The following is a 70551-nucleotide window of genomic DNA, read 5'->3' as shown; positions in this document are numbered from 1 at the left end:
AAGGCTGAGCCAAAGGGTGAGAATTGCAGAATGGGCTGAGCTGGGAGGGAGCCACGGGGATCATGGAGTCCAAGCCCTGGCCCTGTCCAGGACAGCCCAACAATCCCAGTCTGTGCATCCCTGGGAGCGGTGTCCAAAGGCTCCTGCAGCTCTGGCAGCTTTGGGGCTGTGACCATTCCCTGGGGAGCCTGGTCAGTGCCTGAGCCCCTCTGGGGAAGAAGCTTTTGCTGATCTCCAGCCCAACCCTGCCCTGGCCCAGCCCCAGCCATTCCCTCGGGAGCTGTCCCTGCTCCCCCGGGGCAGAGGTCGGAGCTTCCCCCGCTCTGCCCCTCGGGAGGAGCTGCAGCCCCTGGGGAGCTCTGAGCTGCGTCTGCTCTGCTGCAGCTGAACAAACCCAACACCCTCAGAGCTCCAGGGAAAGGTCCTGCCCCTGGCTCAGGGCTTGGCCAGTGCCACTGAGAGAAAATCTACTTCCAACTTTTGCCCCACAACAGGGAGGAGCAGCAATTCCTGGATAAGATAGTGGGATAGAATCGTGTGTCACTGGTTGGATGGCATGGCCTGGCATGTCCCGGCTCAGTGGCACTCCCAGAGCCCCTTGGAGATGAGTGTCAGCTCCCACGGGGACAGCGCTGGAGCCGTGGCTTCACCAAGTCCTGAGCAGTGCCGGTGGCCCTGGAGGGTCAAGGACCCGGTCAAAGGGGTCTGCGACCCGGGCAGGGGGCTTTGGAACGTGTACAGGAGGGTCTGGGACCTGTACAGGGGGTTGTAAGCCTTGGCACACAGCCCAGGGAGATGCAGGCTTTGACTTCAGTCCATGGGAGAGACTACCTACACTGCAGGAGGAGTTACAAGTCACCAGGGTGTGAAGTAGATAGTAACCAGTTTATCACTGGGGGTGCATGTATTTTGGGTGTGTGAACTTGAGAGGACAAGATGGAGGGTTCGGGCCATGCTCCTGTCCTTCTTCTTCTTCTTCTGGTCCGACATTTCTGCTGTGAAGGTGGCACGTTTGGACAGGGTCAAAGCAGATATGACCTGTCTAGCACAGGTGTTGGGTATTGGTGATTAATTGTAAATAATAGAAATGTAGTAAAAGAGGCCAAGACCCTCCCAGAGGGGTAGAGAGCGTCGTTGCCCCTGCTGCTGCACGGAGCTCTGCAGGGCACAAGAACAGCTTGTGAGATAAGAAATAATAAACAGAGAGCAAGACCTTGAACACGAGAAACCTGAACACTCCGTGTGTTTCTTTGCACTCGGCTCACGACTCATCAAAGGGCAATTTATCACCCTAATCTCAGGGGGTTAAACCCGAGTCATTTTGGGCACAGATTACCTCCGAAGTAGGTATGTCAAAGACCTGAAAGGACTCAGGTGGGCATTTGGGATAGGAGCCGTAGTAACAGTGGGCATCCAGCAATTGAACACCTTGCCTGGACTGTCCCAGAATCCATCTACAGTAGGACTTCTGAAGGGGGAAGAGCAACAGGTACCAATTGCCAATAAGACAGTGCACCGCCAACAGTATAGAACAACTCAAGATGCTGTGATCCCCATCCACAAGATGATCCAAGAACTGGAGAGCCAAGGAGTGGTCAGCAAAACACACTCACGCTTCAACAGCCCCCCTGGCCATAAATCTGAAGGAGAATGGAGATGGACTGTGGACTATCATGCCTTGAATGAAGTGACTCCACCACTAAGCACTGCCATGCCAGACATGCTGGAACTCCAGTAGGAGCTTGAGTCCAAGGCAGCAAAGTGGTGCACCACTATTGACATTGCCAACACATTTTTCTCCATCCCTTTGGCAGCAGAATGCAGACCTCAGTTTGCTTTCACCTGGAGGGGCGTGCAGTACACCTGGAACCAACTGCCCCAGGGGTGGAAGCACAGTCCCACCATCTGCCATGGACTGATCCAGGCTGCACTGGAAAAGGGCGTGGCTCCAGAACATCTACAGTATATTGATGACATCATTGTGTCATGGGCACGGTAAAGATTTTGAGGGAATGTGTTGCATGAACCTCTCTGACCATGCTGCATCCATTCACAGGAAACTCAAGCAACTACAAGATAACAAGAATTTGTCGACTGTTAATGACTGGAATTCGGATGAATGGTTTGAGGGATGTGGAATCACTGGTTGGTTGGAGGATAACAAAGCTTTGTTAATATTAGCTTTCATTACATTTTTAGTTTGTATTATTCCATGCATTATAAAATTGGTAACTCGCTTGGCAGAAAAGGCAGTAAAGAAAGTTTGACTGGTCCAAGAAAGAGAAGGGGGAATTACAGTGATGTGTCTGAATAACTTACGCCATTCTGTATACCAGCCAAAATCTTTATAGGTAACAAGCAGCTGCAGTCTTGTTTTCAGGGTTCTCATGAATTCATCAAGGCTACCGAGACAACAAGAAGACTAAAAATAAGAAAGAAGAGGCGGAGATTCTGTCTAAAATAATGCAAAATCTACATAGAAGACACACAACATGATGATGGATGTTTGCCTAATTAGGTGTCCTGAAGGATGTGTGCCTGCCTTGTGAACAAGTGGCTTAGCCAATCGAGAGATACCTGTACATTTGGACAGTAGTTCTAGAATCTATAATTGGACTTGAATATGGACAATACAGTGGCTTCTGCTGAAATCATATTTTCTGGTATTCCATTGCCCGTTTTTCCCCTGCAGTGAAAGTGCCATCCCTGAGTGAAGTCTGAGTTTTATTAGATCAGCAAAGGGGAAAAGCCGAGCTTCAGGGCAGCGGAGATTTGGCTCTTTGTCAAGTGTACCCGTAGCGAAAAAGTGTTGCCTGGGCTAGAGATCCCACTCATGGATCTGGGAGCAGGCCGCTCTCTCAGGGTTATTGATTCCCTGAGATTCTCCTTGGGGTTGCTGTTCCCCAAGGTAATAAGGGTCCCCCAAGGTTGCTGTTCCCTGGGAGTTTCTTCGGGGTTGATGTTCCCCGAGGTAATAAGGTTTTCAGTCTTCTCTTCGCCCTGGGTGTTTCACACCGAAGCCAGAGACGACAAGTTGAGTCCAGCAGTTCGTGTTATCAAGGCTGTTTATTCTTAATTATCTATCAGTTCTTGTCGAGCTTTGCAAGGCGTCCCCAGCAAAGCAAGACACGCGGCTGGACTGGGCGGATCAGAGAGCCCCGCACCTTAAGTACGGTATCTTTGACCCAACCACTGTCCAAGACGTATTTTTTATTTACAAAATTTTACCAATACCTACTACCTATACTAACATGTCAGTTTGACTCTAAGCCAATCTCTAAAACCCAACTCAGCACAAGATGGGGGACGAGAGCAAGAACAAGGAGGACAGGGGCCACTCCCCAATTCCTCCATCTTGTCTCTTCAGCCCCATATGCTAAGAATCCTAATTTCTATATTTATATTCTACAATAAACCATCCACTACTTATTTTAAATTCTTAGGGTTTGTGATTCTTCCTGCATGTGAGTGTTCACTCCCATGGACAGGAATCAGAGTCAGTGTCCTCCTGGGAACTGTGTGGGTCTAACTGACCCCCCTGTACAGATCCCAGACCCCCCTGTCCAGTCTCCAAACCCTCCAGGGCGGCCAGAGGGATATCCTGGACTCCAACATCTTCCCCTCCTGTTTGCACCAAGAACACCTGTTGGGGGTAAGATTTGGTTTTTTTCTTCTCACAGAATTTTTTCCCATAAGTTTCCAAGAGGTCTTGATGACTACTTAGTCAGAAGAAAAAGGAGTACTTGACGGACATGGCAGCACAAGGCTACACCTATTGTTTTTGAGTCCCCGGGAGTGTCCCTCAGAGGAGAGAGATGATTAGCTTTGGGGAAAGGCAAAAAGACAGATCTGGGGGAGGGGGAGGCACTCTTGCTCTCAGCGCCGAGGAGGATGGTCAGGCTGCCCTCTGCCTCTGCCTCGTCCTGGGAAATCTATCGTCATCTGCTGTGTACCTGGGAATCCTGAACTCGCTTTCTCCAGCCTCTCCCACCACCGCCGCTGCTTCTTTGGACCTTTGAGGCTCTCCTGCTACTCTGTAGCCCAGCCCTGCCCAGCCCTGCCGGAACACCCCTGCTGTTCCAGCTGCCAGCGCAGAGCTCCTCATCTCATTCACCAGCCCGGGACTTTTCCTTCCTTCCAGTTCGGCCTCTCGGAGTCCTGCAGGGGCACCCAGATCAAACTGCTCTGGGCTTTTGTAAAAGAAAGCCCTCAAGGTTCTTGGTTCTGTTTATTATTGATGCTGTAGTTGTTGTTTGTTTGTCATTTTGTCATATATACTAGTAAAGAACTGTTATTCCTACCCCCATACCTCTGCCTGAAAGCTCCTTTAATTTTCCTTTTAATTGGAATAATTTGGAGGGAGGGGATTTGAATTCTCCATCTCTAGGGAGGTCCTGCCCCTTCCTAGCAGATATCTGTCTTTCAAACCAAGACACCTGGAAACTGAGAATTTTAGGCTTTCTGTGCTAACAGGCCCTGACCCTCAGGCAAGCACTACATTTCACCTGAGGCCATGGAAAAGGCTTCCAAAATTGAGTGATAGCACTGGGATTATGGGTGTGCAGTTTGAATAGAAGTGTGTGATGTCACAGGGTGGAAAACTTGGATTATAAAGTTAAAGTATATAGTAATATATAGAGAGCAAGATGGAGGATTTAGGGCGTAGGCTAAGTTCTTTCATCTTCTTCATGGGTTTGGGTGGTATACTGTAATTGGGTAAGGAAATCCACACTGTGGACTACGGGTGTTTGGTTATTGGGTGAAAAGTAAAAATAATCTAGGTCTCATTTCATAATTGGAGAATTTGAGCTTAAAAGACCTTGGAAAGAGTTAGAGACAGAGCCACTTTTCACTTGTTAGCTAGAACTCACAACTTGTGAGACTGTACTAAAGATAAGAATTAATAAACATCTGAGTCCAAACACGAACTGTGTCCCTCGAGCAATTAATCCCGGCTCTAACAATTGAAGAAAAGGAGATATCAAACCCATCGATGATGACGATGATGATGATGCTATCAGTGTCACAGTGACGGTGTTGGTTGTGTTGGAGATGACTGGTGATGATGCTGGTAGTGATGAAGATGAAGCTGTGGGTGATGAGGATGAAGGTGTGGGTGGTGTGGTGGTAACGGTGTCCATGGTGGTGTGTAATGGTGATGGTGTTTGTTGGTGTTGATTTGGGTTGGTGGTGAAGATGATGGTGTGGGTGATGAAGATGGTGATGACAAAGATGATGCCGATGATGGTATTGAGGATGAAAAGGAAGGTGTGGGTGATGAAGACAGAGGTGTCACGGATGAAGATGATGGTGTGGGTGATGAAGATGATAAAGGTGATGGTGGTGTTACTGGTGCCATGGTGACGGTGTCAGCGGTGTTGGATGATGAGGATATTGGTGATGGAGTTCAGCACAGTGTGGATGATGGCAGGAGTGAGGAAGATGAGGTACGTGGTGATAAAGATGATGATGATGATGATGATGGTGACGATAGTGTTAGTAGTGTCATGGTGATGATGTCAATGGTGTAGGTGATGAAGATGAAGGTGATGAAGAAGATGAGTGATGATGGTGCTGTTGGTGGTGGTGATGATGATGGAGGTTGGTGGTATTGGGTGATGATGATGGAGGTGTGGGTGATGACGATGATGATGGTGGGGTGGGGTTGATGGTGTGGGTGGTTGTGGTGATGAAGATGATGGTGACGATGAAGGCCACCCCCACTACTTGTTGAAGGCATTTCACATCTCCATGGGCACCAGCACTGACAGCACCGTCGGCACTGGAGCCCCAAAGATGTCACAGTGCAGAGCCTCAAAGAGCTCGTTGTGCTCTGGGACCTGCATGGAGAGGGGCTGGGGGGTCACCAGGGCATCACCGGGCTGGAACACTTAGGGGACACCTTGGGGACACCCAGGGAGGACTTCTGGGGGCTGGGGAGGCTCCACTGGGGTTGGGATTGAGGAGCAGCAGTTGCCCGTCCCAAACACTGTCACCACAGGAGGACTTTGCCGTGAGACAAGCGCAGAATGGAGCACCCGAAGATAAGATCAAGGTGGGACAATTGTCCGGGGCTTATCCCAGACCCTGGGGGAGGTAAACAAAGCTGGGGGAGCAGAATGGATCCCTGGTGCTGGATAGGGAAATCCAACCCAGCCCCCGAGCTGGAATCAGCTCCGACTGGGTCAAAGGCCACTGCAGAGGGGCAGATGGCGACCACCAACTCACGGCCACCGACCCCAGAAAGCTCCGGCTGAAGAGAAGAGACAGCCTGAGCCGGGACTGATCAGCACCCAAGGCCAGGGAATTGTTGAAGCAGTGGCATGAGAGAGCTGGGTAGCCCATGAGCACTAATTCCTTGGATTGCTCATAGGGATAAACGGAAAAGTTCAGAATGACCTCAGGACCCCCCACCACTGAGAAGCTCCAGGGGAAGAAGGAACACCAGGACACTGCTGGATCCATGGGTGGTGCTGCCCTTCTGACTGATCCCTGGGCAGGGAAGCGCTGTGGCTCCCAGCGGCAGCAGAGGAGCCAGGGCTCCAGGCTCCTGGCCGTGCTCCACTGCTGCCGCCAGCCCAAGCTCTGCTCCCTGGGCATGGGGCTCCCCGAGCCCTGGGCACAACCTGCTGCCCTCTGTGCCCCAAAGCCTGCGCGCTCCAGAGGCTGCTCTGGGTGCCCCTGGGCCCTGCCAGCTGTGGGGGGACATTCCAGGCTGTCCCAACCTGCCCTGCCCAGGGCACCAGGCAGGGGGGAAGGGACAGAGAGCCCTGGCAGCCCCCAGAGTCGCTCTGCTCATGGGGGGGGGAGGAAGCGGAGCCTGGCAGGGCTGAGAGAGGGACAAGGAACACACAGGGACAGGGAATGTGGAACACACACAGGGACATGAGAACAAGGCCACACGGAGAGCCAGAGCTGCTTTGCTGAAGCCATTTATTGATTCTTGCAGGGACATTCCCAGGGCTCCCAGGGGATCAGGGCCTTCTCCAGGGATGATCATCTGTTCATGCTGCTGCAGGGGGACAGGACACGAGTGTCACCACCAATTCCAGACCTGAAAGGATGAACCCAAATTGGGACCCTGCTGTCCACTGGGACATGAGAGGGCCCTTGTCCCCAGCCCTCTCTGCAGGGCCCTGCAGCAGGAGAAGGGATTTGGAGCCCTGCATACACCTGGCACTGCACTTGGCTCTTGAGCTCCATGTGGCTCCCAGAGCCCCTCAGCCTGGAATATCCCAAAAGCTCCCACAGCCCTCCCTGCTCCCACAGGGACACTGGGTGTCCCCAGAGCCCCCCGGTGCAAGGAAAGCCTTGGGGACAGCTCTGTCCACCTCAGCCCAGCACATGCATCAGGGACAGTCCCCTGCATGTCCCTCTGCCATCGCCAAGGTCTGCACAGCCCAGAGGGCTCAGGGATGTGCCCTGGCCCCCGAGGATCTTTGGTGGGGCTGGAGAGCCCTGAGGATTTCTCACCAGGGCATCCAGAGGGGCAGCCGGGCATCACTCCCGCAGAAGCTTCACCTGCTCAGCCACAGGGCGCTGAGGGGGAAAGCAGGGTTAGAGCCACACTGGAGGGTACTGGGGCACGTTGGGACATAGTGGGGCATGCTGGGGTGCACTGGGATGTACTGGGGTGCACTGGAGGGTCATGACCAGGAGAGGGGAAGCTCTGGGCCCAGCAGAACTCCAGGTACCCAACTCAGACCTCTTAACTTATGGGAAGCCAATCGTTTTTTTCAGAGACATGGGCAGATGTCCCTGGTCACTGGGGTGTCCCCAGTACCAGCAAGGCACAGGGGGACCCAAATGGCTCCAGTTCCCACACTGGTGCCCCAGTTCCAGGACTTACCTTAAAACATGCACCCCAGCCTCCTACTACACCTCCCTGTGGAAGCAGAGCAAAGGATTAGTCTGGAATGGCCCTTGTGGAGCTCAGGGGATCACAGGTGTCCCCAAGCCCCGTGGCTGGCCCCAGTCTGAGGGGAAAAATCCCTTCTGCTGCCCCCAGTCCCACTCCAGACAGTTTCCCCTGATCCCTGTTCCTGCAGGGACCATGGTGGGGATGGAGACAAGGAGAGCGAGGGGAATTTGGGGCCTCCAAGGAGGAGGGGAAGGAGTGGGATGTGGGGACCCCAAAGACAGTGAATTGGGGGGAGCTGGGGGTCCCAAGGGATGGGGCTGGGGGTGTTGAAGGGATGGGAATTGGGGAAAGTGGGTGGGGAGGTAGGAATTCCAGTGGGGGGGCCATGGGGGCTGAAGTGGGGGGTGGGTGGGGGCAGGGGAAATCCTGGGCAGAGGAGCAAAATTGCTGGGTTTGGGAGGGGCTTTGGGAGTGGCAGTCAAGGAGGGGGATTGGGGGACACCACTGCCATGGGCAATGAGAAAGGGAAAGGACTGGAGGGCAAGAGGAGGGGGAATGGAGTGGCCATGATGCTCTTTGGGGGTGACTGGGGTGCACTGGGCTGGGGGGGAATGCAATGGGGAGCCTGGGGAAGGGGCAGCCTTGGGAAGCTCTGGGGTGCACTGGCATGCACTGGGGTGCACTGGGATGGCCTGGAGGGTGATGGCCATTAGAAGGGAGGGTCTGGGCTCAGCAGAAGAACTCGGGGTACCCACCTTATCATTCCCAATGCCACCAGCTTGCTGTGGAGAGAGCATGAGGTGTCAGTGGTCACTGGGGTGTCCCCAGTCCTGGGAAAGGTTGGGGGTGACCAAAGTGCCCCCCAGTTCCCACACTGGTTCCCCCAGCTCCAGGACTTACCCCAGCACACACAGTTTCACCACTGCCATCCATGTCGGCCTGGGGAAGGAGAGCAAAAGGTTGGTGAGGATTGGCCCTGGTGGGGCTGGGGGCACACAGGTGTCCTCAGCCCCCCGGCCCAGGGCTGTCCCCTGCTCTGGGCAGGGCTGCCAGGCAGAGCCCGGCAGAGCCCCTGCCTTGGGAAGAGCCCCCAGCGCCGAGCCCAGCCCGTGGCCCTGCAGCCTCACCTGGCTCTGTGCTGGGAGGCACAGCAGCATGGAGAAGAGCAGGGCCACGCCGAGCACAGCCACCTTCATCTTCCTCTGGCACTGGGCAGCGCTGCCTGAGGCTGCAGCAGGGCACCAGCACCTTTATCCCTGCCGGGACTCCTCCCTGCGCCCTCCCCGACAGCCCCCAGGCCAAAGCCCGGCTTGGCACAGCCCCCAGCCCTGGCCACAAGCCCAGCCCTGCCCAGAGTCCATCCCAGCCGCGGCACGGATCCAGTCCCCCTGCCCGCATCCCTGCAGCTTCCCGCACGGGGCAGCTGCCCCTGCAAGGGCCCGGGAAACCCGGGGGGGCCAAGGGGGGCCAAGGGGATCCAAGGGCAGCGTGGGACCCTGTGGGGACAAGCCCCGCTCCAACACCATCCATCCTCCAGCAGCCCCCAGTGCCACAGCCCCCATCTCCCGCCGGCCCTGCCCTGCCAGAGCGTTCCTGGCAGGACAGCCCGGAGCTGAGCCCGGCCCCAACCCTGGTGTGTCACAGCAGAATTGTCCCTGTTGCCACTGCAGCCTCTGGCCTGAACGGGGAGCTGCCCTGAGCCCTCTTCTCGGGGCCCCAGGAGCCCGGGATCAGGGAGAACGGGGAGCTGGGAGCACAGCGGGGTCCTGGGCCATGGCAACAGCTGGGAGACTGGGATCTGCAGGCTCTGCAGGCACTGGGGAGCGCTGGGCAATGCTGGCACTGGCACACAGCTCCCGCAGCACCCCTGGCCCCAGGGATGGCCCTGCCCTGCCCTGCTGCCAGCGCTGGCCCTGAGCAGGGCTCACCTCCCCAGCCGAGGCTCCCGCGCTCCTGGCCCAGCTCAGAGCCCCTGGCAGGGGGAGCCCCGAGGGCACAGATCAATGACAGCCCCTGCCCAGGGCTCCCACCAGCTGCCAGCGCCTCCATTCTCCACTGACAGGCCCTGACATTTCCAGCAGATCTTCCCTCCTCACGGCACACTGACCACACAGAAGGCACCTCTTGTGGCACAGGTGGCAAAACCCTGCAGACACCTGACTTGACTGTTTGCCTTGGATTTTCCCCAGGAGCCAGCAGGAAGATTTTCCTCTGGCCTCTTGGTGCTTTGTGCCTCCTTTGTTGGAGGATTGAGGAGCGCTGACCCAGGAGGGGCCCAGGGACATTTCCAGCCCCTGCACACCTGAGGGGCCATTGCGGGTGAGCCCAGCTGGGGCTCCATGGGCTCTGCACAGACGTGCTCCTGTTTGCACATCAGCAGCTCAGTGGAACATGGAAATGTTCCCCCTTTGGTGCCTGATGCAGGGAGGGGTTAGAGAATTGACCAGGGGGATCTGAGGTGCAGCTGATCTGTCCTGGGCTGTGTCCCTTCCTCTCCCTGAGCAGGACTCTGAGCAACTTGGGACATTTCTGATTTTCCCATCATACTCTCTGTGGGATGTTTTCCACACTCGGGTTCCAAATCAATTCTCCATTTTCCTTCTTGCCTTTTGTCCTCCCCGGAGCTTTCAGCAGAGGTCACACAGAATGGCACCTGCCCCACCTGGGCCTCCATCGTGGCTCTGCTCTCTCTGATTCCAGCCCCTCTGTAGCAGAGCAATCCCTCAGCTGGGTACTCCAGTGCCAGATACCAGGGCCAAGGGTAAAAGAATTTGAGGATACAGAACCCAGCTGGGCATTCCCTGATGGAGATATGGGCACTGCCAGTGGCACTGGGAATAGGGCAGCAGTCCTCAGCCTCTGGAAGATGCTCCTGCTCACTGGGAACGACAGGAATCCCTTGGAGCAAGATCTTGGGAGCTCTTGCTTAGGGATGTACCCAGGATCTGAGGGAATCACCTCTGGCGGAGGCAGTTCACAGCACCCTGGAGAACAAGCAGCCATCCCAATCCTGGATGGAATCCAGAACACGCTGTCCATGCAGAGAGAGTTTGTGCAAAGTGCACTGATGTTGTTCACCAAGAGCAGGGGGATAATGAGCTGGACAGGCCACCCAGCTCCAGGAACTGGGAATGTCCCTGCCTCCCTCGGGAATGTGTCTCAGCTGTGCAGAAACTGGCCCCACACTTACCCCAGCTTTTAATGAAGGATGCTTTTCCTGCTCCTACTGACCACAGTCTCAGCCATGCAGAATTTCTGCTCTAGGGAGGGGCACTGGTGCCACAGCCCATGTGTCACCCCATTGTTCTGTCTGTGGGACAGGGGCTTGCACAGGGGGAAGTGGGATGGGGAACTTCCCTGGAGACTAGAAGCTCGAGTCCAGGACTTGGAAGGGGAAAAAAAAGACAAAAAGCATTTCTCCAGGACAATCCCAGAATCCTGGGATCACTGAGGTTGGAAATGCCAACCAGGACCATCAAGGCCACCCTGTGAGTGATCCCCACCTTGTCACCAGAGCAGAGCCCTGAGTGCCATGTCCAGGCGTTCCTTGGACACCTCTGGGATGGGGACTCCATCATCTCACTGAGCAGCCCCTTCCAAGGCCTGACAACCCTTTCCAGGAAAGGGAAAAAATTCATCCAGATGTCCAAGCTGAAACTCCCCTGGCACAGCCTGAGGCTGTTCCCTCTCATCCTGTCCCTGTTCCCTGGCAGCAGAGCCCAACCCCACCGTGCTGCCCCTCCTGTCAGGGAGTTGTGCAGAGTGAGAAGGTTCCCAGCCTCCTTTTCTCCAGGCTGAGCCCCCCTGGCTCCATCAGACGCTCCTGGTGCTCCAGCACCTTGCACAGCTCCGTTCCCTTCCCTGGACATGCTCCAGCCCCTCAGGGTCTCTCTGGCCATGCGGAGCCAGAACTGGACACAGCCCTGCAGGGGCCTCAGCAGCCCCAGCACAGGGACTGTCACTGCCCTGCTCCTGCTGCCACCCCATGGCTGGCACAGCACAGCAGCCCTTGGCCTCTGACACACCTGGGCACACCTGTGCTCATCTTCAGACACTGGCACCAGCACCCCCAGGACCTTTCCCAGTTCTCCAGCCAGTCTCCTCCAGCCTGCAGCATTCAATGGGGTTCTTGTGAGCCCAGGCTGGGACCCAGCTCTTGGCCTTATTGACCCCCACACCTTTGGCCTCAGCCCATCGATCCAGCCTGCCCAGATCCCTCTGCAGAGCCTTGATGCCCAGCAGCAAATCCACAGGCCCACCCAGCTTGGTGTTTTCCATGAATTTGGTGCTGTCAGACTCAATCAGCCCTGAGCCCTGTTCAGTGAAGTGCTGATCTGCAAAAGGAGCCCATCAACCTCCAGCTGGGGGCACCTGGAATGGCCCCTCAGGTGTGCAGGGGCTGGAAATTCCTCTGCTGAGCAGCTTCACCTCCCCTGGGCCCCTCCTGGGTCAGCGCTCCTCAATCCTCCAACAAAGGAGGCACAAAGCACCAAGAGGCCAAAGGAAAATCTTCCTGCTGGCTCCTGGGGAAAATCCAAGGCAAACAGTCAAGCCAGGTGTCTGCAGGATTTTGCCACCTGTGCCACAAGAGGTGCCTTCTGTGTGGTCAGTGTGCCGTGAGGAGGGAAGATCTGCTGGAAATGTCAGGGCCTGTCAGTGGAGAATGGAGGCGCTGGCAGCTGGTGGGAGCCCTGGGCAGGGGCTGTCATTGATCTGTGCCCTCGGGGCTCCCCCTGCCAGGGGCTCTGAGCTGGGACAGGATCATCCTGCAAACAAAACCAGGGACCCCTGGGATTCACTGGGGCTCAGCCAAACCTCCCACTGCCTTCAGAACCCAAAGCAAGTTTTCACCACCAGCCTGCGATCCCCAGCTTGGGTCTCATGAAAATCCTACACCACAAACTGTTGTAGGAAGAACATGAAACCAGAGCACTCTTTTCCTGTCCCATGGGCTGCTGGAGGGGTTTGGAATTGGATGGGGATGGGGAAGAAGGACTGCAGAAGGACTGCTGCCCCAATGCCACTGTCAGTGCCCACATCTCCTGCAAGGACTCCCCAGCTGGGCTCTGTATCCTCAGATTCCTTACTCTTGGCCCTGGTGTCTGGCACTGGAGGAAGCAGCTGACGATTTGCTCTCCCAGAGAGTGGCTGGATTCTTTTTGCATCTCTCCCAAGTCAGCCTCTGTTTCCATGCATCCTTCCTGGCTGCAGGGCAGCCAGTGCAGCCAAGGCCATGGCCTGGTGTTTGTGTGTCTGGAGATGCAAACCTGCCCTGTTTCCTTTCCTGGATGTGGAGCAGGGGCTGGAAGGGCCCAGCTGTGTCACACAGAGTTGGTGCTGGGGCTTCCTGGGTTCAAACCTCATGGCTCTCCCTCCCTCCTGAACTTGCTTGGGTTGAAGGCCCAGCCTGTTGGAGGGGACAACCTTCAGAGGGACCTGCCTGTGTTTCCCCTCCGTGTCAGCCATGGCTACACTGCTTTGGGGTGGGGCAAATCCCTGGGGATCTTCCTAAAGAGCTGGTGAGCCTCAGGAAAAGCAGGGAAACTCTTCCTGAGAAAGAGCACCAGGAGGATTGTAGATTCACCAGGATGTTCCAGACACTGAAGCATTGCTGGAATAAAGGACAGCAGAGCCACGATGGAGGCCCAGGTGGGGCAGGGGCCATTCTGTGTGTCCTCTGCTGAAAACACCAGGCAGGACAAAAGGCAAGAAGGGAAATGGGCAATTGTCTCCATGCCCAGAGCAGAGGGATGGCCCAGCACAGAGCTGCAATGCCTGTCCAAGATCAAGGGCAGGATTTTGCAGCCCTTCCCAGAAAGCCCCCAGGGAGCCCAGCGACTGCAGCCCAACCCCACCTGTCCCAATTGCAGCAGGAACAGGAACAGGGCACAGCCGCAGGAAATGATGGGGACACCCAGCACGGCTCTGCTCTGGCCAGCAACTGCTGAGCAGCCACTTATCCCAGCCAGAGCACTCCAGCAGCCCTGAGAGCCCCTGCTCCTGCCCTGTCTGCCCCCTTCTCCCCCACACCGCAGCCACTGAGGGAGTCTGGCAACAGGAGGGCTCTGGGAAATTTGGAAAGGAGATGGAAATGTGGGCACAACAGGCTCCTCTTTTCCCCCCTGTCACCACCCACACCACCTCCCTGGAGTCACAGCCTGGGGAGAATGGCTGGGGCAGAAACTGATTTGGACCCGAGTGTGGAAAACATCCGACAGAAAGGATAAGAGGAAAATCAGAAATGTCCCAAGTTGCTCAGAGTCCTGCTCAGGGAGAGGAAGGGACACAGCCCAGGACAGATCAGCTACGCCTCAGATCCCCCTGGTCAATTCTCTAACCCCTCCCTGCATCAGGCACCAAAGGGGGAACATTTCCATGTTCCACTGAGCTGCTGATGTGCAAACAGGAGCACGTCTGTGCAGAGCCCATGAAGCCCCAGCTGGGCTCACCCGCAATGGCCCCTCAGGTGTGCAGGGGCTGGAAATGTCCCTGGGCCCCTCCTGGTCAGCGCTCCTCAATCCTCCAACAAAGGAGGCACAAAGCACCAAGAGGCCAGAGGAAAATCTTCCTGCTGGCTCCTGGGGAAAATCCAAGGCAAACAGTCAAGTCAGGTGTCTGCAGGGTTTTGCCACCTGTGCCACAAGAGGTGCCTTCTGTGTGGTCAGTGTGCCGTGAGGAGGGAAGATCTGCTGGAAATGTCAGGGCCTGTCAGTGGAGAATGGAGGCGCTGGCAGCTGGTGGGAGCCCTGGGCAGGGGCTGTCATTGATCTGTGCCCTCGGGGCTCCCCCTGCCAGGGGCTCTGAGCTGGGCCAGGAGCGCGGGAGCCTCGGCTGGGGAGGTGAGCCCTGCTCAGGGCCAGCGCTGGCAGCAGGGCAGGGCAGGGCCATCCCTGGGGCCAGGGGTGCTGCGGGAGCTGTGTGCCAGTGCCAGCATTGCCCAGCGCTCCCCAGTGCCTGCAGAGCCTGCAGATCCCAGTCTCCCAGCTGTTGCCATGGCCCAGGACCCCGCTGTGCTCCCAGCTCCCCGTTCTCCCTGATCCCGGGCTCCTGGGGCCCCGAGAAGAGGGCTCAGGGCAGCTCCCCGTTCAGGCCAGAGGCTGCAGTGGCAACAGGAACAATTCTGCTGTGACACACCAGGGTTGGGGCTGGCCTCAGCTCCGGGCTGTCCTGCAAGGAACGCTCTGGCAGGGCAGGGCCGGCGGGAGATGGGGGATGTGGCACTGGGGGCTGCTGGAGGATGGATGGTGTTGGAGCGGGGCTTGTCCCCACAGGGTCCCCAGCTGCCTTTGGATCCCCTTGGCCCCCCTTGGCCCCCCCGGGTGCCTGGGCCCTTGCAGGGGCAGCTACCCCGTGCGGGAAGCTGCAGGGATGCGGGCAGGGGGACTGGATCCGTGCCACAGCTGGGATGGACTCTGGGCAGGGCTGGGCTTGTGGCCAGGGCTGGGGGCTGTGCCAAGCCGGGCTTTGGCCTGGGGGCTGTCGGGGAGGGCGCAGGGAGGAGTCCCGGCAGGGATAAAGGTGCCGGTGCCCTGCTGCAGCCTCAGGCAGCGCTGCCCAGTGCCAGAGGAAGATGAAGGTGGCTGTGCTCGGCGTGGCCCTGCTCTTCTCCATGCTGCTGTGCCTCCCAGCACAGAGCCAGGTGCGGCTGCAGGGCCACGGGCTGGGCTCGGCGCTGGGGGCTCTTCCCAAGGCAGGGGCTCTGCCGGGCTCTGCCTGGCAGCCCTGCCCAGAGCAGAAGACAGCCATGGGCCGGGGGGCTGAGGACACCTGTGTGCCCCCAGCCCCACCAGGGCCAATCCTCACCAACCTTTTGCTCTCCTTCCCCAGGCCCACATGGATGGCAGTGGTGAAACTATGTGTGCTGGGGTAAGTCCTGGAGCTGGGGGCACCAGTGTGGGAACTGGGGGGCACTTTGGTCACCCCCAACCTTTCCCAGGACTGGGGACACCCCAGTGACCACTGACACCTCATGCTCTCTCCACAGGAAGCTGGTGGCATTGGGAATGATAAGGTGGGTACCCCGAGTTCTTCTGCTGTGCCCAGACCCTCCCCTCTCGTGGCCATCACCCTCCAGGCCATCCCAGTAAACCCCAGTGCATGCCAGTGCACCCCAGAGCTTCCCAAGGCTGCCCCTTCCCCCAGGCTCCCCATTGCATTCCCACCCAGCCCAGTGCACCCCAGTCACCCCCAAAGAGCATCATGGCCACTCCATTCCCCCTCCTCTTGCCCTCCAGTCCTTTCCCTTTCTCATTGCCCATGGCAGCGGTGTCCCCCAATTCCCCTCCTTGACTGCTACTCCCAAAGCCCCTCCCAAACCCAGCAATTTTGCTCCTCTGCCCCGGATTTCCCCTGCCCCGACGCACTCCCCACTTCAGCCCCCATGGCCCCCCCACTGGAATTCCTGCCTCCCCACCCACATTCCCCAATTCCCATCCCTTCAACACCCCCAGCCCCATCCCTTGGGACCCCCAGCTCCCCCCAATTCACTGTCTTTGGGGTCCCCACATCCCACTCCTTCCCCTCTGCCCTGGAGGCCCCAAATTCCCCTCGCTCTCCTTGTCTCCATCCTCACCATGGTCCCTGCAGGAACAGGGATCAGGGGAAACTGTCTGGAGTGGGACTGGGGGCAGCAGAAGGGATTTTCCCCCTCAGACCGGGGGCAGCCACGGGGCTTGGGGACACCTGTGATCCCCAGAGCCCCACAAGGGCCATTCCAGACTAATCCTTTGCTCTGCTTCCACAGGGAGGTGTAGTAGGAGGCTGGGGTGGATGCATTGAGGTAAGTCCTGGAATTGGGGCACCAGTGTGGGAACTGGAGCCATTTGGGTCCCCCTGTGCCTTGCTGGTACTGGGGACACCCCAGTGACCAGGGACATCTGCCCATGTCTCTGAAAAAAACGATTGGCTTCCCATGAGTTAAGAGCTTTGAGATGGGTACCTGGAGTTCTGCTGGGCCCAGAGCTTCCCCTCTCCTGGTCATGACCCTCCAGTGCACCCCAGTACATCCCAGTGCACCCCAGCATGCCCCAGTATCTCCCAACGTGCCCCAGTACTCTCCAGTGTGGCTCTAACCCTGCCTTTCTCCCCAGTCCCCTGTGGCTGAGCAGGTGAAGCTTCTGCGGGAGTGATGCCCGGCTGCCCCTCTGGATGCCCCGGTGAGAAATCCTCAGGGCTCTCCAGCCCCACCAAAGATCCTCGGGCGCCAGGGCACATCCCTGAGCCCTCTGGGCTGTGCAGACCTTGGCGATGGCAGAGGGACATGCAGGGGACTGTCCCTGATCCATGTGCTGGGCTGAGGTGGACAGAGCTGTCCCCAAGGCTTTCCTTGCGCTGGGGGGCTCTGGGGACACCCAGCGTCCCTGTGGGAGCAGGGAGGGCTACGGGAGCTTTTGGGATATTCCAGGCTGAAGGGCTCTGGGAGCCACATGGAGCTCAAGAGCCAAGTGCAGTGCCAGGTGTATGCAGGGCTCCAAATCCCTTCTCCTGCTGCAGGGCCCTGCAGAGAGGGCTGGGGACAAGGGCCCTCTCATGTCCCAGTGGACAGCAGGGTCCTAATTTGGGTTCTGCCTTTCAGGCCTGGAATTGGTGGTGACACTCGTGTCCTGTCCCCCTGCAGCGGCATGAAGAGATGATCATCCCTGGAGAAGGCCCTGATCCCCTGGGAGCCCTGGGAATGTCCCTGCAAGAATCAATAAATGGCTTCAGCAAAGCAGCTCTGGCTCTCCGTGTGGCCTTGTTCTCATGTCCCTGTGTGTGTTCCACATTCCCTGTCCCTGTGTGTTCCTTGTCCCTCTCTCAGCCCTGCCAGGCTCCGCTTCCTCCCCCCCCCATGAGCAGAGCGACTCTGGGGGCTGCCAGGGCTCTCTGTCCCTTCCCCCCTGCCTGGTGCCCTGGGCAGGGCAGGTTGGGACAGCCTGGAATGTCCCCCCACAGCTGGCAGGGCCCAGGGGCACCCAGAGCAGCCTCTGGAGCGCGCAGGCTTTGGGGCACAGAGGGCAGCAGGTTGTGCCCAGGGCTCGGGGAGCCCCATGCCCAGGGAGCAGAGCTTGGGCTGGCGGCAGCAGTGGAGCACGGCCAGGAGCCTGGAGCCCTGGCTCCTCTGCTGCCGCTGGGAGCCACAGCGCTTCCCTGCCCAGGGATCAGTCAGAAGGGCAGCACCACCCATGGATCCAGCAGTGTCCTGGTGTTCCTTCTTCCCCTGGAGCTTCTCAGTGGTGGGGGGTCCTGAGGTCATTCTGAACTTTTCCGTTTATCCCTATGAGCAAACCAAGGAATTAGTGCTCATGGGCTACCCAGCTCTCGCATGCCACTGCTTCAACAATTCCCTGGCCTTGGGTGCTGATCAGGCCCAGCTCAGGCTGTCTCTTCTCTTCAGCCGGAGCTTTCTGGGGTTGGTGGCCGTGAGTTGGTGGTCGCCATCTGCCCCTCTGCAGTGTCCTTTGACCCAGTCGGAGCTGATTCCAGCTCGGGGGATGGGTTGGATTTCCCTATCCAGCACCAGGGATCCATTCTGCTCCCCCAGCTTTGTTTACCTCCCCCAGGGTCTGGGATAAGCCCCGGACAATTGTCCCACCTTGATCTTATCTTCGGGTGCTCCATTCTGTGCTGGTCTCACGGCAAAGTCCTCCTGTGGTGACAGTGTTTGGGACGGGCAACTGCTGCTCCTCAATCCCAACCCCAGTGGAGCCTCCCCAGCCCCCAGGAGTTGTCCCTGGGTGTCCCCAAGGTGTCCCCTAAGTGTTACAGCCCGGTGATGCCCTGGTGACCCCCCAGCCCCTCTCCATGCAGGTCCCAGAGCACAACGAGCTCTTTGAGGCTCTGCACTGTGACATCTTTGGGGCTCCAGTGCCGACGGCGCTGTCAGTGCTGGTGCCCATGGAGATGTGAAATGCCCTCAACAAGTAGTGGGGGTGGCCTTCATCGTCACCATCATCTTCATCACCACAACCACCCACACCATCAACCCCACCCCACCATCATCATCGTCATCACCCACACCTCCATCATCATCACCCAATACCATCAATCTCCATCCTCGTCACCACAGCACCAACAGCACCATCATCACTCTCATCTTCTTCATCACCTTCATCTTCATCACCCACACCATTGACATCATCACCATGACACTACTGACACTATCGTCACCATCATCATCATCATCATCATCTTTATCACCACGTACCTCATCTTCCTCACTCCTGCCATCGTCCACACTGTGCTGAACTCCATCACCAATATCCTCATCATCCAACACTGCTGACACCGTCACCATGGCACCAGTAACACCACCATCACCTTTATCATCTTCATCACCCACACCATCATCTTCATCAGTGACACCTCTGTCTTCATCACCCACACCTTCCTTTTCATCCTCAATACCATCATCGGCATCATCTTTGTCATCACCATCTTCATCACCCACACCATCATCTTCACCACCAACCCCAATCAACACCAACAAACACCATCACCATTACACACCACCATGGACACCGTTACCACCACACCACCCACACCTTCATCTTCATCACTACCAGCATCATCACCAGTCATCTCCAACACAACCAACACCGTCACTGTGACACTGATAGCATCATCATCATCATCATCGATGGGTTTGATATCTCCTTTTCTTCAATTGTTAGAGCCGGGATTAATTGCTCGAGGGACGCAGTTCATGTTTGGACTCAGATGTTTATTAATTCTTATCTTTAGTACAGTCTCACAAGTTGTGAGTTCTAGCTAACAAGTGAAAAGTGGCTCTGTCTCTAACTCTTTCCAAGGTCTTTTAAGCACAAATTCTCCAATTATGAAATGACACCTAGACTATTTTTACTTTTCACCCAATAACCAAACACCCGTAGTCCACAATGCGGATTTTCTTACCCAATTACAGTATACCACCCAAAACCATGAAGATGAAAGAACGTAGCCTACGCCCTAAATCCTCCATCTTGCTCTCTATATATTACTATATACTTTAACTTTATAATCCAAGTTTTCCACCCTGTGACATCACACACTTCTATTCAAACTGCACACCCATAATCCCAGTGCTATCACTCGATTTTGGAAGCCTTTTCCATGGCCTCAGGTCAAATGTAGTGCTTGCCTGAGGGTCAGGGCCTGTTAGCACAGAAAGCCTAAAATTCTCAGTTTCCAGGCTTCCAACAGTCATAACCACCATCACTGTCCCCATCATAGTCACTCTCATCCACACCTTGGTCTTCATCAGCAACACCACAGTGAACTCCATCACCTCCATTACCATCACCCAACACCATCGACACCATCACCATCTTCAGCAACAGCATCACCAATTTATCACTGAACACCATCATCATCATCACCCAACTCCATCATCATCATCATCATCACCATCATCACCACCCAATGCCATCATCATCATCACACGACCATCACCACCACCATCATCACCATCACCACCATGCCCTCCATGATGTCCCCATGTCCCTTTTATGCATCCCCCCATGTCCTCCTCCATGGCAACCCATCCCCTCCCCCACCTTCCATCCCCTGTCCATGTCCTGCTGTGTGCCCCACCCCCATGGTGACCCCCAGATGTTCCTGATGGACCCCTCAGGCTCTTGAAGAACAATCCCTGGCCCAAATGTCTCCCACCACCATGTCCCCCTGTGTCTTCGTGGTGTCCCTCATCCCCCTGTCCCTGCCAGGGTGACCCCTTCATGGCTCAATGTCCCTCCCAGCCTGTTGGAGAACCAGATGATGCCCTGGGTAAACATCTGCCTGATGGGCTCCATCCATCCTCTGTTCCCACCATGTCCCCCCCATGTCCCTCCCCATGATGACCTCCCAATCTCTCCCCCCATGGTGATCCCCCAATGTCCCCATGTCCCCCACAGCCTGCCAGAGAAGCAGCTGCTGGCCTGGATGCCACCCTGGGTGAACATCTGCCTGATGGGAAGGAGCCAAACCCCTGGACTGTGGGGTGCTAGGTGAGGATCCCCAAGATGGGGTTGGCAGGAACCCCAGTTTGGCAGGAGATGGGTGCAGGGACCCTTGAATTGGTGGGTTCAGGGTCGTGGGTGTGACAACCCCAATTCTGGGGGTGTTGCATGGGGGAACATGAGGTTTGGAGGAAATGGGGGCGGTATTGGTGCAAGGGGGCTCCATTGTGAGGGGAGGGATGGTTTGGGTTACCCTGAATTTCAAGGGTGGTGGAGAAACACCAATATTTGAGGGGAGTACAAATTTTGGGACAGACTCCTGGATTGGGGCATTCTGGGGTTGGACTGATGTGGGAGGATCCCTGGACTGACGAGACAGTGAGGTCCCAGTTTCAGGAATAACTCCTGAATTGTTGGGGATCATAAGAGGGGGAACCCCAACATTGGGGTCAGTGGGCACCCTTGAATTGGGGGAATCTGGGGAGAGGACCCCAATTTGTGGGGATCAGTGCTGGGTGTGATGTGAAACCCTAATTTTAAGTCAATGACTGGGGGAACCTCCCCATTTTCCCCACCCCATCTTGGGTCTGAGGGATTGGGCATTGCTCTGGGGTTCCCGCTGACCCCCCTCTCTTCCCCAGATGATTTTGGGGGTGCGCCGGGCCGGGGGCTTCACCCGCTGGTTGGGGTTGCAGTGCTCGAGTGCAGATGAGGCTCTGGCAGCTGCAGGGGCAGGGGCTGACATCGTCCTGCTGGACAACCTGGCCCCCCAGGTGAGCCCCAAAATCCGAGGGGGGCCAACAATGGTGGGGCCCCAACTGTGGGCTGGACCCCAAAAATGAAGGCTGAATTGTGAAAACGGGAGATAGACCTGGAGAATAGAGGGAAAAGCTCCAGAATGTGGGGGGTCACCACATAGATCCAGGATCTGCCCAGCCCCCCAGGTGTGACCCCAAAATCAAGGGTGTGGCAAAAATGGGGCTCTCAGGTGTGAGACTGCACCACTAAACTGGAGGGAATCTGCTGTAAATGTGGAGCAGCCTCAAAGGTAAGGCACAGAACCCAATCTTTGGGGGTTCAAAGTGTTGGAAAACCCCAATTTTGGGGGTATTTTTGGTGGGGGGACAGCAATTTTGGGCAACGGTGCGTGGGAAATGCCTGGATTGGAGCGATTGGGTGGGGGAACTGAAGCTTTGAGGAGTTTGGGTTGAAAGGATTCTGATTTGGGGCATTTATGGAGGATTTGCACCCTGGATTAGAGGGTGCAAGGTGGAAAGAACCCGATTTTGATGGTCAGTGGGTTGGAGAACTGAAATTTGGAGCTGTTCCTGGTGCTCAGGCCTTTTTGTAGGCCCTTTGGTGGTGAGGAGTCCCCATTGGGCAGATTTTGGGAGGTTTCTGGTTTAGGGGACTCCCAATTTTGCAGAGACAACTGTTACCAGGTGGTGCCAATGCCTAAGAGGACAAAACACCCCAAAGACCCCAAAGCTCCACCTGGGCTCCCTCCAACCCCCTCCCCACCTAAGGGAGAGCCCAAAACCCACCCTGGGGTCCCTCTGCACCCCTTTTCTCTCTGTATCCCCAAATAAACCCCTCCTCTACACATTCCCCCAGTTTGATTGGGGTGTCACCCCCAAAATCCACCAGCCAGTGCAAAACCAGCCACTTCAGAACCAACTAAACAGGGGGTCATGGCCACTGACCCACTGACCCCCGACTCCAAACCAGCATCAGTCCTGCTGCTGAGCACTGGGATCGGCCTTTTGCAGACACCCCCAGCTCCTCCCTGAGAAACTGCAATGAAAAATAGGAAATGCCTCGCGTTGGGGTGGAAAGTGGTAGCCAGGGAATGAACCCTCAGGTGCAACAAGAGTTCAAGGGTGCCAACCCTGGTCTGAGGATCCCAAAGTCCAGTCTGAGAGGCCCAAACCTCAGCTAGGGGGGCCAAGATCTGAGCTGGAGCACCTCAAACCCTGGGAAGGCATCAGAGTGTCCAGGACAGGCCAGGGCACATTTTGGGTTTGCCAGCCCATCCCGGGGAAAGGCAGAGCTGAAACTGCAGGGCCACGGGCTGAAAGCAAAGAGGAGCCAATGTCCCCAATGGCAAGGGACAGGGAGGAGGCATGGCAGGAGCTGGGGCTGCAGGAGAAGGAGCCACGCAGCTCCTGGGGCAGCAGGAGGAGGAGATGCCAAGGGTGCCAAAGGGCACTGGAGCAGCTGCACTGCAATTCCCAGCTGCAGCAGGCAGGCAGCACAGCTGGGGCTCCACAGCCCTTCCAAATCCTCATCCTGGCCCAAGAGGGGGACAAGGGGAGCCCAAAGGGCAGCGCTGGCCCTGACCCCCCTTCCCAATGGCTCTTGCACAGCACTGATCCCATGGCATGGCCATTGGCAGATCCCACGGAGCAGGATCCAGGAAAGAGCAGCTCCACCTGCTTCCCTCAGCCCCTGCACCTGATGCTCTGGTGCCAGGGCCCAGCTTCCCCATGGAATGGCCAAGCTGTTTCCCCCCTGGCAGGCTCCTGCTGCTCTCCTGCACCATCAGCCCTTTGCCAAGAGCCCTCCCAGCTTTCTGGCACAGCCACACAAGCTCCTGCTCCCCATTTCTCACTGGGGGCTCCTTCCCCAAGCCCCCTCTGCTTTCCTGCTGTCCCCAGCACAAGACAGGGCACCCCAGAGCCCCTGAGGGTGCAGGTGGATAACAAAGCACCCCAAGGTGCAGGTGAAACACACAGGAAGAACAAATCCCCAAAATTAGGGGGGGCTGACTGCAAGGGAAAGCTTCCCAGGGGTGCAGGGTGGATCCAAGAGCTGCCAGGATCAGAGGGATTTGAGCCACGGCACAGCTTGTCCCTGGAGCAAGAGCAATGCCCAGTTCTGCCCTGGGGACTCATCTGGCAGCTCCCCAGCAGTGGGTGACACCCTGAGCTGTGCATTCCCAGCTCCCCAGCAGTGGGTGACACCCTGTGCTGTGCATTCCCAGCTCCCCAGGAAGCTGCAGACAAGGTTTATGGGGAAGCCACTTCTGTTGGGTCATGGGGTGCAGGAGGGATGCCCCGGTTTTCCAAATGCCTGAGAGGAGCCTGGCAGCAGCTGGATCCAAGGGCAGCCCCAGGCAGGATCAGGCGCTGTGTCTGGATCCCAGCTCTGGGCTGCTGGAATGTCCTGGGTTGAGGCGCAGACCTGCGAGAAGCACAAAACATTGCAGGCTCAGGGCCAGGCTGAGCAGAGGTGCAGTTCCCTCCTGCACACTCACTGCCACCTGCAGCTGCAGCAGCCCCGCTGCACACGGGGAACCTGCCCAGCTCTGCAGCACACGGGGCTCAGGGACAGCCCCGAGCCAACATTCCCACATGCACCTGGCCACCAACTCCCAAAGCAGGCAACTGGGGCCACCTGAGAGCCCCTCGTGGCCACAAACCCCACGCCTCAGCCACAGCTGCACCTGCCCCGCCTGGCAATGGGGCACAGCCCAACCGGGGCCCCCTCTCCTCCAGCCGCCTCAAACTCGGCCATGGGGACTCGATCCCAGCCTGGGAAAAGCTCCACTGCCGCAGGGATCGGCGGCTTGCCGGGCCTCAGAGGAATTCTAGAGCTAAAGCGGTGAGAGACATCAGCTGGGCTCAGATAATACATGCCAGCGCTCATCCCGGGCCCGGCAAGCGCCTCCTCCTCCTCCTCGTGCCCGTCCCCGTCCGGCGCGGCGCTCCCAGCCCCGAGCCGCTGTTCCCAGCGCGGTTCGCTCCCTCCGGCTGCAGCTGGGCCCCGGGGCGCAGCCCTTGGCACGGCGCTGGAGCCAGCGGGACAAAACCCCCCCGGGGCCACCCCGGCACGGCCCTTCCCGCGGCCCCGGCTCGGCGGCACCGCCATCGGCCTGAGCGGCCTCCCTGGGCCGCCCGGCCCGGCCCGGCCGCTCCGCCCTGGCCCGCGCCGTTCCGGCCTGGCCGCGCTCGGGGCAGCGCCTGCGGCACCGCGCCCCTGGAGCGGCCCCTGCCACAGCCCCGGCACCGCCACCCTCGGGGGCTCTGCCCGGGGGCTCCGTGCCCGCGGGGCTCCGTGCCCGCGGCTCCCGCCGCTCCCCGCCCGGGGCCCCTGCCGGCAACGAGACGCCCTGCGACCCTCCCGGGCTCCCCTCCTGTCCCCGGGATCCCCTCCCGTCCCCGGGATCCCCTCCTGTCCCCGGGATCCCCTCCCGTCCCCGGGATCCCCTCCTGGCCCCGGGATCCCCACCTCTCCCCGGGCCCGTCCCCCACCACGCGGCCGCTCCCGCCGCCGGTTCCGCTCCCAGGGCCATCCTCCCGCAGGAGGAGCTGCCGCCGGGATCCGCCCGCGCCCGCCTCCGCCTCCGCCTCCCTCCTCCCCAGCCCGTCCCATCGCTCCTCCCTCGCCCTCCATCCCTGCAGGGTGGCTCCTTCCACAGCCCCGCCATCGGCACCTGCGGGGGCCGTGCCCGCTGGGGCCGTACCCGAGCGCTCCGGGAAATGTTTCCTTCTCAGCTTTTTCTCAGCCCTGCAGCTCTCCAGGCACGGGGGCAGCACCAAGGCTTTTCCACCTGCCTCCCTCACCTCGCCCTGGTCTCCCTGCTGTCCCCAAACCATCGGGAAAAGCCTTCCAACCCTCTCTTTGCGATATTAAAGGCAGGCCTAGCTTTGTTTTGGCGCTGGGATCACACAGCCCCAGCTATTTCACACACCAGCTCCTCTCTGTGTCACTAATACAAATCCATCCCTTTTCCCAAACTCACACGGATTTGCTGAACGTTCCCACAACTTCATGTACATATTTAATGACTTCTGAGAACTCATTTACATCAGAGGAAGGGATCTCCCAAGGGTCTCTGGGGGTTGTTTGGGGAACATCCCATTCGTCAAATGATCCTGTTATGGTCATGAGCCTCCTAAATCCAGTTTGTCCCCTTTGAAGGCGTCCCAGCTCCGGGATGTGGCCAAGACACACCTTTGCCCCAGCACTGCTCAGAGCCCAGGCTGTATTTTCATGGCTCAGACACCACTTGCACAAGGAGATGGCTGAAGGCAGGAGTGAGCACTGGCTGGGAAAGTTCAGGGAATTCACAGCTCTAAACACTGTTTGTCAGCGTTCCAGATGTTCCCAGCGTTTGTTGGAGATTGCCCCAGCTCTGTGCTGGTTTTCTCCCTGGAGCCCCAGCGCCGGTGGCCAACATGCCTGGATGTGGGTCAGCTCCGTGCCTGGCGGTGCCTCCAGCACTGAGCGCCCTCAGGGGCAGCCTGAGGAGCTGGGAATGCCAGGCCAGGTGGGAGAAGCTGATGCTGCCCGGTGTGTGCACAGGAATGAGGCCGTGTCTCCTTGCAGGGCATTTGCAGGGCAAGGCCCAGCTCAGCCCACACTGCCATGCCCAAACCCAGCCCATTTCCTGCATGCTTTTCCACAGGATCAGTTCATTCCCGTTCCCACTGCCCCATCCCTCTCCTTTCCTCCCAGCACATACGTAGCCTCCCTCACACACCGTCATTACCATGGACCCGTAACAAGGAATTCTGGCTCGAGGCATGGGAAATAAGGATTCACTTTAGTCTTTCTTGAGATCTGGCTGTTGGAAGGCTCCAAACCTACAGTGTTTCCTGTGGATCTTGGGAACTGGGGCCCTGGAGCCTAAGTGCCACAGCCAGCTGGGCCCTTCCACAGGAGGAAAACTCAGGGGTTTTTTAAGTTCCCTGAGGCTGATCCAGTTGCCATCACCCAAGCCCCAGGAATAATCAAAGCGAGTGGATCAGTGCCATTAAAAACATGGAAACAGCCCAAATCTGACCATCAGGTTTGCTCATCCAGGTTTGCTGGGGAAGGGTTTTGTCTCCTTTGCTGCTGAAAGCCAAAGGGAGATTTGGAAAGAGCGCTAAGATCCCTGTGGGGTTTAGGGATGTTTGGGATGATCAGTCAGTGGGATGAGCTCAGGGCATGGATGGGGTCCCAGAGCCTGTGCTGGGCCAGGCACAAGAACAGGAGTTGGATGGAAAAGGGGTTTTCCCATGTTCTTCTGTTGGAGAAATGCAGCACAATCCCTTTCCCTGGAATAGCAGGCCTGGAGCTGGTGCATCCCTCAGGCCTTGTACCTGCCCAGGTGCTCACGGGCAATGATCACTCACTGGATCTGTGCTGTGCCCTGGTAGATCTGCAGGGAAAACCAGAGACAGGTGAGCCAGCAGCTGGGAAAGGTGTTTGACCAGAGTCTGCACACCTGTGACCCCTCCCTGCACCAAGCCAGGGGGCAGGAAGAGGCAAAACTTGGAAAAATTAGTGTGACAATGACCCATAAGAGGCAATAAGCACATCCAGGTGTGTGTTCAGTGCAGGAGGGATCCAGGGAACCCCCAGGCAGAGCCCAGGTTGCCTCCAGGACAGCAGAATTTGGGGATTTTAGTATTTCAGCTCCCACTCCTGCCTGAAGCTGCTTTGGCAAATCACTCCCATACCTGCAAATCCACTTTCTCTGAAGTCACAAAATCAGGATAATATTCCCTGTGCTCAATATGGTGCGTTAATTCATGTTCTTATCACAGAATCACAGAATCACAGAATCACAGAATCACAGAATCACAGAATAACGAGGTTGGAAGAGACCTCTAAGATCATCAAGTCCAACCTATGCCTTAACACCTCAACTAGACTATAGCACTAAGTGCCATGTCCAGTCTTTTTTTAAACACATCCAGAGATGGTGACACCACCACCTCCCTGGGAAGAAAATTCCAGTCCTTTATTATTCTTTCAGTGAAAATTTTTTTCCTAATATCTAACCTGTACCTTCCCTGACGTAGCTTGAGACTGCGTCCCCTTGTTCTGTCAGTTGCTGCTCGGTGGAATGGATATTATGGATTATAGTATGTTAAATCATAAACACAAACTGTAAATATGTCACATGAAATGTAACCTTAGTTCCAGCCAGCCACGGAATTGACAAATTCCAAGGCAGGCAACACCCAGAAACCACCTTTTAGGAGGAGACAATGAAATGTTGGGAACCTGGGGCACCGTCATTGGCATCAGAAAGGAGGAACATTAAAATAAGCAATCAGTTCTTCCTCCCAAACGCAGCAGAGTCATCAGAGCTCCACCATCTCGCTGATCACTGGAGGAGAACATCTGTCCATTCAAAATTTCGGCTCCCATTCACTCACGGGAGGACCCAAATTGACACTTCTCCCTCCCATAGGAGACCCCATTAGCAGACCAGTGACACCGATAAATTCGAATAACTATTCCAGGGAAACAAAGAACTGTGGGGAAATCTTATGCCAGGGGCAAAATAAAGTGTATAAAACCTGGACCCCAGACGGGGCCAATTGGTGAACACTGGGGGACTGCAGTGCGACAGAGGCTGCTTTCCGTTCACCCTTTGACGATCCCGGGTCATCGTCACCGTAACTCCGCTTGTTGGTTTTACTGAAATTCTGTAATTTGATTTTTTTAATAAATCAAATTATATTCCAATTGGCACAGTTAATTGGCATTTATATGATACGATAGGATATGATGATATGATATATGTTATACTACATTACATTGTGTTATGTTATATATTATATTACATTATGTTATATATCATATCATATATCATTATCATATCTTATATCAACAAGGCAATAAAAAGAGGTATAATTTGCACCATGATAATAATAACATGTTAATACATAAATGCAGAACCCAATGTTATTTTTATAAAATAATGTCATTTTTAACATGTGGAAGTGGGGAGCACTGGGTGCTGCGGGTCTGCCCCGCAGCTGCGGAGCCTGAGCCAGAGGAATTTCCTGTTTCTTTTCCTCTCTGACACTTCTTTTCTTAATTCTCTACCTCACATTCCTTGTACAGTGTTAAAAATGAAGCACACTCCGCTGAAAAATATTTAAGAGATTTAATGAAGGATAATAAGGGATAAAACAGAAGGCAAAATATACAGGGGCCTGGCAAAGCCAGTACACACCCACTGCTTCAGTCTGCAGTCTTTTATACCGTTGCAGATGTATTATTTCCTCAAGTGATTTAGCAGATTTAGTTTAAGCTTGTTGACCACAATCTTAATTCAGATTTTCTGCAACCTTGCACACTTCAAGAGTTGAACACGTCGCAGGTCTAGGGTGGTCCTCTGATGCCACTTTAAGGAGTTTTGCTATTTCTCCTCTTATGCTCTTCTGCTCTCCGTTTATGCTATCTTGGACATATACATTGCAATAATAATCATATCTTAAAATTCATCTTTTCCAAGCCCAATTACATCTTGTGAAAGCCTCTCTTCCCCTTTTACACTGCTCAAAGCGTTTACAAATTTTATCCTACGTTAAAGCGGTTAAAAACTTACCACAACTATTTACAAGCAATTACAATTTTATAATTAAAGTAAATAAATTACAGTGAAATCCAGCTACTACAAGATTGTTTAGAACCTTCAATAAAATAAATCTTAAATAAATCCATAGGTGCTGGTGCTGTGGTCTCATTTGCACCTCACTGGGGTAGAGGCGTCTCTCCCTCCTGGCACTGCAGCCCACGGGCAGGGGCCCTTCCCACTGCAATGGTTCTGGGATTCTGTCAGGGACTCACTTTCCTTTTCTTCTTCCCTCTGCTTGGAGCTGGCAATGGGCTGGAAAATGTCCAGCAAACCAACCTTTGCTGTCTGCTTTGTCAGCCTACACAGCTTCAGGACCTTGTCACCTGCCCCTTGGGCACAGCTCCCCTGGGCAGCAGGGCAGAACCGGCACCCTGGGAGCCTTGGGAATTCCCCTCTGGGATCCACGGCACACGCTGGGATGATCTGGAATTTCAGTTTCATGACACAGCACCCCACGGCCCTCCCAAGAGCCCTGAGTTCACTCAAACCCATCATCCCCCACATTCCCTGGAAGTTCAGCCCATGTCCCCACCCATGTCCGTGTGCCCTGATGTCCCCACCCATGCCCGTATCCCCACCATGCCCCCAGTCTTGGCCTTCCATGTCCCCACCCGTGTCCATGTCACCCCCATGTCTCCATCCATGTCCATGTCACCATCCATGGCCATGTCCCCTTGAGCTCCTTTTGCATCCAGGTGCCCACAGGGGGCCAGGAAGATGTGCAGACCACCAGCCAGCTGTCTTCCCACCATGGATCACCAGGACCGTGGATCCCCAAGGCTCTGCACAACACGGCTCACTGGGGATCATTCAATGGGCTCCTCCAACGGGGGATGGAGTTGGAGCAGTGCACAAAGCTCTTCCCGCACGCGGGGCACTTGCAGGGCTTCCCTTCCTGCTGCCTCCACTGCTCATGGGTCACGCCACACCTCTGGGACAAGATCTTCCTACACTCAGGACATTGTTAGGACCTCTCTCCACTGTGCATCTGCCGGTGGACAAACAGCTTGCAGTGCTGGATGAAGCTCTTCCCACATTCTGAGCACGTGTAGAGGCATTCCCCAGTGTGCACTGTCTGCTGCATGATCAGGCCAGAGCTGTCACAGAAGCTGTTCCCGCTCTCCCCACACACACAGGGTCAGATTCCAGTGCACAGCATCTGGTGGTGTTTGAGGTGGGAGCTCTTCATGAAGCCTTTCCCACATTCTCCACATTTCTAGTGCCGTTCAACAGTGTGGATCCTCCTGTGCTTGGATAAAGTGGAGTTCTCAGTGAAGCTCTTCCCACATTCCCCACACTCATATGGCCGTTCCCCAGTGTGGACTCTCAGGTGGACAATCAGGTTGGAGCTCGTAGTGAAGCACTTCCCACACTCCCCACACTCATAGGGCCGTTCCCCAGTGTGGATCCTCTGGTGGACAATCAGGTTGGAGCTTGTAGTGAAGCACTTCCCACACTCCCCACACTCATAGGGCCGTTCCCCAGTGTGGATCCTCTGGTGGACAATCAATTTAGAGCTCCGAGTGAAGCTCTTCCCACACTCCCCACACTCATAGGGCCGTTCCCCAGTGTGGACTCTCAGGTGGATCATCAGGTTAGAGGTATCTCTGAAGCGCTTCCCACATTTCCCACACTCACAGCGCTGCTCCCCAGTGTGGATCTTCTGGTGCCGGAGCAGGCTGGACTTTGCACAGAAACTCTTCCCACATTCCAAGCACTGGTGCAGCTTCTTGCCATTGTGAAGCTGTTCATGCACCACCAGCTCAGAGCTCTGGCCACATCTCTGGCTGCCTTCCTGACACAGGGTGGGTCCTTCCTCCTTGGAGCACCCTGGCATGGGTTTGGAGCCCCTCCTCGGGCGGGATCTCCGCGCCTTTTCCTCCCCGTTGCATTCCTGTGCCATGGAGCCGCTCAAAACAGCCTCTTCCACGAGGTTCTGCTGAGGGGATTTGTCCTCCCTAGGCTCCTTGTCTGGGGGAGGAAGGACAAGGACAGGATGGGATTTGCCTCCATGCCAGAGGGAAGGGCAAGGAGATCCCCCCAGTGCATCCCCGGCAGGACGGCGTTGGCAGCGGGGTTGTCCTGCAGCCGGGGCCAGGCTGGGCTGGGAGATGGAGCAGGAGAGAGGGGCAAAGGGGCACTGACTTCCTCCTCACCTGCCTGGGGGTCCTGGGGCATCCTCCTCTTCCTCACAGCCTTCTCTTCCTCCATCCAGCCAAAGTCTGGCAATGGGAATTCCTGGTGTGGGAAAGACATTCTGTGAGTGCATTGGCTTTGAAGGTCCTGCTGTCCAAATCATCTCCAGAAGTCACCGCCTGTCTGGTGTCCATAAAATCCTCCAAATCAAGGAGTCCAAAAACACTGTCCCAGGGCTTCCCTGTTTCCAGTGTCCTTCCTTTGGGGTTATGGGGGTCCCTCTTCTCAGAGCTGCTGGGGGGCCCGTGGGTCCTGGGGATCCCCCCTCTCCCGCTTCCTGCTTCGGCTCGCTCAGGGGGTTTTGGGGCTGCCAGGGCTCATCCTGCCCTGATTCTGACTCGGCTCCCAGCTGTCCCAGGGTCCTCTTCCTCAGCATTCCCCCACTCCAGCCACTCAGCGCTTCTTCCCCCACTCCCCGACAACACTGTCACGCTCGGGGGGCCCGGACCCCCCTCATCTCCAGCCTCCACCACCCCTCCACAAACACTCCACTCTGCAATCTGCGAGTTCCAAACCCCACATTCCTTCCCCTCCCACACCCCACATCCCCCCCAAAATAAAAAGCCAAAACCCCCCAACCGTACCGGGGATCCCGGGATAGATTTGGGGCGAGCTTCCCCTCCCCGTCACCTGCGGGCTGCCGGGCAACGCGATGCGGTCGCGCCCAGCGGAGCTGCGGCCTCAGCGGGCTCGCCGTGGAACACCGACCCTCTCCTGCTGCCGCTCCTCGCGGTGCTCCTCGTGTTGCTGCTCCTCCCCTTCGTCTCTCCCTCCTCTTCCTCCCGCCCCTTCTCCGCCCCCAGCCCGGGCCCCCCTTTCCCGCCCGCTCTGCCCCGCGGCCGCCGCAGCGCCGCTGTTGGGTAGGGGGGAGCCCCCGGGAGGCCCCGGGGATGGGCGGGGGGCTCGGGGCTCCCCCCAGGGCAGACCCGGCCGTGCCGTCCCCCTGCCCCCCGAGCCGAAACTCCGCTCCCGGGGGTGCCTGGCTACCAGGGGTGGCACAGGGGGGTGGGAGTGGGGAGCGCTGGGCGCTGCGGGGGCAGCTGCAAGCCAGAGGTGTTTCCCATTGCTTTTTCTCTCTGACACCGCTTTCCTATTTCTCTACCACACACTTCTTGTTCAATGAGAGAAACGAAGCACACTCCTCTTAAACTGTTAAGCGTTTTTATAAATGATAATAAGGGTGCACACTGTCCCCAAGCCCCCTACCCATCCCTGGCGGGGTCTCCCCACCCAAACGCCGGTGCTGCAGCGGCCGCGGTCCGGGGAAATGGGGGGAAGGGGGGTCGTGCTGGTGGTGGAGGAGGAGGAGGAGGAAGAGGAGGGAGAAAGGAGGAGGAGGAGCCGGAACAGGAAAAGAGCGACGGAGTTCGACGAGCGGCCCGCAGAGCCCACCGCACCTCCGGCCCCCGCAGCATTGCCGGTGACCAGGGAGAGGGAGCTCACCCCAAATCTGTCCGGGGGTCCCCGAGAGGTTTGGGGTTTTTTTTTTGGAATGGAGTTGGGAGCTAAGAGATTCCAGAATCGCGCCGCAAATATCTTTGCATGTGCCTGGGAGGTTTTTTGGGGAGGAGATGGGGATATTTTCAGATCTTGCAGGAGTGCAAAGCTGAGCCGTAGTTGCCCCTGGGGGGATTTTGGGGTCCCACGCAGCGATCGCGCGGTGCCGGCGGGGCGGGACGTTGGTTTTGGGGATCCCGGGAGAGGCGGGGATGAAGGGCGGGAGGCCCGGAGTGGGGAGGGGGGCGATGGCAGAGCTGGGGCAGCTCGGGCAGCCTGGAGGGGTGGTGGGGGCTGGAGATGAGGGGGGTCCGGGCCCCCCGAGCGTGGAAGTGTTGTCGGGGAGTGGGGGAAGAAGCGCTGAGTGGCTGGAGTGGGGGAATGCTGAGGAAGGGGACCCTGGGACAGCTGGGAGCCGAGTCAGAATCAAGGCAGGATGAGGCCTGGCAGCCCCAAAACCCCCTGAGCGAGCCGAAGCAGGAGGCGGGAGAGGGGGGATGCCCAGGACCCACAGGCCCCCCAGCAGCTCTGAGAAGAGGGACCCCCATAACCCCAGAGTAAGGACACTGGGAACAGGGAAGCCCTGGGACAGTGTTTTTGGAGTCCTTCTTGATTTGGAGGATTTTATGGACACCAGACAGACGGTAACTTCTGGAGATGGACAGCAGGACCTTCAAAGCCAATGCACTCACAGAATGTCTTTCCCACACCAGGAATTCCCAGTGCCAGACTTTGGCTGGGTAGAGGAGGAGAAGGCTGTGAGGAAGAGGAGGATTCCTGCGGATCCCCAGGCAGGTGAGGAGGAAGTCAGTGCCCCTTTGCCCCTCTCTCCTGCTCCATCTCCCAGCCCAGCCTGGCCCTGGCTGCAGGACAACCCCGCTGCCGACGCCGTCCTGCCGGGGTTGCACTGGGGGGATCTCCTTGGCCTTGCCTCTGGCACGGAGGCAAATCCCATCCTGTCCTTGTCCTTCCTCCCCCAGACAAGGAGGCCAGGAAGGACAAATCCCCTCAGCAGAACCTCGTGGAAGAGGCTGTTTTGAGCGGCTCCATGGCACAGGAATGCAACGGGGAGGAAAAGGCGCGGAGATCCCGCCCGAGGAGGGGCTCCAAACCCATGCCAGGGTGCTCCGAGGAGGAAGGACCCACCCTGTGCCAGGAAGGCAGCCAGAGATGTGGCCAGAGCTCTGAGCTGGTGGTGCATGAACAGCTTCACAATGGCAAGAAGCTGCACCAGTGCTTGGAATGTGGGAAGAGTTTCTGTGCAAAGTCCAGCCTGGTCCGGCACCAGAAGATCCACACTGGGGAACGGCACTGTGAGTGTGGGAAATGTGGGAAGCGCTTCAGAGACACCTCTGGCCTGATGATCCACCTGAGAGTCCACACTGGGGAACGGCCCTATGAGTGTGGGGAGTGTGGGAAGAGCTTTGCTGACAGGTCCAGCCTGAACTCCCACCAGAGGATCCACACTGGGGAACGGCCCTATGAGTGTGGGGAATGTGGGAAGAGCTTCACTGAAAGCTCCAACCTGATTGTCCACCAAAGGATCCACACTGGGGAACGGCCCTATAAATGTGGAGAATGTGGGAAAGACTTCAGAAAGAGCTCCCACCTCAAACACCACCAGATGATCCACACTGGGAAATGACCCTGTGTGTGTGGGCAGTGCAGGAAGAGCTTCTGTGACAGCTCTGGCCTGATCATGCAGCAGACAGTGCACACTGGGGAATGCCCCTACACGTGCTCAGAATGTGGGAAGAGCTTCATCCAGCACTCCAAGCTGTTTGTCCACCGGCAGATGCACAGCGGAGAGAGGCCCTAACAGTGTCCTGAGTGTGGGAAGAGCTTGTCCCAGAGCTGTGCCGTGACCCAAGAGCAATGGAGGCAGCAGGAAGGGAAGCCCTACAAGTGCCCCGCGTGCGGGAAGAGCTTTGTGCGCTGCTCCAACTCCATCCCCCGTTGGAGGAGCCCATTGGATGATCCCCAGTGAGCCCCATTGGGCAGAGCCTTGGAGATCCATGGTCCTGGTGATTCATGGTGGGAAGACAGCTGGCTGGTGGTCTCCACATCTTCCTGGGCCCCTGGGGGCACCTGGATATAAAAGGAGCTCAAGGGGACGTGGCCATGGATGGTGACATGGACATGGATGGAGACATGAGGGTGACATGGACACGGGTGGGGACATGGAGGGTCAAGATTGGGGGCATGGTGGGGATACGGGCATGGGTGGGGACATGGGCTGAACTTCCAGGGAATGTGGGGGATGATGGGTTTGAGTGAACTCAGGGCTCTTGGGAGGGCCGTGGGGTGCTGTGTCATGAAACTGAAATTCCAGATCATCCCAGCGTGTGCCGTGGATCCCAGAGGGGAATTCCCAAGGCTCCCAGGGTGCCGGTTCTGCCCTGCTGCCCAGGGGAGCTGTGCCCAAGGGGCAGGTGACAAGGTCCTGAAGCTGTGTAGGCTGACAAAGCAGACAGCAAAGGTTGGTTTGCTGGACATTTTCCAGCCCATTGCCAGCTCCAAGCAGAGGGAAGAAGAAAAGGAAAGTGAGTCCCTGACAGAATCCCAGAACCATTGCAGTGGGAAGGGCCCCTGCCCGTGGGCTGCAGTGCCAGGAGGGAGAGACGCCTCTACCCCAGTGAGGTGCAAATGAGACCATAGCAGCAGAGCCTATGGATTTTTTTGCAGATTTATTTTATTGAATAATTGAATAAACAATCTTGTAGTAGTTGGATTTCACTATAATTTATTTGCTTTAATTGCAAAATTGTAATTGCTTGTAATTAAATATGATGCCTTCTAAAGTGCTTTGAAGTAGGAGAAATTTGTAAGTTCTTGTGATCAATGTAAAAGGGGAAGCAAGGCTTTCACAAGAGTAAGTGGGCTTGCAAAGGATGTATTTTAAGATATAATTATTTTTGCAATATATATGTCCAAGATAGCAGAAACGGAGAGCAGAAGAGCATAAAAGGAGAAATAGCAAAACCCCTTAAAGTGGCATCAGAAGACCACCCTGGACCTCCAAAGTGTTCAACTCTTGAAGTGTGCAAGGTTGCAGAAAATCTGAATTAAGATTGTGGTCAACCAGCTCAAACTAAATCTGCTAAATCACTTGAGGAAATAATACATCTGCTACGGTATAAAAGACTGCAGACTGAAGCAGTGGGTGTGTACTGGCTTTGCCAGGCCCCTGCATCTTTTGCTTTCTGTTTTATCCCTTATTATCCTTTATTAAAATGCTTAAAAATGCTTCATTTTTAACCCTGAACAAGAAATGTGAGGTAGAGAAATAGGAAAGAGGTGTCAAAGAGGAAAAGAAATAGAAATTCCTCTGGCTGGGACTGCGCAGCTGCGGGGCAGAGCTGCAGCACCCAGTGCTCCCCACTTCCACCTTTTAAAAATGACATTATTTTATAAAAATAACATTGGCATCTCATTTATGTATTAGCTTTTGCATGTTGTTATTGATCATAAGTATTTAGATATGGTACAAATTGTACGTCTTTTTATCTCCTTGATAATACAGTGTAATATATCACTTTAAGTAGGAACTGTATTGCTCATAGAAATAGTAGTGTAATAAATATAATGTCTGTGTATTGCTTACACAAATAATGCTGTGATGAACGGATTGTACTCTAGACCTTAGCAAAACAGAAGCTGTGCAAAGGCTTTTGTGTGAGTAGGAAGAAGAGTGTGAGGCCATGCACTGCCTGCCCTGCCCAAGGGATAACAGTGACACAAGACAGAGCACCGGAGGAGACTGGGGGAGAGCTCGTTAACTCCTGTGATCAGAAAAGTGTGAAACACCAAGGATGAAATCACGGGAAGGAATCAAATTGATTAACTTGATCTCAGGATGTCACACGGGTGAGTCAGGATGGGAAACCTGAACACAAAGAGCCTCTGCAACATCCAAGGCTCTGGGGAATGTTTAAACAGTGTATAAGCTAATGGATATGCATGTAACCCCAGCAATATAACAGTATATGGAGAACATGATTTTAGGGGTTTTTTGTTGCTCTTTGGCCGTTCGTCAAAAGCCCCCAGCGCTGGAAATACTGCCCTTCTTTTACCCTGTTATTAAACTTTTTAAAAATTCTAGAGTGAGCTTTGTTTTTCACAAGGAGCAGTGAAGCCCCTTTGGAACCAGCTTTTTTTGTCTCTGCTGCCCCTCCAGCACCAGGAACCCACCCGGGAGCTGCCTGGGACCCATCTTGGAGCCCTCCTGCAGATTTTCCCAGGAACTGCCCCAGGAACTCCTCCAGCAGCCACACAGGAATGAGAGGAAAGATGTGTGCTAATGTCTTTACATCAGTGTCTTTACAAAATAATTTGACGGGTGAAGGTTATGGGTGTTAAAGTCTTTGGAACCTTAATGTCTCCACTGACTTCGGGCAGCAGGTTCAGTCGAAGAGCCCAGACAGAAGCAGACAAGGGTCTGCACCAGCCTGGACAGCTGAACTTTGGGGTAAAAGGACAGGTTCAAGGAGGAATTTGTGGTTGGTGGCTCAGGAAGGCTGTACCTTCCTCCAGACAATGGGAAAAGGAAGAGGGCAACGTGCTGCTGGCAGTTTAGGATAAAAGGAGGCTGCACCCTCTGACAGCTGGAGAATGAAAAACCCCATGGACTTGTGCCCTGGTCGACTCTCTCCCTTTATTCAAATAAAGTTGAAGGACTCCTCTGTCCCCTTTTTGAACACAAACCTCTGGCGTTTGTGGATTTTCCTGACAAGGTCTACCCAGAAATCCAGGAAACACAAAGAAACTCCATGGTTAGCACACTTTAAAATGACACCAAACTTGACGAGGTTTTCCAGGTTCAGCACAGACTTTCTGTTCAGCACTATCAGAGCACATGGCAGAGCTCCTCGGGCTACTGGGACCAGCACCACTGGAACTGCAGAGCCCAGGGGGAACCCCCAGTCCAGGGGTGCTTGTGCAGAGGGACTTGGGGTGCCCTGAAGGCCTCAGGAAGGGTCCCAGTGGAGCAGTGCTGGAAGCAGTGGAGCATTCAGAGTGGAGAAGGGGCTGTGGTTGTAAGAGGCTGTTCACCATCATGGTCCCAGAGCAGAAATGAGTGAAAACCAGCGAGAGGGAAGTCTCCCTTGCTGGGAGCTGCCAGATCCAGAAAGGGCAAACTCAGTGGAAGAAGTTCCATTTCCTTTGTCCTCTTTTCTGCACCAGCTCTTCTGACGGTGCGAGCCAGAGAAGAGCTGAGGTGCCAACCCCGGGGATTTCTGTTAGGCTTGAGCAAATCTCACCCGGGCCGTGTTGTCGGGGCTCTGCGGGGCACTGACAGGGACATCCTGGGGCACACGGGGGTGTGTGAGCACAGGGCTCTGGGGCATGCTGGAGGGCACCAGGGACATCTCAAGGGGACAGGAGGGCAAAGGGGGCCTGGAGGTCCTTCGTGAGCACCTGTGTGCCCAGCAGTGAGCTGTCCCCATGCCCCTCAGGGACACCCAGAGCCTCCCTGCCTGGGCAGTGGTCACTGGGGAGGTTCCATGTAAACAATCGCTGAGAGCTGTGCTGGGGACAGGGGCTGTGTCACAGTGGGGACAGGGGCTGTGTCACAGAGGAGCCCTTTGTGACACCCCGCTGCAGCCCCTGTGCTCAGTGTCCAGCAGGACAGGACAGGAACACAGAGCTGGTGAGGAGTCTCTGCTCAAAAGCTTGAGACCTTCCCTGCTTCCTCAGCATCCCCCTGGTGCTGAGGTTTTCCCCCAAAGATTCCAATTTCCTCCTTCTCCACTTCCAGCCCTTTTATTTCTTCTGCAGGATACAGAAGAAATAAACCCCCCAAGGTGCAGCCCCTGCAGATGGGTGAGTGAGGGGCCCTGGTGGTTTTGTAGCTACAGGGCTCAGTACAAATGCCAGAGATCAGTGTGGTGTGAACTCCCCACATCTGTGAATAATAAGTCGTGTTCCACCTAATGCTTCCTTGGTGTGGGAAATAGAAAAAGCAGAAAGCTTTCATAGCAGTGCAGATGTAGGCATAAATTTAAAAAGATACAAGAATGAGGACATAGAACAATAAAACTGTCCTTTTTGTGCTGAGTAGAGCAAGGCCTTAGCAAGTAGAAAAATATGTTAAGCAAGATAATAGAAAAGTTTAACAATGACGCTTTCTTATAGGTCCCCAAAACAACTTTTACAAATATGAAAAAGAAATTTATTATATTCAGAGTTAATATAAGTATTATAATATATATCATATAGTTATTGACTATAAGTTATAGTTATTATAAACAGTTTATTGCAATCACAATTTATAATCAGAGCCAAAAGAAGATTATTACCCTTAGCAAGTCAGGATTTTACAATTACCTATTTACACTTAAAAAAAGGGGTAAGCCAGTAAAAGATTGACCAATACCTATACATTCTGACCCTTTAACCAAAAAGCAGCTTAATAATAAACCAAAGTTACTAATGAGAACAATCCCATGAGTAACTAAGACATTTAAACCAAATAACTTCCCAAAACAATATCCAAACCCCAAGAATTTGAAATTCTCAGTTCTCTAACAATAGATTTCTGCCTCACGTTTTCAGCTAGTAATTAGCAAGAAAGCAGTTCCTCAATATACTCCCCATTATTTTGCATATAGAAACTCAAGTTTTTATTATAATTATTCACTGTTGGAGTAATCTTTCCAGAGCTGACCAATATCCACAACAATTACGAACTCATACCACATCCATTACAATCAGTAATATGCTGACAAATGTCAGCAGTATTACACATACCACCCTACAAAATAAAGCAGCAATTAATTTTGTTTTACTAGCACCTAAACATACTTGTAAAGAATTTAAAGAATTGTGCTATATAAACCTATCTAACCATTCCAAATCCATCCACAAAAACATACAAAAGCTAAAAGATTTAACAACTCAAATCAAAGAAGACAATGAGTCATAGTTAGACAATTTGTTTGAAAGATAGAACTTTAGACCTTAATGAAAAGAATGTTGTAAAATAAGTTTACATATATATTAGTTATTTTAATAGTAGTATTAGTAGTAGTACCTTATATACTTCAGGGTGTACAACAGATAATAAACAAAACCATCAAAGAAACCTTTATCATCCAAAAAACAAATGTGAGAAATAAAGTTATGAAGAATTCTCAAAATCTTACCAAAAATCAGTCTTGTACAGTTGCCTACTAACTCCACAGTAGTGTAGACAAATGTTGGAGCCCATGTTTCCATGGATTCTCAACAGAGAGAGAAAAGTACAGGCGTTGAATTAAAGCCTTTAGAGAAATTAGAATATATTAAGCCACGTGTACATAAAGTAGAGGTTTAAGCTTTAATTTTAAGAAAATGCACTCCAAGTGCTGTCCTAGGGTGACTTTGTGATGCTGGTATCCCCAACCGTCTGTTCTGTTTGTGCTGTATATTGAGTTCTGTGCCTTTAACGCTGGCTGTGAGGGCAAAGCAGGGAAAGAAGAAGCGCCAAGTTTGTTTTGAGAACAGCTCTCCTCCTGCACCTTCCTCTCTCCAGACTGTGTTCATCCGAAGCACAGACCAGTGCCTGTGACAGAGATCCTTTTTCTGCTTTTTAGTTAGTTTTAGCTAGCTAGGGCAGAGAAGTTCCCTGGACTGTTTTTTTTTTTTTTTTCCTTTTTCTTGGGACTCTTTCAATCTGCTCCTGAATGAAAACCCCAGAGGAGCACCAAGGGCTGCTACCTGCGGCCCAGCGAGCCTGGACCTCCAGAGGGACTGGGACTGATAAAAACTGAGTGAGCTGAGCCAGCCACAGCAAGGATTTTCTCAGGTTTACCATCTCTGTTCAGAGGAGTGAGAGGTTTTATTGTTTCATATTATTCATTCTTTATGCTTGTGGGCATTTTGTTGTTAAATAAATAGATTTTTTCACTTTTCTCCAAGGAAGTTCTTTTCCCAGACCAGCTGGGGGGAAGAGCCTTTTGGGTTTGCTTTCCAGAGGGACCCTATTCAGAGGTTTCCTCCCAAATTGCCCTAAACTAGGACAATACATTATGTTATTGGTGCCCCGCGTGGGGCTGGAGAGAGTGGAAAAAACTTGTATTGATTATGGATTGCATTTCGATTGTAGTTTGTGTGGGGATAAAACTGTCAGTAGCCATGTTGCAGCTTGAATTCATAATGTCTGTAGGAATGGAGTCCTTCCTGTGTTTCTGTTCCCTAGGCTTTTTTGAGGTTTTAATACCTCTCTGGTCCCTGGGTTTGTTTTCTCATCTGGAAATAGCTCCAGCGTTGTCTCTAACCCATAGCTTTTACACTAGAGGTGCACGAATTAAGATTGCTATTTTGTTAGGCTCCGCAATCATGATTTATAGGAAGTTTATAAAGGTACTGGAGTTTGTGCCAGCTATGTTTGGTTTGTGGTTCCTTTGTCCTACCCTACGTCCTAGTTCCAGCACCATGTTTTGGGGATTTATTAATAATTGTACCCAGTTTGTTAGAGAAGGAGTAGGGGATGAACCTTTGCAGCCTTTCCTTTCCCTCTTCTCTTTTGAATCTGTTACATCACTTCTTGAGAATGTTCAGCATCACCTGAATGTTAAAGATACCACCTTCCTGGTATTTCATCTGGTGAGCTTCCTCTATATGGTTTGTAGCTTCTCTAGGGTGAGGTCTGAGATTTCCAGAGGGGCTGATGAGACCCCTGACCCAGAAATAGACCCAGAAGTAGACCCAGGCTTGGAAAATCCTGAGTGGTGTGCAGAAAGGGACAGAATGGGCCGAACCTTGAAGGAATTTTCTGATCCCCCAGCCTGGGAATTTTCAAGTGAACAAATTCAGAACCCAGATGAGGTGGGGAAATATCTGGAGGAGTACTGCCATGATGACTCTAAGGAGAAAAAACTCATTGCAATAAGCTGGGCCCTGGCATATGCTTATGGCACACTGCTAGATACTGTAGGCCAGCAGAGGCGGGGGGCAGGGATACAAATCAATGCCTACCGCAGCCAAAACCCCAGTTATGAAACCAGCAGCTAAACCAGAACTTGAGCCTGAGTTGGCAGCTAAACCAGACAGTAAGCCTAAGCCCCTGGTAGTTGCTCCAGCAAAGAAGCACACACACAAAACCCATTGACCAGCAGACCACGACGATCCAGGAGAAGGACCTTCACCAAAATCAGAAGCCAATGCAACTGGCACAGGATCAGAAGCCAATATTGATTCCTTCTCCCTGAAGGACCTTCGGGGCCTAAGACAGGATTACAGGCGACAACCTGAGGAATCTAGAATTAGTTGGTTAGCCTGTCTTTGGGATGCTGCAGGCAAGGCTACAATTCTGGACAGCACTGAAATGAGACATTTGGGATCCCTGTCACTTGATCCAGTTATCAACCAGGGAATGATGAGGGGGCTCATCCTCACAGTCTCTGGGTATTGGTCCTAGGAAGTGGGGCATAAAGATATCGGTGTGCAGATGATGTCTAGATGCAGCAAACCCAGTGGAAGACCATAGAACAAGGGATTCAACTCTTGAGGGAAATGGCAGTGGCAGAGATTGTCTTCTCAGATGACATCAACACTAGAACTCATGTACATGGTGCCATGTGATGTGGCGAAAACTTGTACGACTTGGGCCACGAGAACCCACTTCTGCTGTAGCAGTAATGAAGCAGGATGACACTGAGGAGACCGTGCAGAATATGGTGAAGAAGCTCTGAGCATATGCAGATGTCATGCATGGCCCAACACATGCCAGAATCGCAGCTGTGGAAACGCATCTACAGAAACCAGGAGATAAGATGGAGGAGAACCACAAGAAACTCAGGGAGGAGATTAAAGAGGACCTTCTCCAAATCTCAGCAGTACAGATCAGAAGTTTTTAGAGTCAACTCTGTTTCCATGCAAAAATTTATGGCTTGCAAGGCAAACCAGTGAATATGTACAATAAACACTGCACTGTCTAACGGCAGCCGTGGCTCTCCTCCTACCAGAGCCACCGCTGCCGCTGGCTGATGACAACACAAGAAACTGAGCACCCAACTTGCCACCAGCTACCGGGGACGGTCACCCAGGAGCGCGATCGAGAAGGCCTTTGCTAGCACCCATGCCGCCATCACGCAACCACGCGGATTCTACCACTGGTGGAAAAGAACCTGTGCAGGGGAATGACGCCATGCCTGCACCAAATCACACCGTCCTGCCCTCAGCGCCTACGCCGCTGCCTGCTTGCTCACAGCATTTTGTGGACTGCTTCATCATGATCTCTGCGCGTGCTTCAAACCCCCAACCCTACACAGGACTTGGACAATACCAACACTTCAACAAGAGGGGGGAACAGGGCGGGCACACACCAAAAAGAAGCAACTACACAGGACATTAATGAGAGACACCACAGGATTGTAATGCACCAAAGCAGAGACATAAATGATATTGCTTCACAGAACAAATCTGATTCATCAACTGTAATAAATATCGTATATTAATGCGTGTTTTTTGGTGTATATAAAATGTGAATGTATTTTGTGAAACAAAATACACAAGGTGGTCAGGCACGAAACCGACTAGTTTCAGGATGGGCAACAGCCAGAGGCTGCTATTCTGGGAAAGACAATACCCTGCTGGGAATCGGGAAGCCCACCATTGACACCAGAATAAAGAATAAATCAAGACTGGAATCAGTCCTCTGGGGGCAGTGGAACTGTGAAGTACCTGGCCATTGCAGGAGATACGATTAGGAGAACACCTCTCATTCAGAACTTCACCTCCCATTCATACACCGGAGGAACGAACTTATCATTCATCTTTCCGCGGGAAAACCCATTCAGCAGACCAGATGGCAGAGATGAATACGAAGAAACCAACCCAAAGACAAAAGAATTGTGGGGAAATCCTCTGCTGCTGGCCAAATAAACTGTATAAAACAGGGACCCCAAAAAGGGCCAATTCGTGAATGAGGGGAATTACGGTGCGATAGAGGCCGTAACTGAGGTTCACCCAGTGTCAATCCCAGGCATCAGCACTGTGCTTCCGATTGCTGGTTTGCCCAAATTTTTGTCCTGTAATTCTTTAATTAATAAAATTTTATTTTATTAATTTGAATTGGCTTGGTATTTATAACATCAACTTCAGACCCACCAGACTTAAATTAGCAAAGAGACTTCTCTTCCTCAGATTCGGAACACCCCTCACCTCTGCCTGAATCAAGGCATCCTTCAAGAAGAATTCAGCGTGAGTCCCTGACAGATTGGGCTGTGCTCAGACATCAAGCACTTAGGGAAGGAGATCTTAAGATGGCTGAGAAACCACTTTTTGTTATGCCAGTTAGATATGGCAGAGGAGGGGTCAATCCAAGGTGGGAACCGCTGAGCCATGATGATATTAAAGATTTGAGGAAAGCTATTAAAGACAGTGGACTGGGTTTGCCTTATTTCAAGCAATTATTAAAAGGAGTATTTCAAAATGTGGACTAAACACCACATGACTGTCGTTACATTGCCAATTTAATACTGACCGTGTCATAATACATGTTATGGGAATCAAAATGGAGAAGATTTTTGATTCAGCTACATGAGAGTTATGCGGGTGGTCCTCACACTGCAGTAATGTTGGCAGATATGGCCAGAGATCACCACGTGACAGGCCAGAGGATCAACTAGATCTAGACAGAGCTGTGTTAAGGGACATTAAAAATGCTGCTCGCAAAGCTTTGCTACTCACCCAACCAGTTGGGATCCCTGAGGGAACTTATACAGGAGTAAAGCAAGGAGCAGCTGAACCCTATGCAGCATTTATTGTTTGCTTGATGCAAGCTTTGGAGAGACAATGTGAGGACAATGTGGCCCATCCAATCCTCCTTCGTAATCTTGCTTATGCAAATGCGAATGGGGAATGCAAAAAGGTCATCCAAAATCAAGCTGAACCTACTGTGCCTCAAATATTAGAGGCTTGTACAAAATTGAAACCCCCGAACATATAGCTGCGATCCAGACAGAAGCTCTGGGAGAAAAACTTGAAAAAGCTCTCACATTTCAAGCACAAACAAGGGAGGATAAACTTGCTAAAGCCCTTGAAGGCCTCAGCTCAGCACTCCAGCAAAATAAAACATCACAGGACAACAAGAATGACAAGAGACCGTGCTTTCGATGCAGGAAACCTGGACATATATCAAAATACTGTCCCGAGGTTTTCACCGAAAACCACCTTATGGTTGCCCAAGATGGGCAAAGGGAGGCACACCCCATGAGCTGAGCTGTGGTTCTTCCTGCGCTATTGTGGAGAAAACACGAGGACATGGGATGGAAAATCTACTGCTGCTCTGACACAACGGGTGCATGAACTGAAGGGAGGCAAGACTCAGAGAGGAAGTTCCACCAAAAGGGAAGCAGCTCCAGTTGCCTGTAGCCGAACTGCCAGGTATGATGATGATGACTTATATTACAGCATTACAGGCTGGGGACACTGTGGCTGGACAGTGTTCAGGTGGAAAGGGACCTGGGGGTGCTGGTCGACAGCCGGTTGGATATGAGCCAGCAATGTGCTTTGGTGGCCAAGGCCAATGACATCCTGGCCTGCATTAGGAATTGTGTGACCAGCAGGAGCAGGGAGGTCATTCTTTTCCTGTACTCGGTGCTGGTGAGACCACATCTTGAGTACTGTGTCCAGTTCTGGGCCCCTCAGTTTAGGAAGGATATTGAGATGCTTGAGTGTGTCCAGAGGAGAGCAACAAGGCTGGTGAGGGGCTTGGAACACAAGCCCTATGAGGAACGCTTGAAGGAGCTGGGGTTGTTCAGCCTGGAGAAGAGGAGGCTTAGAGGTGATCTTATTGCTCTCTACAACTTCCTGAAGGGAGATTGTAGACAGGTGGGGGTCGGTCTCTTCCGCCGGGCAGCAACTGACAGAACAAGGGGACACAGTCTCAAGCTACGTCAGGGAAGGTACAGGTTAGATATTAGGAAAAGATTTTTCATTGAAAGAGTAATAAAGCACTGGAATTGTCTTCCCAGGGAGGTGGTGGAATCACCATCTCTGGATGTGTTTAAAAAAAGACTGGACATGGCACTTAGTGCTATAGTCTAGTTGAGGTGTTAAGGCATAGGTTGGACTTGATGATCTTAGAGGTCTCTTCCAACCTCATTATTCTGTGATTCTGTGACTTGTCTGATCCCCTTGAAGCAACTTCCAAGACATATGCCCAAGAAAAGAAGGATAACCAGGCTTAGAGGGGCCCTGCCTCTAGCCAGGTTAGAGGCTAGGGAAAATCGTGTTTTTTGGACTATGTGGATTCGTTGGCCTGGCACATCTGAACCACAAGAATATGAGGCCTTGGTTGACACTAGTGCACAGTGCACATTAATCCCATCAAGACATGGTGGGGCAGAATCTGTCTCTATTGCTGTCACAACAGAGGGATCACAGGATTTTACTTTGGTGGAAGCTGATGTGAGCCTGACTGGAAATGAGTGAAAGAAACACCCTATTGTGACTGGCCCAGGGGTCCCATGCATTTTTGTTGGAGTCCAGGGCATCCCTCTGGTCGCCCCGGAGGGTCAAGGACCCTGTCAAAGGGGTCTGCGACCCGGGCAGGGGGCTTTGGAATGTTTACAGGAGGGTCTGGGACCTGTACAGGGGGTTGTAAGCCTTGGCACACAGCCCAGGGAGATGCAGGCTTTGACTTCAGTCCATGGGAGAAACTACCTACACTGCAGGAGGAGTTACAAGTCACCAAAGTGTGAAATAGATAGTAACCAGTTTATCACTGGGGGTGCATGTGTTTTGGGTGTGTGGATTCGAGAGGACAAGACAGAGGGTTCGGGCCATGGTCCTGTCCTTCTTCTTCTTCTTCTGGTCCGACATTTCTGCTGTGAAGGTGGCACGTTTGGATAGGGTCAAAGCAGATATGACCTGTCTAGCATAGGTGTTGGGTATTGGTGATTAATTGTAAATAATAGAAACGTAATATGTAGTATAAGAGGCCAAGACCCTCCCGGAGGAGGGGAGAGGCTTGTTGCCACTGCTGCTGCACGGAGCTCCGCAGGGCACAAGAACAGCTTGTGAGATAAGAATAATAAACAGAGAGCGAGACCTTGAACACAAGAAACCTGAAGACTCCGTGTGTTTCTTTGCACCCAGCTCGCGACTCATCAAAGGGCAGAGACGATTTATCACCCTAATCTCAGAGGGTTAAACCTGAGAGTTTGTTTACCTTTGTTCTGGCTTGCTAAGGTTTTTTTTCTATCATGTAATCATCAAGAGTTTGTATCATCATCTTTATATGCCAATCCTCATACCCCCTCCCTGATCCCTTCTCCATCACTTTATGTACTCTTCCCTTATTCTAGAAGGCTCTAAGAAGGGCGTTGAGTGATAGGCTGGAAAGCAAGAGTCCCTTCCCTAATCTACCCTCAGTGGTTATCCTCATCATCTGTTATGTACCCCGTTCCCTCCCCAGCCTTCCCCCATTGGCTGATGAGTGGTTTTCCCGCTTGTACCCTCCTCCCTGTAAAAGGGGCTGTTGGCTCCAAGCCTGGAGTCAGAGCCTCTCTGCACAGCCTTTGCATAGTCTGTACCCTCTGTGTCTAGGGGCTCTCTGGAGTCACCAATAAAGACCTGGATTGATACCAGTGTGCAGAGTCCTCTTTCAGCCTTTGCTTTTTCCTGACCACAGCCCTCCCATGCACAGGGTAACGCCCGTAGCCGCCCCTCAGCTCCCCAGGGCACTGAGGAGTGTCACCAGTTGACTGCTGTGCCTGCTAGCCGGGCTCCCCGATCAGGGTGATCAGAAGGCACAGTCTCAGTCAAACCGGCAACCTTGACATCCACTGTCCTAGAAGACGAGGAGATTCCCAGGCAGGCCACACTCCAAAATCGTGCAGCCATAGACTTCCTCCTGCTGCTGCATGGACATGAGTGCCAGGAATTTGAAGGACCCCATTGCCTGAATTTAACATCAAAAGCATCAAACGTCCACACTATCCTCAAAGAACTAAAAGGCTTAGTTGGACGAGTAAAGCAAGAATCTGAAGACTGGTTAAGCGGGATGTTCAAAGGCTGGGGACTCTCGGGGTAGTGGACTTTAATAGCTAAAACAATTCTGGTGGGTTTTTTTTGTTTCACTCTTAGTTGTGTTAGTGTTGGGAGTTCCACGTTGCCTTATTTTAAAAATCCTCAACAGTTTAATCCCTACTACCTCAGAAGTCAATCATGCAGAGTTTGCAGACCAAGAGCAGCCTGACTTGCCCGCAGATTACAAGTGGTGGACAGATTCATATTCTGCATCAAAATAGGCCCAACACTTTTCTTTTAGGTTTGTTTCAACAAAAAAGGGTGAGGCGTTGAAGTGCACTAAATAGTTAGGGGGTTTTTTGTTATTATATTGCACTGGGTGGTTTGTCATATTTGCACACAAAAATAGTTTCATTATATTTTGCACATGGTATATTCTGTACTCCCTCTGGGTTTTGGTATCCCCTATTTGATTCCTCCTTATGCCCCCTCTCCCTCCCTGCGTAGTTTCCCATTGGTTGTGGTTCCTCTCCCTCTCCCTACCCTTTTTCCTCGGGCTTAAACCCCCCGCCATGTGGATTTCTGTCTCTTTTCCTTTCTCTTGGAGTTTGGGTTCTACAATAAAGCTGTGGGACCATGGTGCTGAGGAAGAAAAAGAGCGCCTCTGTCTTTTACCTTTGGTCCATTATCGGGTGTTGGAGTCCAGGATATCCCTCTGGCTGCCCTGGAGAATTTGGAAACTGGACAGGGGGGTCTGGGATCTGTACAAGGGGGTCAGCCAGAGTCACACACAGCCCAGGAGGACACTGCCTCTGATTCCTGTCCGTGGGAGTGAACACTCACATGCAGGAAGAATCACAAACCCTAAGAATTTAAAATAAGCAGTAGCTAGTTTATTATAGAATGTAAATATAGAAGCTAGGGTTTTTAGTATATGGGGCTGAGGAGACAAGATGGAGGAATTGGGGAGTGGCCCCCGTGCTCCTTGTTCTTGCTCTCGTCCCCCATCTTCTGCTGAGTTGGATTTTAGAGATTGGTTTAGAGTAGAAATGACATGTTAGCATAGGTAGTAGGCATTGGTACAATTTTGTAAATAAAAAGTACGTTTTGGACGGTGGTTTGGTCAAGGGTACTGCACATAAGGTGCGGGGCTCTCTGATCCGCCCCAGTCCTGCTGCGTGTCCTGCTTTGCCAGGGACGCCTTGCAAAGCTGGGAAAGAACTGATAGATAATTAAGAATAAACAACCTTGATAACACGGACTGGTGGACTCAGCTTGTGAAGAGAAGACAGAAAACCTTACTACCTCGGGGAACAGCAACCCTGAGGAGAATCTCAGGGAACAGCAACCCTGAGAGAGTGGCGCCCAAAAACATCTCAGCAGCCACGGACCCTCAGAACAAGAGAAAACTTCGTCACTAGAAGATAAGAACAGACTCAGCAGGTTGCTGACCTTGGAACTTCAGCCAGACTGACGTGAACCCAGGGGCCCCGGGCTGCGTCATCCCACAGCTGCGGGACAGCAAGGGACAAAACCGGTTCCAGTTCCAGAGGGAGGAAAGACTGAATCTAGGTGAGACCGGTCAAAAACCCAGATCATGGGGGGGAATGTATCCCAAGAGCAGTTACATATTTTATCATCTCTGCAGAGCATCATTGGCGCACAGCCTGCGGCTCTATCTAATAAGGAGCTACGAGCTCTCTTGAAATGGATTCGCCTTGAAATTCCACAATGTAAAACGGAACTACTGTTCCAAACGGAATTTTGGAAAGAGGTGAACAAAAATTATATCAAAAAGCCACAAAGAGAGATAAGATAGCTCTCAAATTACTGGCACCAGCACGAGCACTGCTGGAAATAATAACACAACATACCAGGGAGAAATCAAACCTCCCACGGCAGCAGAGAGGCAAAGAGCAACCAGATTCTCAGGCCTCTGAGCAGCAGCCCCCCCAAACCTCGACCATAACCCCAGAAGGTGGAGAGAATGCTGAAGATCAGTCTCTAGCACTTCCCCTAACTCCACCACAATCTATAAGTCTGCCCCAAACTTCATCACCACTTCCAGGTAAATTACAACTCCTCATTCATCCTGCTTGGCAGAAGCACCTTGATATGATATTTTATGAACTTGGTTCCTCTGCACACGAGTATAAACCTAGAGAGAGACATGTAAGTGCTCCAGAGCCCAAACTTCATCGCCCATTCAACGCCCCACCCCTCCCCCCGGCAAGGAAAGCGAGGCGGCCTGCCCGCGGTCCTTCCGCGCTGCCCTCCCCATCCCCCACTGCAAAACAAGGGAGGGAGGGGGAAGGGCAGGGGAAGGAACACCAGCCGCACCACCAGGGCCGGGGGGGAGCACACAGTGCGGGCAGGAGCAGTCCACAGACTCCCGATACGGGGAGGGAAACATCAGCGGGGAGGAGGAGGGGTTCGAAACAGAGGAGGAAGAAATCGAATGGGGAGAAGGCGAACTTTCACAGTCACCTTTTGTTGCCATGAGTTTTTCCTAGCTAGTGAGCGTTTCATATTAAGCAGAAGGTTTGTACCTTCTCACGCTCTTTTCATGTAAACACCAGCTATGTTCTATAAACATAGCCATTGTTTTCACATTCCATGCTGGGACAAACAAGACTGTGTGACAGTCTCCTTGACCAATGTGGTAGAGAGGTGGGGATACCACTCTCCAATCCATGGTCACCCTGCTACAGGTATATATTAGGTATAATAAACAAAGGGCGAGTCTTCTGCCCTGCATCCTCTGTCTACCCAGACCTGTCTTCCCCGAGTCTCATTTTCTGCTAGGCCTCGCGGTGATAGCCTTTGAAACCATCACAGCAAGAAAATGAGGATGAATCACTTCTGTGCGGTTTTCGTGAAATAAAACTTACTCCAAAAAACGCAGGGCAGACTCAGCAGTTGCCCGTGCCTGCACAGCTCAAGCTGGAGGCAAAAGCAGACACGGGCACTGCCGTTTTGCTGGGGGAGGTCGTCAAGGGGCATGAATGGGAGGGGTCGCCTCCGCGCGCTGTGAAACCGGGGGAGGCTGAATTGGATCGCGTCACGCAAATGTCCGCGGAGCCCGCTGCTCTCGCCATGCAGCCGGGAGCGGGAGCCATTGTCACCATGATCCAGGAAGCGGAAGCGGGGCCGCACCGTGTCAGTGCGCGTGGGGGGATGGGAACAGTGTCAGGCCACGTCACTGCGCGCGAGCAAAGGGAGGCGGGGTCGCAGAACGTCATTGTGCAAAGGGAGGCAGGAACGAGGCCAGAGCAGGGAGGGGATTGCCCCCGGGCGCCGTTCTTTCGCAGCAGGCGCAAGCAGCACCATGCTCATCTCCTGCCACCAAACATCACACAAAATCAACATCCCACCTTGGCGCACAACCAAAATTAAAAGCAAGTATGCAGCAACACGGTCACGCTGCAGCGATCCAATCAAAACACTACAGACTCACTGCACCCAGCCGGTGCAGCGACAGTGCCACCTGGTGGTGAAATTCTAAAACTGCACCCAGCCTGTGCAGCAACAGGTCCACCTATTGGTGGAACCCCAAAATTACACCATTTTTTCCCGATTTCATAAAAAAGAAAGATTTCTGTAAGAAAAACGACTCCTAAGCAAAAACAACAACCTCCAAAGCAACAAGAAGAATTTTTACCACCTTTTAAAGAAGATACAGATTTTTATATCCCACAACCTGAAGAAGAAGAAGAAGAGGAGGAAGAAGAAAAAGAAATAGAAGAAGAAGAAGACATGGAAGAAGAATAAATAGATAGTGACGATGATGATGACATCATCAGAATCACAGCTTCACAAGGAATTCCACTTGCTTCTCAAGCAAATCTACTTTCAAAAGATTTTATAAAGTAATTCTTCCTTCAACTCAGAGATTGTGCTCAGGAGTTCTCTCAAGATTCTCCTGCAGAATTTTTTCAACCTTTTCCTCTGGCAAAAGGCAGCTACACAGCAAAGCCAAAGCAATCTAGTCGACAAAGAAGAGCCTTTCCCAAGTGTGCTGCACAAGGACAGCAGTTCTTCTATCCTCAGCAAGAAGAGGGGGAGGAAGATGTCATATCGTGGCAAGAAGCACAGCAACTGACTCCATATCATCAGTACATTTATATAGATCCACAAGAATCTGAAGCAACGGACTGGAATGAAATTAAAAAGAAAGCATTAAAGGAAAAACACTTTGATATGACAGACACAGGAAGTATAGCAATTCCAGTGACCTTTGATGCACAGCGTCAAAACCCAAGATGGGAACGACTAAATTATGATGTAGTAAGAGACTTAATGAGAGCAATGCGTGAGAATGGTATTGGATCACCCTACTTCAAGCAGCTCTTGAAAGGTACATTCAACAGATACGACTTAACACCATATAATCTTAGATCCATTGCTTCAATGACTCTTACAGACTCACAAATCCTGATATGGGATGCAAAATGGAGAAGAGCCCTTGGAGATCTCAGAAACAAGTATCAAGGAGGGCCAAACGCAGCTCTCACCGTGGCAGAAATGGCAGGAGACCCACCAAATGACAACCCACAGCAGCAAGCCAGAAACTTACCACGAGGGGTGTTGACAGATATCAAAGATGCAGCACGTAAGGCAATCGTGCAAATCCCACCAGCGGGAGTTCCCGAGAGCATTTACACTGACATCAAACAAGGTCCTTCGGAACCCTTCACTTCATTCGTCGATCGCCTCACGCAGGCAGTGGACAGACAAGTAAATGATGAAGGGGCAAAACCGTACCTACTTCAAAGTCTTGCTTTTGCAAATGCCAATGAAGAATGCAAGCGCATCATCAGCGCCATGCCAGGTCAACCCTCTCTGACAGATATGGTGGAAGCATGCAGCAAAGTGGGCACATCTCAACATGTCGCATCAATTCAAGCAAGCCTTTTGGGGGAGCAGATCGACAAAATTCTCAAAGCTCAGAATGAGAACTTCAAGAAGTTCTTGCAGCACTTCATCAATCCAATTCTTCGGAAACAACGGCAACAAAATTTTCCAAAGCAACATGCTATAATTGCGGCAAACAAGGACATCTCAAGATACATTGTCCAGAGCTCGCAAAAGCCACGAAACAGATAGGCCTTTGTCCGAGATGTCGAAGAGGAAGACATCTTGCGAAGAAGTGTCGCTCCAAGACAGATATAGACAGAACACCTTTACCAGTTCCGGGAAACTTGAAGAAGAGCGCGAGCCGCCAGTGCGCAACAACACAAGTGATAGTGATGACTCCAAACCAGGTTCTGCAAAACATACAATTCTTGGGGAATGTCAGTCAGATGCCCTCAAGTCGGGCAATCTGCAGGATCCCCAGTGATCCAGAATTGCTGCCGCCAGCAGCACAATGCGACTTGGCAACTTCCAAACTAACATTTTTTTTGATGGGAACCATGCAGTGATCTCCATGGGAGTCACTGGAACATCTTTCAAGAGACAAGAATTTTTAATCATAGGTTAAGATAGGAGCAGCATTCTAGGACTCATCATATACCCTTCCATTGTCTCAGCAAATCGTAATGAAGAATTGACAGTTTTAGCCACACCTCTTCGAACACCACTGGTCATTCTGGAAAATACCTCAATAGCCAAAGCCATTGCTCTGCCATTCCATGATGCAAAACAGGTCATGCCAGTATTCGGCCAACAAGACTTTCCATCTGTGGAGCATGTGGAAATTCATGCTTCATGGGTGAAGCCCATAGGTTGGGATCGACCCATCATCACCTGTGAGTTGTCCTATGGTGGGAAGATGGTCACAGTCAGTGGAATGCTTGACACAGGGGCCGATGTTTCCATTATATCGTACATCTTTTGGCCCAGAGAATGGAATTTGATTGCACCTCTGAGTTCTCACTCAGGCATAGGGGGAAGCTCCCTGTGTCTGCAGAGTGAGAACGCAATTGTTGTTTCAGGACCTGGTGGAAGGACTGCAATTATCTGCCCATTCATTGTGCAAAAACCCATCACGGTATGGGGGAGAGATGTTTTGGCACAATGGGGCGTGAAGTTAGACATGGATTTTCAGTAAGGGTCACTGTGGCACTCGCCACTTTGAAACTGATTTGGAAAACAGACAACCCTGTCTGGTGGATCAGTAGCCCCTTGAACGGAAAACACTGAGTGCACTCAAAAATTTAGTTCAAGAACAGCTGGAAAAAGGACACCTCAAGCCAATGAACAGCCCCTGGAACTCTCCACTGTTCGTGATTCGCAAGAAAACCTCAGGCTCATGGAGACTGCTTCATGACCTTCGAAAAATCAACGAGGTCATTGAAGAAATGGGTCCATTGCAACTTGAACTCCCAACTCTCTCAATGATCCCAAGAGATTGGCCACTTGTGATCATTGATCTCAAGGACTGCTTTTTTAATAGCCCACTTCATCCAGATGATGCTCCTCGATTCGCATTTTCCATCCCAAGCATCAACAGGGAGGAGCTCCTGCAAAGATATCATTGGATGGTCCTTCTGCAAGGCCTCAAGAACTCACCAACGATATGCCAATGGTTTGTGGCGCAAGCCTTGTCCCCAGTGTGAGAGAAACATCCAGAAGCAAGGATTGTTCATTACATGATCTGCTCATCGCAGCACAAACACACAAGAACTGCAAAAAGCTCATGACAGAGTGATTGCAGAAGTGCAAGGCGCAGGATTGGAAATCTCCACCTCAAAAATTCAGGAGATTGCGCCATGGAAATATTTAGGATGGAAGATCACAGAGCAAACAATCAGGCAGCAGAAGATACAGATCAGAACAGAAATCCACAATCTACAAGATGTGCAACAACTTTTAGGAGAAATCAGCTGGATGAGGCCACTCTTGGGAATCACGAATGATGAACTTGCACCACTGTTCAATCTTTTGAGAGGGGACTGCAGCATCAAATCTCCCAGAGCTCTCACACCTGAAGCTCAAGAGGCCCTAGAGAAAATTGCGAAGATTCTCGAACCAAGACAAGCACATCGCTTCGTAACATCACTACCATTCTTTCTTGCAATATTAGAAGAAATACAGTTGTACGGGCTGATTTTCCAGTGGGACGTGTCACAAAAAGACCCGTTGTTGATCATCGAATGGACTTTCTTACCCCACAGATCCTCCAAAACAATCCTCACGAATTTAGAAATGATAGCTCAACTTATAATGAAAGCTAGGCGAGACTGTTGTCCATGGCAGGCAAAGAATTTGCAAAAATTTACCTGCCTCTGAAAAAAGAGTATCTCGATTGGGCATTGCAGAAATCAGAAGATTTCCAAATTGCATTGTTAGATTATCCAGGTATTTGTACAATTCACTTTCCAAGCCACAGATTGCTGAAAGCAAAAATAAGTCTAAGGGAAAACCCAAAAATAAGTGAGGTGCCGTTGGACACCATAACGATGTTTACTGACAGGTCAGTAAAAACTCACAAATCAGTAATCACGTGGCAGAATGAAACTACAGGAAAGTGGGAATCAAATGTATAAACAGTGCAGGGCTCGCCCCAAATTGTAGAATTGGCAGCAGTAGTGAGGACTTTTGAATTGTTCCAACAACCCTTCACTTTGATCACAGATTCAGCATATGTTGCAAATGTGGTCAGGAGAATTGAGGGGTCACTTTTGAGAGAAGTCGACTGTGGCAGTGAGCAAATTAAGTTTATTAAGTTTATTGTAATAGTTAGTTTTATATACCCTGTTCAGCCTCATGGGCATTCCTTTGTCTCCCTCAGTTGTGTTAATGCATGCACCCGCTGCTGTTATGTAACAGTCCGTTATTTGTCCATCATTTTTCCCGCTGTTGTGAAACTCATCCCAGTTATCCCTAGTTGGTCCAATTTGATTTTCCCACCTGTGTAACCGCCCCGAAGACACTTTCCATTGGTTGCTGTAACTTCACCACTCCCTTTCTCCTATCCGGATAAAATCCCGGGTCGCCGAGTTCTCCCGCCAGAATTGGGAGTCAGTGACCAGGTGCAATAAATCCTGTCACTACCTCAACGGTCTCCTCCCTCCCGGTCTCTGTCTGCGTCACTTTATCCATCGCTGCTGAGAAGATTCTCTCGGAAACCAAGAACCCCCTACAAGAATCAGCCCAGCCTGCGTTGCTCGCTGGCTGATCTTCCGTCACTGTACACGGTGTCTGGGCTAGTCCGAGGTGCAGAGACGCAGAGGTCTCAAGTGGCACCGTGACAGTCGACAATTGAGATTTATACACATTCTTTGCATGAGGTCACTGTTGCAGGAAAGGAAACATGAATATTTTGTTTCACATATCAGGGCACACTCCTCTCTTCCAGGATTTTTAGAAGGGAATGCACACGCAGACAAACTGACAATGCCAATTTCAAAGACTCTGCCAAATATCTTTGAACAGGCAAGGCTGAGTCATGCATTTTTTCATCAGAATGCACAAGCACTGATGGAAAACTTTCGCATCTCTAAAAATGAGGCGAAGGAAATCAAAAGTGCATGTCCGGATTGTCAGCTTGTGCAACCCCCCACATCCATGGGAGCAGTCAATCCAAGAGGATTGCAGAGTCTGCAGTTGTGGCAGACTGATGTAACAAAATACCCATCTTTTGGAAAACTTAAAAATACTCATGTTTCAATCGACACATTTTCAGGCAAAATTTTTGCATCTCTGCACGCAGGTGAAACAGCACAACACACATGCAGACATTTTTTACAAGCATTTGCATCACTAGGTGTACTGCAGGAAATTAAAACAGACAACGGTCCAACATATACAGGAAAGGTGCTTGACAAATTTTTGAAAAGATGGGGTGTCCGTCACACCTTTGGCATCCCACATTCTCCAACAGGTCAGGCAATCATTGAAAGAACACATCATACATTGAAGTCCCTTTTGGACAAACAAAAAAGGGGGGAGGCGGACGCAACACCTGACATGCGCCTGAACAAAGCTTTATGTGTGTTGAATTTCCTGAACAGCTCTTTTACAGAGCCCACTCCACCAATCATTAGACACTTTTCAAAAAGCTCTCAGGTGAAATTGAAAGAGAATCCTCTGGTCCTGGTCAAAAACCCAGAGTCAGGAAAAATTGAAGGTCCGTTCAAATTAATAACTTGGGGCAAGGGTTATGCTTGTGTCTCCACAGGAGCTGGACCAAAGTGGATGTCGGCAAGACACGTGAAACCCTATCGGGTCCAGAAGCAAGCAGATGCGAGTCCTGGAAATGGAGAAGCAAGCAAGACGTGAGCTGGTGACAAAACTGTGAACATCTCCTCGCCTGGCGTGCAAAAGACTTTGGGACTTGGGGCTCTTTTGGGACTTGGGTGGTGTTGGATCTCAAAAATTCCCAGGAAGAATGAGGTTTTTAAATATGGAGTTTGATCAGGTGTTATTCCTGTGCCTCATTCTCTCACCGATTGCCTTAGGCAGTGTGGCAGATCTGCCAATGATACAACCAGGAGAAAATGTTTGGGAAACTCTGGCCAATGTGTCAGGGTTGGACACCATCTGTTTGACACACTCAAAGCCAAAGAAACCCTTCTCAACATGTTTAGTGGGCTTGCCAGTGAATGAATGGCCGATCCCAACAGCAGATGAATGGGATGCTTGGGTAGAATCCCTTCCTTAGGCCCCCTTTGAACCTCAGGAACTGGAAATTCTTGGATCAGTCAGAATGGGATTTTGTGTAAAATTCGGTCCTTTTGGGGTGACAGAAAACAAAGCAATAAATGTCAAACCAAATCAAATAATGTATAAGAATGCATCCTCTTGGTGCAATTACACCAAGGTGTGGAACAAACCATTCAGCCATGCTGGTCCAGCGCAATTGCCAAAAGGGATCTTTTTAATTTGCGGGGACAGGATTTGGCCCGCGATCCCTGCACAGGTGACAGGTGGTCCATGCAGTATTGGGAGACTTTCATTGTTAACACCCAACATGACGTGGTTGAGAGAGCAAAAATATAGAGGAAAAAGAGGCATCAAACAATATGATCCAAATTGTGATGACAATGTTCACACCTGGAAAAGGGCTCAAAGAGTTTTGGTACCTATATTTTCAGTGCATGCAGCAGCAGCAGCCACCCTGAAACGATTGGATCAGATGGGCTGTTGCTTGAGCAAAAATGTCCGATCCATCTCTCTCGCACTGAGTGAGATGTTAACTGACACTGACAGTGTGAGACGAACAACTCTCCAAAACAGAGCAGCGATTGATTATCTATTGCTGACATATGGACACGGGTGTGAGGAATTTGAGGGAATGTGCTGTATGGAATTTGTCAGACCATTCCAAATCCATCCATGAGAACATAAAGCAATTGCGAGAAACTGTTAACAAACTTGGAGAGGTCACTGGATCATGGCTGGATGGGTTGTTCAATTGGTTTCATTTTTCATCATGGTGGAGGGAACTTTTGAAAGTTTTGATATATTTTTTGTTATGGCTTGTGATTCTTCTGATGTTTGTGTCGTGCTTGCTTCAAGGCATACGGTGGGCCATGAGAAGAGCTGCCAGAGAAGTGTTTTTAGTGCAAACAGGAGGGGAAGATGTCAGAGTTCAGGACATCCCTCTGGCCACTCTGAAGGGTTTGGAGACTGGACAGGGGGATTTGGGATCTGTACAAGGGGGTCAGCCAGCCTCACACCGAGCCCTGCAGGACACTGCTCTTGATCCCTGGCCATGGGAGTAAATAGTCACATTGTATGAAGAATCACAAGCTGAAAGAATTCAAAATAAGTAGTAGCTAGTTTATCATAGAATTTAAATGTAGAAGCTAGGATTTTTAGTATATGGGGCTGAAGAGACAAGATGGAGGAATTGGGGAGTGGCCCCTGTCCTCCTTGTTCTTGCTCTCGTCCCCATCTTCTACTGAGTTGGATTTCAAGGATTGGTTTAGAGTAGAAATGACATGCTAACATAGGGAGTAGGTATTGGTAAAATTTTGTACATAAAAAGTATGTTTTGGATGGTGGTTGGGTCAAGGGACTGCACATAAGGTCTGGGACCTTCTGATCTGCCCCCGTCGGCCGCGTGTCCCACTCTGTTGGGGACGCCTTGCAGAGCTGGGAAAGAACTGAGAGATAATGAAAGAATAAACAACGTTGGAAACTGTCCTGGGGTGACAGGGCATTTTCATGCTTTGTATCCCAATCGTGTTTTTTTCTGTTCCCGTGCTCTCAGTTTGTTTTGTCTATAGCCGAGCCCCTCCCCTGGCTGCTTGCTCTGGCTTACTTGCTGCTAGCTTTAGGCTCGCTTTGCTGGCTTTGCTCTCTTGCTTTTTGCTATTTTTCTCTTTTTGTTTTTCCCCTTCTTTCCTTCCTCCCCTTCCCTGAAGACATCGGACCTGCTTCGGACCATGATTCAGGAATGTCAAAGGACTCCCCCGGAGTTTGCATCTAAAAGAAGCTTTGGCACCCTCCCCAGCAGACTGCCCAAGACATTCAGCCTCTCTTGGACTGGTGAAAACTTTTGTTGTCATCTTGGGCTGTTTTTCTTGTGTTGGGGAGTGTTTTTTGTGGTTTCTTAAGAAACAAGTTTTTTCCACTTTTCCTCCGAGGAAATTTCTCCCTAACCCGGTGTCAGGGGCGGGGAGGAGTTGTGGAGGTTTGTTTCCTTTAAGGAGCTCCTTTGGAGATTTTTCCCCTAATTTGTCCTAAACCAGGACAATTATTTTTGGTGGCCCGTACGGGGAAGTTGACCATACAAAGTGGAAAAAACTTTATTCTAATAATATTTTGGTCTCAATTGTTTCGTGGGCATATTGGTATGTCTCTTTTTGAAGTTATAATGTCATTTGGAGTGACAGCCTGCCTGTATTTCTGGTCATTAGGGTTCTTTGAAGTTTTAATACCTTTGTGGTCCCTAGGTTTATTTTCTTATCCAGAAATAGCTCCGGTATTGTCCCTAATGCGTAGCTTTTGTAGCAGAGGGGCACTAACCAGAATATTCTTCAGGCTGGGCTTGGTTGTGATGATTTGCAAGAGGTTTATAAAAATGTTGTTATCAGGTCCTGTTGCCATGAGTTTTTCCCGGTTTTGCTGAGCGTTCATATTAAAGGAGAAGTTCGTACCTTCTCACGCTCTTTTAATGTAAACATCAGCTATGTTCTATAAACATAGCCATTGTTTTTACATTCCTTGCCAGGACAAACAAGACTGTGTGACAGTCCCCTTCACCAATGTGATGTGGAGGTGGGAATCCCCTCCTCCAATCCACAGGCCTCATAGTAAAAGTATAAGAGTAGGTTTTTGTAAATAAACCTGGTCTTCTGCCCTGCTGCTGTTGTTGCACCCAGATCTGTGTCTCCAGTCTGTTTTCCTGCTTAGGCCTCCACGGTGATAAGTTCCAGGAATGTATAGTTTGTGGTTGTGGCTGTGTAATCAGTTTGTTAGGGGAGAAGCAGGGGAGGAGGCTTTTCAGCCTTTGCTTTCCTTCTTCTCCTCTGAATTGTTTACATCTCTATTAGAAAATGTTCGGTTCTCCCTGACTGCCAAGGACACCATCTTTCTGGCATTTAATTTAGTAAGCTTTCTTTATATTGTCTGCAGTTTATATAAGATGAAGGCTGAGATTTCTAGAGGGGCTGGTGAGACTCCTGATTTAGGAGTAAAACCAAGGGTGAGGAATTCTGAGTGGTGTGGGAAATGGGAGGATATGGGCCGAATTTTAAAGGCATTTTCTGATCCTATAGTCTGGGACTTTCCATCTGAACAAATTCAGAACCCAGCTGAGGTGGTAAAGTATCTGAAAGAGACGTGCCATGGTAACACTAAGGAGGAAAGGATCATTGCAGTGAGCTGAGCCCTGGCACATGCTTATCGCACCCTGCTAAACACTGTAGGGCAGCAGATAGAGGAAAGGGAACAGGGAGATAAATTAGTTACTGTCCCAGTCACTCAGGCTGCAGCAAACATCCCAGGCTCCAGGCCAGTCGTTAAACCAGAGAGTAAGCCTCAACCAATGGCTGTTGCTGCTAATACAAGAGGTGGAAAGTGCAAAAGCAAGACTGACCGAAGGGTGGAGGATGATGATGATCCAAAGAAGGACCATCACCAACATCAGAGACCACACCAAGTGGCACAGATTCCGAAGCCAATATCGATTCCTCCTCCCTGAAGGACCTTTGAGGCCTTAGGAAGGATTATAGGCGACAGCCCGATGAATCTATAATTAGTTGGCTAGTCCACCTTTGGGATGTTGCAGGCGAGGCTACAATTTTGGATGGCACTGAAGCGAGGCATTTAGGATCCCTGTCACATGATCCTGTCTAAACCATGATGAGGGGGGCTCACCCTCACAGCCTCTGGGAATGGATCCTGGACAGCGTAGCACAAAGATACCTGTGTGCAGATGACCTCTATATTCAGCAGACACGGTGGAAGACCATAGAACAGGGGATCCAATGCCTGAGGAAGATGGCAGTGGTAGAGATATTTTTTTCAGATGACATAACAACTAGGAATCAGGACTTCATACCATGTACAGCTGTAATGTGGAGGAAACTTGTGCAACTTGGGCCACCTGAATATGCTTGTGCTCTAGCAATAATGAAGCGGGATGAGGTATGTGAGACTGTGCTTGATATGGCAAAGAAGCTTCGGGCATATGCGGATGCTGTACATGGCCCAACTCATGCCAGAATTGCAGCTGTGGAAACACGACTGCAGAAATTAGAAGACAAAATAGAGGAAAGTCGTAAGAAACTCAAGGAAGAGATTAAGGAGGATCTCCTCCAAATCTCAGCTGTACAAATTAGAGGCCCTGGTATCCAACGCAGACGTTCCTCTGTTGGGGAGAGAAGGTACACCCCACGAGCTGAGTTGTGGTTCTTCCTATGTGAGTCTGGAGAAAACATGAGGAGATGGGATGGGAAGTCTACTGCTGCTCTGGCACAACGGGTGCGTGAATTGAAGGAAGGTAGGAAAAGGGAAGCAGCTCCAGTTGCCTGTACTCGAACTGCCAGGCATAATGATGACGATGACTTGTCCGATCCCCTTGAAGGAACCTCCAAGACATATGTCTCAGGAAAGAAGGATAACCGGGCTTAGAGGGGCCCTGCCTCTAGCCAGGTAGAGGTTAGGGAAAACCGAGTCTTTTGGACAGTATGGGTTCTATGGCCTGGCACATCAGAGCCACAGAAATATAAAGCTTTGGTTGATACCGGTTCTCAGTGTACCCTAATGCCATCAGAACATGAGGGAACAGAACCTATTTCCATTGCCGGTGTGACGGGGGGATCACAAGAATTGACCCTGTTGGAAGCCAAGGTGAGCCTGACTGGGAAGGAGTGGCAGAAACATCCGATTTTGACTGGTCCAGAGGCTCTGTGTATTCTGGGCATAGACTATCTCAGGAATGGCTATTACAAAGACCCTAAGGGGTTCAGATGGGCTTTTGGAATAGCTGCCGTGGAGGCAGAGGGCATTAAGAAATTGAACACCTTGCCTAGACTGTCAGAGAACCCATCTGCAGTAGGACTCCTGAAGGTAGAAGAGCAACGAGTACCTGTTGCCACCTCGATAGTGCATCGCTGGCAGTATCGAATGAATCGAGATGCTGTGATCCCCATCCACAAGATGATCCGAGAGCTGGAGAGCCAAGGGGTGGTCAGAAAAACCCACTCACCCTTCAACAGTCCCATCTGGCCTGTGCGTAAATCTGAAGGAGAATGGAGATTGACCGTGGATTACCGTGCTTTGAATGAAGTGACTCCACCGCTGAGTGCCGCTGCGCCAGACATGCTGGAACTCCAGTACAAGCTGGAGTCCAAGGCAGCAAAGTGGTACGCCACAATCGACATCGCTAATGCGTTTTTCTCCATTCCTCTGGCTGCAGAATGCAGGCCTCAGTTTGCTTTCACCTGGAGGGGTGTGCAGTACACCTGGAACCGACTGCCCCAGGGGTGGAAGCACAGTCCTACCATCTGTCATGGACTGATCCAGACTACGCTAGAAAAGGGTGAGGCTCCAGAACATTTACAATACATTGATGATATCATTGTGTAGGGAAACACAGCAGCAGAAGTGTTTGAGAAAGGAGAGAAAATCATCCAAATTCTCCTGGAAGCTGGTTTTGCCATTAAGAAAAGTAAAGTTACCTGCTTGGGAGATCCAGTTCCTGCGAGTGAAGTGGCAAGATGGACGGCGCCCGATTCCTACTGATGTCATCAACAAAATCACAGCTATGTCCCCACCAACCAACAAGAAGGAAACACAATCTTTCTTAGGTGCTATAGGTTTCTGGAGGATGCACATCCCTCAGTACAGTCAGATTGTGAGCCCTCTTTACTTGGTTACCCGTAAGAAGAACAATTTCCACTGGGGCCATGAACTGCAGCAGGCCTTTGCCCAGATCAAGCAGGAGATCACTCATGCGGTAGCCCTTGGCCCAGTCAGGACAGGACCAGAGGTGAAGAACGTGCTCTACTCTGCAGCTGGGAACCATGGCCTGTCCTGGAGCCTTTGGTAGAAGGTGCCTGGTGAGACCCGAGGCCGATCACTGGGATTCTGGAGTCGGAGCTACAGAGGGTCTGAAGCCAACTACACCCCAACAGAGGAAGAAAGCTTGGCTGCGTATGAAGGAGTCCAAGCCGCTTCAGAAGTGATTGGTACCGAGGTACAACTCTTCCTGGCACCTCGACTACCCGTGCTGGGGTGGATGTTTAGAGGAAAGGTTCCCTCCACCCACCATGCCACCAATGCTACATGGAGCAAGTGGAATGCCCTCATTACACAGCGCGCCCAAATTGGGAAACTAAATCGTCCTGGGATTTTGGAGGTAATTACAAATTGGCCTGAGGGTGAAAGTTTCAGTCTCACTGGTAAAGAGGGAGAAGAGCAAGTGACCCGTGCTGAAGAAGTTCCACCATATAACCAACTGCCGGCAGAAGACACACGCTACGCTCTTTTTACTGATGGTTCCTGTCGCCTTGTGGGGATGAACCGGAAGTGGAAAGCAGCCGTGTGGACAACATTTGTTGTCATCTCGGACTGTTTTTCTTGTGTTGGGGAGTGGTTTTTTTGTTGTTTCTTAATAAACAAGTTTTTTCCACTTTTCCTCTGAGGAAATTCCTCCCAAACCCAGTGGTGGGGGAGGGAGTTGTCCTAAACCAGGACATCTAGGCGTCCAGATAGACCCCTGGGTAGGCTTCGCCAATTCAGGCCCATCCAAGAAACTTGAGGAATGGCTCCATCGGATTGGTGATGCACCACTCAAACCTCTTCAGAAGGTGGATCTACTCAGGGCCTATACCATCCCAAGACTGATATATCTAGCTGACCATACAGAAGTAAGATCTGGGCTCCTCGAATCCCTTGACCTGATGATCAGGAGGGCGGTCAAGGAGTGGCTTCACCTCCCACCTAGTACATGTGATGCCATCTTGTATTCGAGGTTTAAAGATGGAGGGCTAGGCCTCATCAAGTTGGCGGCACTGATTCCGAACATCCAGGCGCAAAGATTGTACAAATTGGCTCACTCTTCGGATGTGGCTCTGGTCCCGTTTCTGAAAGGTGAACATCTCGGAAGGACTTTTGAAAAATTGTGGTTGCGAGCTGGTGGGACAAGAGAGTCCATCTCACCGATCTGGGAGCCTATCCCTGAGAAAGAAGGAACGGTAGTAGGAGATGAGGCCTTGTCAGAGTGGGAGGCCCCCCGCTCCCGATTCCACTCTCCGAAACCTTGTGATTGGAGGAAGGTGGAGATTAAAAGGTGGATACAGCTGGTTGTCCAGGGACACGTTATTGCAAACTTTGAGAATGATAACATCAATAATCGATGGCTGGTACAGTACCGCGGTATCCCTCATAGGAAGTTAATAATGGCGCTGCAATTAAGAGCTAACGTCTACCCGACACGAGAGTCCCTGGCTAGGGGTAGGCAAGATGTCTGCATTAGATCCTATAGACACTGTGGCACTGAGTATGAAACAACTGCCCATGTCATCGGAAACTGTCCAGTAACTCAGAATGCCAGGATTAAACACCACAACTCCATCTGTGAAACTCTTAGTAGAGAAGCTAAGAGGGAGGATTGGACAGTGTTTGAAGAACCACACTTGAAGGATGAACAAAACGAATTGTATAAGCCAGATTTGATCTTTGTAAAAGGGGGAAAGGCACTGGTGGTGGATGTGACAGTCAGATATGAGCACAGCAACTCATCCTTGAGAGAGGCTGCTGCCAAGAAGGCTAAGAAATACCAACACCTTCTACCTCAAATTCGGGACCTTACAAACGCGACAGCCATCCAGTTTGTAGGCTTTCCCTTGGGAGCGCGGGGAAAGTGGTTTGAGAAGAACTCTGAGTTGCTGTTGGCCCTGGGTCCCTCTAAAGCGAGGCTAGGGAGGATAGCCTGGGCCCTAGCATCCAGAGCGCTCCTCTCTTCCGTTGATATCGTGCACATCTTCACTAGTAAAGCTCGTGTATCTGTACCATAAAATAAATTAAGGCCCCTTCCCTGCGTGGTGTAACTGGACAGTTGGAATTGGTTTTGGGAGGGAGGGGTTCGTCCGATCATACTGCGTCTTGCCCATATTTAGGCTGTAAATTTGAATTTGACCAGGTGGACGGGCCACCTTTACTTAACCCGGAAAAGAAACATAGAATTTTAATGTGTTTTATGGGTGTGCTTGGTGGGTGATTCCAGAGGATGGGGAGACCCGGTGTGTACTTCAAAGAGATTTAACCTTGAGGTAAGAATAAGTTATAGTGTAAGTTGTATGTTGCAGGAGGTAAAGTAGCAGGAGGGACATGAACTGACAAAGAATGAATTTTGGCAAGGAGCAAGAAAAAGGCACTGATGAAAAGGGATGATGCCAGTGCCCAATCATCAAGTGTACTATTTCTCCTGTCCTGACCTGTCCTGGTTTGAGGGGAAATGAGGTTTTTTTCAGGAAGCTGAGGTCAAACCAATCAGTGGCCAGGTTTGGATGTTGACACCTTCGGTGGCCACTGAGAGGTTGGACACGCCTCTGAGGACACAAGGGGTTAAAAGCAAGGCCTCCCAGACGGACTTCCTCTTTCCTGGCTCTGCTTTGAGCAGAGGAGCATCCTCCTCTCCCCTGCCCAGGCTGGGCGGGGGAGGGGAGCCAGGTAGGCCTGGCTGAGGTAGGCCTCGGCCCCAGGGGGTGGGAAAAGAGAGAATGGGACTGGACCTTAGCCAGCTCCATCCAGGATGGAGGGGTGGAGAACTTTGGAGGTGCTTTCCGTCCCTCCGTCCCCCTGTCCTGTCCCGTCTTCCCCCCACCCCCCAAGGGAGAAGGTGCCGAACTGTGTGTGGGAGCTGCCGGAGCCTGCCAGTGCCTGAGCCTGTGGCCTTGCTGGGAGACAGAAGCTTTTAACTCTTTCTAAGGCAGAGGAGAACTGTTTCCAGACATTAATTCTCATGGCTGGGGGTTTTAGAAGAGAGAGGACAGCCTGGGACCGAGATGGTAACGGGAGATGAAAAGAACCCCCTTCGATTGCCAGAGTGAAGAGGAGTGGCCCTTTGGGCTGGACTTTTCCTGCGTAATGTTAGCCATAGATGGACCCTGGACCCTCCTGATTATAAATAAGACTGTGTTTGGGTGGATGCTTTTTTGGCTCAAAACCAGAGATGTTGTGGCCTGTTCTTGGAAATCCTCGGCCCCAGGGGAAAATGGGGGGGACCTCTGTCCCAATATGAGAAGATGGCTAGTTTTTGGTACGTGGCCAAACATCCTTAAAAGAGCCCTGTTGCGGTTTTGGTCCATGGACGGCGATGATAGCGCTGGACATGGAAAGGAGGGTGTCGCCCTGGTAGACTGCCCCCGGGCGGTGCCATGGGTGACATGGGAACACGGGATGGTGGACCTGTGTTTCCTGTGGGGGGTCTGTGGTGCGAGAGAGACTCCTCTCTCCCTGGATGGAATGAAGATTGTTTGTTTTTTTAAGGGATGATGATTGTGATGGGAACCCAGGGTCGTAGAAGGTTTAAGCAAGTAGATGAGGGTAATGTGCTGGTGTCAACTGTGTGAGCACGCATGGGATGGAAATTGGGCAGAGGAGAAGAAGTGTTCTGGGGGGTTTTCATCTCTGCTTTTAGGTGGCTGGGTTTTCTTTTTCTATTTTCTGTTATGTAGTTTAATAAAGTCTTTTTCTGTTTCAAGTTCTAGGCCTGCTCTGCTCTGTTCTTGGTCGCATCTCACAGTCACTCATTGGGTAAAATATACACTCATGGGTGCACTGGCATTTGGTCCAGCGTCAACCCATGACATGACCCCACCTCCTGCTGGAATGGAGACCACCCAGAGGGATGTGAAAGGACAGGCGATAGTAGTTAATAAAAAGTATGATTGGTCTAGAGAAGGCTTAAGGATTCTAGTAATGAGAGTATATAGACTATATGGGATCCCAGCATGACACAAATGGTATGGAATAAGGGGTGGAGATTGTACTGGGTCTGACCAAGGTAAAGTTCATACTCTTTACAGTGCTGTGCTTTGCATTGGTAGCTGGACGGGTGTTGATAACAGACCAGTGTTTTGACTACTACCAAGCAGCACTGTCCCTCTGACATTCCTCTCCACATCAAAGGCCATGGGAGTGGGCAAGATCCTGGGAGGGGACACAACCAGGCCAGCTGACCCAAATTAGCCAAAAGAATATTCCATACCATATGACATCAGCTCAGATATAAAAGCCAAGTGCGGGCCAAGTAGTTCTACAGAAACAATGAGCTCGTAGGTCTCTCCAACACAAAGCAGGGGGAAACTGCCCCAGCCCTGGCCTCCAGAGCGCTCTTTACCTCAGTTGATACTGTTCATATCAAGCAAGGCTGGCTCAGATGTGTAGAGTCATTATTGTTTATGCAAACTAAAAACAAAGAAGGAAAGTTAAAAGCTGGATTGTACATAAGGACAGTGGGAACGACAGATTTCTTCCAAGGATGTAGCGTTGCATTTCACCCACATTAGAGACTAAATTCTACTGATTTGGACCAAGGTGGATGGGCCACCTATTCTTAGCCCAGAAAACGAACATAGATGAAAATATATGTTCAATAAATTGCCAAATGCCTCATCATCTAATTAGTGGCATGAATGAATCAATGAATGAATGAATGAGATTCCCACAGTCCCTACCCACTATCCAGTGAAACCACAGCCAAGGGCAGGGCCTTGGCAGAATCAGCAAGGAAAGCAGACCGTGTCAAGCCTGGTGCACTCTCAACAGTGTGGGATGACCCCCTGCTGGTGTCCCAGCCGTCGGTAAAATACCACTACTCTGATCATTTTGGTGAGCAGACCTGGCCTCCAGAGTAGAGGAGGGAAGGCCTCCCATGCCAGCGGCAGGCAGACCACGTCTGAGACCCCAGTGCATAGACCTGGCCTTCCGTGACCAGGCTTGGCATGCTGGGGACACGGGGTACAGCTGGTCCCCTGCTCCAGTTGGGTGAGGTGGCCTCCAATCCCAGCAGAGAGCAGACCTGCTTCTTGTGACCAGACCTGGCCAGAGGGGGACCCTTGTGACACCTTATTTTACTCTAGCACTAAGCACAGAGGCTTAGCATTGATTAGATTGGTGGGACTCATCCCTGGCATTCAAGCTAGGAGATTGCACAGACCAGCAAAACCTTTGGATGGGATAATCAAAGAGTTCTTAAGAAAGAGTGGTGTAGAAGCTAAGTATGCCAAGTTATGGATAAGAGCTGGAGGAGACAAAAAGCAAATCCTGTCAATATGGATTACTAGGCCAACAGTCACTTTACAAGTACCAGCAAGGGAGGAATTTTCTGAATGAGAAAGGCCAACCCCAAAATTTAAATATCAAAAACCGTGTGACTGGAGAAACAAAGAATTTTAAAACTGGAAACACCTTGTATCCCAAGGCCGAGGAATAGCACACTTCAAGAATGACACCATTAGCAATGCCTGCATTACACACTACAGAGAGAGCGTTTCCCAGGCCAAGGTTCTGGTGCCATCCCTGCCCACTCAGTGCCTGAGCGGCTCCCAGCGAGTCCTGCCACACGTTCCTCCCCTCACCCTCACCTCCCTCAACCACCACACCCCCACTCCAGTCCCTGGTGACATCACAGTTGTCTCCAGCCTGCTCAGAAGCACAGAGATCACAAACAGGCACAGTGACTCCATGGTGACACGCCACAGCTCCTTCATCTTCCAAAGACTTGCGAGGTCCCAGGCAGTCACCAGCGTCCATGAGGACAACAGAGATGTCTCTACATGTTAAGGAGCCCATTTGGCACAGGCACTCACTGAGGTTCTGGGGTCACATCCCAGAGGTCTCCAAGCTCCTAAGGAACACTGAGGGCATGGGCAATCCCAGGGGTTCCATGGGAACATCCCAGGAGTCTCCCCTTTGCCAAACCACACTGACCTCACAGACTGTCACAGGGTCTCAACAGCAGCATCACAAGTGTCTCCAGGCTGCTAAGCAGCCGTGAGGTCACAGGAACTCACAGGGGTTCCACGGTGACATCCTAGAAGTCTCCATGCTGTTAAAAAGCTGCAATGTCACAGGCACTCACAGGATCTACAGCGACATCCTCCAAAGGTGTCGAAGGCTGCAAAAGAACCATGAGGTCACACGCTGTTACAGGGACCCCAGAGGGACATCCCAGGGCTCTCCAGGCTGCTAAAGAACCACTTTGTCACTGCCACTCTGAGGGCTTCCATAGTGACATGCCTGCAGCCCCTGTGCTCCTAAAGAACAGTGAGGTCACAGGCAATGACAGCAGCTCTGTGCTGACATCCCATCTGTCTCTAGGCTGCCAAAGAACTCAGATGTCACCGGCACTGACAACAGCTCCATGGTGACATCCCAGGTTTCTCTGAACTGCTGAAGGGCAGTCAGGTCAAAGGCCCTCCCAAGGCTTCCATCCTCTCATCCCAGAGGGACACAGGTTTCTAAAGAACCCTGAGCTCACCTGCACTCACAGGGCTTCCACGGTGACCTCGCAGAGCTCTCTGGGGCTTCTAAGCAGCCAGGAGGTCACTGGCAGTGACAGGTACTCCATGGTCACATCCTAGAAGGCTCTGGGTTGCTAAAGAGAGGTCAGGAACAGTCACAGGTATGCCATGGTGACATCCCAAGGCTCTTTAACCTTCCTCCCCTCTCAGTCACCCTCACCGCCGCCACTGTCCCTCCCCTGCGCCTCACCACGCCGCACGGCGCCCGCGGAGGGAAGGAGCGAGCCTTTAGGAGCCGCCACAATTACTGTCCCCTCTCTCCCTTCCCCGTCCCATCCACGGACCGGCAGCAGGTGAGATCTCTAAACGCGGGAAGCGGCTCTCTAAACCCGCCCTGCCCCTGCCTCGCCTCCCGCCTTCATTTCTGCCTCACTCCCTCGCCCCGCTGCGCTCCCGCTCGCCCCCGCCGCGGGTCGAAGAAGCGGGAGAGGCGTCAGAAAAACGCCACGGAACAGCGCCAAGACTCCAGGCGACCCACGCAGCAATCTCCCTCGCGAAGAGACACCACGCACCGCCCGCCGCCACCCGCAGCCCGTGCCCGGCCTCACCCGTGCGCCGCTGCCCCGCTCGCCCGACGCGCTCGCTGCCCCCGCGCCGCCTCCTCCTCTCCCGGCCCGGGCGGCGGGAAAAGCCCTTCCCGTGGTGCCCCGCGCCACCGCCCGCCCTCAGCGCGGAGCGCGGGCCGGCCCCGAAAGGCGGCGCGGGCAGCGAGGGGAAAACAGCGGGGAAAAAGAGAAATCGCCAGGAAAAAGCGGCGTGGAGGGCGGGCTGGGAAAGGGAAACGAACAGCTACCGCAGCCCCGCCCTACG

The 70551-nt window shown here is 52.2% G+C and overlaps 2 protein-coding genes and 1 non-coding gene across 4 annotated transcripts; 1 reads left to right on the top strand and 2 right to left on the bottom strand.

Moving 5' to 3' along the window:
• Window positions 1–24368: 24368 nt before the first annotated feature.
• LOC134562258 (small nucleolar RNA SNORD45) lies at window positions 24369–24452 on the bottom strand. Its single transcript, XR_010083128.1, has one exon. It is a non-coding gene; the product is annotated as a small nucleolar RNA SNORD45 (small nucleolar RNA).
• A 4246-nt stretch (window positions 24453–28698) lies between these two features.
• On the bottom strand, window positions 28699–32115 carry LOC134562080 (zinc finger protein with KRAB and SCAN domains 1-like). 2 transcript variants are annotated; one of them, XM_063419539.1, is made up of 3 exons: window positions 31988–32115; window positions 31318–31399; window positions 28699–31132 (listed from the first exon to the last, which is right to left on the bottom strand). In XM_063419539.1, exons 2-3 carry the CDS (start codon window positions 31370–31372, stop codon window positions 30378–30380), a joined length of 810 nt encoding a protein of 269 aa, XP_063275609.1. In that variant the 5' UTR covers window positions 31373–31399; window positions 31988–32115; the 3' UTR covers window positions 28699–30377. The 2 variants fall into 2 exon arrangements, with proteins under 2 accessions (XP_063275609.1, XP_063275610.1); XM_063419540.1 differs by having other exon boundaries at window positions 31942–32070.
• A 1039-nt stretch (window positions 32116–33154) lies between these two features.
• Window positions 33155–36100, top strand: LOC134562061 (zinc finger protein 239-like). Its single transcript, XM_063419521.1, has 2 exons — window positions 33155–33649; window positions 33835–36100. The coding sequence occupies exons 1-2, from the start codon at window positions 33352–33354 to the stop codon at window positions 34497–34499; spliced, it is 963 nt and encodes a 320-aa protein (XP_063275591.1). The 5' UTR covers window positions 33155–33351; the 3' UTR covers window positions 34500–36100.
• The last annotated feature ends 34451 nt before the right edge of the window (window positions 36101–70551 follow it).

Source organism: Prinia subflava, chromosome 26 (assembly GCF_021018805.1).
Source record: "Prinia subflava isolate CZ2003 ecotype Zambia chromosome 26, Cam_Psub_1.2, whole genome shotgun sequence".
Classification (NCBI taxonomy): domain Eukaryota; kingdom Metazoa; phylum Chordata; class Aves; order Passeriformes; family Cisticolidae; genus Prinia; species Prinia subflava.
This window is presented reverse-complemented; position numbering and strand designations above follow the sequence as displayed.

Coding starts and splice junctions, on each gene's coding strand:
- LOC134562080 (XM_063419539.1), bottom strand. CDS start 31,372: ATGGAGGAAGAGAAGGCTGTGAGGAAGAGGAGGATGCCCCAGGACCCC. Junction 31,133..31,317: donor GCCCCAGGACCCCCAGGCAG/GTGAGGAGGAAG, acceptor TTCCTCCCCCAG/ACAAGGAGCCTAGGGAGGAC.
- LOC134562061 (XM_063419521.1), top strand. CDS start 33,352: ATGCCCAGGACCCACAGGCCCCCCAGCAGCTCTGAGAAGAGGGACCCC. Junction 33,650..33,834: donor TCCTGCGGATCCCCAGGCAG/GTGAGGAGGAAG, acceptor TTCCTCCCCCAG/ACAAGGAGGCCAGGAAGGAC.